The sequence below is a fragment of the Prionailurus viverrinus genome, chromosome B3 (assembly GCF_022837055.1).
Source record: "Prionailurus viverrinus isolate Anna chromosome B3, UM_Priviv_1.0, whole genome shotgun sequence".
NCBI classification, from domain to species: domain Eukaryota; kingdom Metazoa; phylum Chordata; class Mammalia; order Carnivora; family Felidae; genus Prionailurus; species Prionailurus viverrinus.
The window spans coordinates 73890121-73962209 of NC_062566.1; positions in this window are offsets into that span (position 1 = coordinate 73890121).

Here is a 72089-nt window from a genome sequence, read left to right on the forward strand (position 1 = left end):
TCACCGTTGTGATATTCCAGCCAAACAGTGTTACCTGGGTCTAGTCATGACAAAACAAACCAATTTGAGGAACATTTTACAAAACCACTGCTCTGCAATCTCCAGAAATATCAAAGCGATAAAAGTGAAGCAAAGTCTGAGAAACTGTTTCAGAATCAAAAGGCCCAGTGTTACCAGACAACTGTGTGTAACACAAGATCCTGGATCGGAACGTTTTGCTGCAAAGACTACGTGGGACAGTTGTTTAAACTTGAACGAGGTCTCCATGAAAAGAATATGTGGGAACGCTTTTTCTGAAATATTCTTTCAACTTTTTAAGTCCAAAATGTTTACAAATACAAAGTAAACTAAATAGGGGTGCCTGGGTGGCTCAGTCTGTTAACCATCTGACTTGATTTGGGCTCAGGTCATCTCACAGTGGTGGCACAGAGCCCCAGTTTGAGCTCTGCACTGACAGTGCGGGGCCTGCTGGACATTCTCTCTGTCTGCCTCTCTCCTGCTCGCTCACGCTCTGTCTCAAAATAAATCAGTAAACATTAAAAAAGAAAGAAAGAAAGAAAACCAAACAAAAGTAATGACCTTTTATCTTCCAGCATGTGCCTCTAGAACTGTAACAGTTGTTTTGGGGTTATTTGCTTGCTTATATTTATTTATTTTAATGTTTATTCATTTTTGAGAGAGAAAGAGTGTGAGCAGGGGAGGGGCAGAGAGAGAGAGACAGAGACAGAGAGAGGAAGACACAGAATCCAAACAGGCTCAGGTTCTGAGCTGTCAGCACAGAGCCCAACGCCGGGCTCAGACTCACAAACCATGAGATTATGACCTGAGCCAAAAGTGGACACTTATCCAACCAGCAGGCACCCATGTATTTACTTTTAAAAAGCTCCTCTTCTCAACAGTTTTCTCTTTCCTTTCTCTACCATCCAACTTCTTGGAAAGACAGAATCCAATTTTTTTCTTCCATCATATTTTCTTTTCTTTTTTTAAAAAATGTTTATTATTTGAGAAAGAGACAGAGAGCAGGCAGGGAACAGGCAGAGAGAGAGGGAGACACAGAATCGGAAGCAGGCTGCAGGCTCTGAGCTGCCAGCACAGAACCCAACGAGGGTCGCAAACCCACAGACCGTGAGATTGTGACCTGAGCCGAAGTCGGCCGCCTAACCGACTGAGCCACCCAAGCGCCCCTTTTTCTTCATCAAAACTATGTATTTGAATTGTTTCTAATATTCTACTGATACTGCCAGTGTAATCTGTGACTTCTACGAAATTCAACAAAAACGATTGCTTTTAAGAATCATGAGTGCTCCTTCTGAATGCTGTAATATATTTTCCTGATTTTCCCTCTACCTACCCCTTGTCCTTCTCACTATTTCATATATCTATTTATTCATCAAATATTTGATTCGTGAATTTTGTGCACCAGATATATTCTAGGGGCAGGAGATGCACTGGGGAACAAGAGAGAGCGGGTTCTTGTTCTCATGAAGGTGGCTTTCAACTGTGGGAAAACAGATGACAAAGAAGTAACAGATAAACAAGATAGTATCAGGAAGTGTCAAATGTTATGATAACGCAAGAGGGTAGTTTGACAGAGAATGACTGGGCAATGGGCACGTGAAGGAAGGATTCTTTTAGATAGGTAAGCCAGAGGAGGCCTCTCTGAGAATGTGCTATCTGAGGTGATAAATGTCAGAAAATGTAGCAGAACGTATTCCCGGCAAAAGGCGCAGCAAGTTCAAATGGCCTGAGCTTTGAACAAACTTGATGTGTTTGAAGAAGAGAACAAAGAAATGTGTGGCTGAAGCAGCGTGACCGAGGAGTAGCATCTTGGAAGCAGTGTCACCTAAGGACTTGGGATTTTATGCCAACTGTGATAGAAAGCCATCAGAACGTCCTGATCGAAGCCAGTGGGACTTTCCGAGTCACATGGTAAGATGAAGCTGGTGCTTCCCTTTCTTCCTGTCCTTTAAGAAGGTGTGTCTAACACTATGATTATTGTATTATTTACTTCCGCTTAATTGTTGACGCTTTCTAAGTAATCCATCATAGACTCTCCACTCTTCTTTCAGTACACACGCTCCTTTGACAATCTACCCCATGATTTTATCTAACACATGTTTACTGATGACTGTTGAGGATCCCTTCTGAGTTCCAAACCCATTGTCTAGCTGTGCATGTATATCTGCATAGGCTCAGTTCACTGTCATCTCTTTCAGACCAGCTTTCTCCTTCCTACATTCCCTGATTTCGTGAATGATACCACCATCTGGTCAGAAACACTGTAGGTAGCCTTGATTATACCATATAATCAATAACCATATCACATAAAATTTCCTCATTACAGTCTATTTTGTTTATCTCTTTCCTCTGCCTGCACTCTAATACTAATCACCTTCTATCTTTGTATCATCTCTCAACTGATAAACTTCAAACGCCTGGTTTCCTGTTTCTAGTTTCACCTCAGTCATGTACAATCTATTTTTGCTTACTGCTGCCAGATGAACTTTAAAAAAAACAGATTTGACCAAAAGGGACTCATGCTCAGACATATTTGATTCAGGGATTTCTTTCCAATGTGTCTTCATTTGTCTTTAGGATGATAATTTATTGAGTGACTGCTATAGGACAGGTCCTGATCTGAGAGTTCTGTATGTATTAAGCCATTTCTCACATTAACTGTAAGAGGCAGGTCCTATTATTACTTCTACTTAACAAATGAGATAACTGATGTACAAGAGGGCTTGAGTAACTTGACCAAAGTAGATAGCCAGTAAGCAGCAGCACTAGGATTTGAACTTAATCTGATTCCAGAGTCAGGGCTGACTAGGTTCAGATTTATTAGTACAACATACAAGTTTGTGTGTGGCTGCCCTCTGAATTCTGCCTTCATTTCTCAAGTGTTTCTCTTATATCATATTCTCAGGCTATATTAAACATATTGCAGGTCTCTTGCTGACATCATTTCTCATGTTCTATGACATTTTCATGAGGTCCCTCTGGCTGTGATGTCTCTCTTCCCCATTGTCACCCAGTTAAAATTTCTTTGTCCTTTAAGATGGCCAAAGTCTATTTTATCTACCTCCAGGAAATCTCCCAGTTGATACTGTTGTCTATTTTTTTTAACTTTTTTTTTTAATGTTTATTTATTTTTGAGAGAGACAGAGACAGAATGTGAGTGGGTTAGGGGCAGAGAGAGAGAGGGAGACAAAGAATCTGAAGCAGGCTCCAGGCTCTGAGCTGTCAGCACAGAGCCCAACGCGGTGCTCGAACTCATGAGCTGTGAGATCATGACCTGAGCCAAAGTCGGACGCTCAATTGACTGAGCCACCCAAGCGCCCCATAGATTGTTGTCTACTAATGTATTATTAATCTATGACTTCCTCTATATAGTAACTATATTATAGTAACTAATCTCCTCCATTTCATCACGTTTGCTTGCTTATATTCCACCTGACATTAAAAATTTCTCTAAGAGGAATAACTCTTTCATCTCTATATCCCAGCACCTTGTGTAATCATTAGTTCATAATACATCCTTTTTAAAAAATGAATTAATGAATAAATACCACCACCATCCTCTGCTATCTCATTACAATTGAATTTCATGGTTATCAAGTCAAGAAGGTGGTCCTTAAAACTTGGCACATAATAAAAAAAATTCTTCTTTCTTGCATGTTTTGAAAAACAAATAAGAACATCTCTACGCACAGGGAAGCTACCAGTTGTGGACACACTGGCAAGAACAATTAGTTATCTAGAGACTACCTCGGGGACACTGCACATTGGAGGAGGGGATAAAGGTTAGAATGCTAGGAAGAAGAAAAAGGATACACTACAAATTATATGCTAGACTCAACCAAGAACTTATTGCTGTTAAAATAATTACCACTTTTTCTAGGAAATGAAACCAGCTAGGCACAACCATCTCATCGCACTGAACTGTTTTCTTTGCTTCACCAGCCTCTAGATTTTCAGCTACAAATAGGAAAAAAAAACTGTCAATCATGTTGCCGAAATAGAATCTTGGAATTAAACTTATGATTTTTATGTTTAAATAAATTGACAAGGGAGATGGTTTTGTGGACAGAACTAGTGGGGCTTTTTTGGGGGGAAGGAAGTTTTTAAAGAAGAGTAGAGGTGCTGGAAAAGAGGGCTCAAGGGTTTGAAAATCCAGCCCAAACTTCAGGTTAAACACTTAAAGAATATTGGTACTTGGAAAGCTATTCAATAGTGCAGTGTTCCAGGCTGGAAAGGTGGAAAATAAAATGCTGTTTACAAGTTTTCTCTGGTTTGTTATATAAAATGTGTTGTGCATGTGATATCTAAATTTAAAGTAACGTGATTTAAACTGCTCTACGTGATGAAGAGTCCTCTGAGGTCACTAAAGCTTTGATTTTCCAGTTAGCTTATTTTATAGCTAGTGCTTTGGAAGCCATCAAGTCCATAACGAGATAGATCAATCAGATTGTTTTTATTGGTCTACTGCGTACCATACACTATACACAGCAGTATTCATTGAATCAGACTGCTTGGGAACAGCAGCTTTAACCTTGAGACTAGAGCAGAGAAAATAACAGCTTCAAAATTAAATCTCCATGAATTATATATATTCTTATATAAAATTGAATTTTTAAACAGTGTCAATTGAAATCCGTTGGTAATGAACCAAGTGCAGTTATTTCAAAGAGGAATCGTGGTCAAAACATCACATGTTCACTGATTTAAAATAGGTTTCTTAACTTGATATTCAAACAGCAGACTTTGCAGTGGTTCAAAGAAACCCATGTTTGTAAAATGGCGTCAATAATATACTATTTAAAGGTAAAGAAGAAAGAAACAGATGACCTTCAGAATTTGCATCAGATGCCTATGATTTTACGTTTGTTTATTTCCTTTCAAAAAAGAATCTAAGGTAAATTAAGAGAGATAAGGCAAGCCAATCATATGGTAAGTGGCACACTCATGGTATTCAATCTATGTTAATTATTCTCTCCAGATTTTTGAGAAAGGTCAAAAGTGAACATAAAAATTCACAAAATGTCTGACCTACTGGTTTCCTAAGTACAAATCTTTTTTTTTTCTTTTTTTTTTTTCAAAAAAAAATTTTTTTTAACGTTTATTTTTGAGACAGAGAGAGACAAAGCATGAATGAGGGAGGGTCAGAGAGAGGGAGACACAGAATCTGAAACAGGCTCCAGGCTCTGAGCTGTCAGCACAGAGCCCGACGCGGGGCTCGAACTCACGGACCGCGAGATCATGACCTGAGCCGAAGTCGGCTGCTTAACCGACTGAGCCACCCAGGTGCCCTGACAAATCTTTAGTTCCATCAGTGTTCTGATTTTTCCATAAAACCTCAGGTGGCAATCAAGGGGAAACTGGAGAAACTGGGAGAAGGATAACTAACCAGAAATAGTATAGGTATCCTCTCAAGACACAGTATCCACGTGGCAATATTCAAATACATATAGTATCTAAATTGGGGTAGAGTTCATATCCAAAGGATCTAATCTGTGGAATGTGGACAGGGAAAGGGACTCTGTGGAGCTGAGGCCTCACAGGTGGCTGACATCGCTTCAGTTGTAAGGAAGTCCTCCAAGTTGAAGCAAACACACACCCAAAATTGTCACCACTTAGGGGAACAAAAATTAAATCCTTTAAGTTAGCTGGTAAGGAACTGACCAGTGGCCATGTCTCAGAGATGTAGCTTGAGCTCATGGTATAGCTCCTACGTCAGTACGCAACTCAATACAAATCCCAAATTAGCAAACAAGTACTTGGCTCCAAGGAGTCTGCAAAGAATACTCCAATGTGGCTGAGAAACCAAATTCGCAAATACTTATGATGCATACAAGTATATAATTCCAAGTATAGTATGAATTTGGTTTACATTAACCCAGGCATGGGGTAGGCTGAAACTTCATGATGAACGTCTGTCGTACTTCATCAGCAAGCCTGGGCTGAACACAGGGCTATCACAGAGTTTCCCTGAGCACTAAACTGTCAGTATTCTGTCCCACCTGACGCCAGGACCAGAACTCACAGTTTCTTTAGATAATGTTCACACATTCGGGAAGCTTACCTCTCAACCTCTATCAGGAAGAATTTCACTAAGAAATACTCTCAATATTTCAAGGCCCCAAAATTAAAACATTACTTCTAAATTTTTGATGATTAGATTGCCAAGGGGTCAAAAATTATACTCAACTTGCAGATGAGGTAAAATTTTGCTGCTTCATCTTGCTTTTTTTTTTCTTCTCTGCCACCAGATTATAAATTCCACAAGTGCAGAGCCAAGTCTATTATATCCACCATTATACACCCATAACCTAGTAGGTGCTCATCTAATATTTATAGAATGGTAAATGCGTGAAGAGATGGAAAAATGCTGCTGAATTTTAAAAAATATATAAAGCTGCTCTTGAATTTTTGGCAACAACTGTTCATGACTCTCTTTTTCTATAACAATCTCTTTAAAATAGCCCTTTACAAATTGGCACAGATTGTTTTTTACTGTTATCTTTCGTAACACCTTTTTTATGCTTCTTGGCATTCACTGAAAATATTCAATAATTCTCTTACTGTAAATGCTTTTCTTACAAGAAAGCAAGCACTAAATACTTGCTGAGAAAATTCTGTGAATACTATTTATAATAGTTCTCAAGTCAACTTTGTCAGTCTCCCTGCTATCCTGTGATTTTTTTCGACCAGGAATAGGGTCTTAAATTAATCTCTGCCTTTCTCTGAGCCTAACTCAGTATCTTCTACATGGTGGGTGTTCAAAAAATATTGATGGACTGAAATACGAATAAAAAGCAATAATTTCAGTAGGTACTAGTGTAATATAACCACAATAATTAATAATTTGACTAAATATAAATCTATGGTTTTATTTAGTACAATAGAGCTATTGATTGTGAGCTACAGACACATAAGGATCTTAAAGAAGGTCCAACAGCAAGAGGCAAAACATATGGTCAAAGTCACAGAGTGATGGTGCCTAAGGACCACTGTCTAAGCAGAAGGCATCTCGTTGGCATTTTTCTTCAAAATTCTCTGAGCCTGTGGCAGTATGGCAAGGAGACTGTGCGACATATTAATATAGCTTGCAGCATATAAAGAAGTAAATGTGACAGCTGCAATTTAAACCTGCCTTGGGGCAAAACTTAGGGATAAAAGAGAGGCATGCTTCACAAAGCTTCATATTTAAGAAAAAGTCCCCAAAAGTGCACAAAATGCACAATTGGGTAAAACGAAGTTTTCTAATAGATACTTCCCACAGAAACTGATGGTTTATGATGGAAGAAAATGGTCGATATATTGGCTGGGACTCAGACATCATTCTCTCTGCCCTCTATACCCTCATACATGGGGTTATTTGGTGGCAGACAATGCAAATCAGAAAAAGACTGTTCATCAGAGCAAGACACGGTGTGATGGAGAGTGTACTCAGGTATATTCACAGTGTATGGAAAGGTGCTACCATGGAATGATTCCTTCAAGTGTTCTCTATGACTCCTGAGTTTAATCCAGGGCAAGAAATATTTATTGACCGTCTATCATGTAGCATACACTCAAGCAGCTTTGTGTAACAGCAACATGGGAACAAAAGTAGTTATACAGATGCAAACAAGCTTCGATCCATGCCTTAACATATTATCTGCATGAGTTCTGTTAATAGTAATTAATAATAATGAATGGTAACAGTAATATTTTTTGAAGGGTTACTAATCACCAGACACTGCGATAAGGGTTGTAGAATTTAAACTTTATAACTAATAAGACAGACACTGTGATTATGATTCCTCTTGTAGAAACGAGGAAATTGCAGCCTAAACAGGTGAACTAATTTTGCCAACGTGACAAAATACCTGCGATGTGAATCTATGCAACCTGACTCCATGCATGAGATCTCAATCACCACCTTATATTTATTCTGGTACTGTTTCCTCATCTGATAAAAAAAAATAAAAAGGTGATAGAAAAAAACTTCCCTGCTGCATTACCATGCAAAGTAAAAATACCGTAATTTTAATGACAGGAATAAGGTACAGAAAACATCTAACATAGCAGAGTCCATTATTATTCAGTATTATGCTGTTGATTAATTTTTCCTATCCTTGAAATTTCACATATTTCATGGTTTAAGCTATACAATTTAAAATTCACTTATATTTTTAAAAAGGTTTTTAGTATTGTTGAACCTCAATGTTATATTAGTTTCAGGTATACAATAAAGAGATTCAACTTCTCTATACATTATGCTAGCAGGTGTAGCTACCATCTATCACCATACAACACTATTATAATGCTATTGAGCATATTCCCTATGCTGTACCTTTTTTTCCTGTGACTTGTTCATTCCTTAATGGAAAGCCTGTATCTCCCCTCCCTTTCACCCATTTTGCCCATCCCCCACCCCTGTACCCTCTGGTAACCCTCAGTTTGTTCCCTGTATTTACAGGTTTGATTCTGATTATTTTGTTTCTTTTCTTGTTATTCATTTGCTTTGCTTTTTAGATTCTACATAAATTTACTCATATACTATTTTGTCTTAGTTGCTAATATTTTCCACACATTAAAGCCTTCTCTCCCTACATAGTTAATTGATACATTTATGGATGAAACCATAACTCATATAGCACAGGCCCCACTTAATTTAGCCACTCTCAAGAGAACATACCTTCAATTCACTTCTCTATTGCCTTCTGACTGAGGACATCTGGGTTCTTGGTTTGCTGAGTATTCATTTCTTCCAGTGTACGAATAAGCCAGCACACTCAACAATTCCATTTGGTCTAATTCCAAAGGTCTAAATTTGTGGGACAGAAAGGACTAGCAAATCCTTCTGATGACCATGATTCACAGTCTCAGGCATGCAGAGCTTTTGGACCGCGTTGCCCTGAACCAGGGCAAGGGGCCTCTGCCTTGTTAATCTGACGGGGGATTGGGTATAGAGTGGGATGCACAAAACATCCACGGATCATTGGGTTTGTAAGATATTTTGTATAAGCAGACTCCTTACGGACAAGTCTGCAACACTGTCCATCAGCACCCGGGGCATCCAAGTGTTTCTTATCCCAGGCCTTCCCGACCAGCCTTAAGTAGACTCCTGAGATCCTGCGAGATCAGGTGTCCATTGTGGAGGGAAGGTCTCAGCTGCAGCACCTCAGGCCTGATTCTACCATTCTCTGAGCACCTCTGACCCTCTGTACATCTCAGCTCATCCTCTCCCTGAACCTCCATCAGGACCTTCATTTCTCCTGCACACCTGAGTCCACATAGCACACCAGGGGGCTCCACCTGCGCCTTGGTTGCCTTCCTAGGAAACTCCAAGTTCCACTAGTCCTAACGCCCCAGCCTAGCCTGTGGGCATCCCCACGGTGGTCAAAAGAAAAAAGAAGTCATACCTGAATCGTGCTCACCAACAGAAGTTTCGGTAATAAAGATACATTTGATCTCTAGTTGCCTAATACCTCTTTCTATTAGGTTGATTCTAATCCCCAGATAGGTAAAAAGGGGGGTTAAGTAGTAAGTCTCTAAGTATCACCCCAGTCCACATCTAACTAGAATACTTTTTATCTCCACACCTGTGGCTTAAAAAAAGCACATTTTAAAAGCTTACATTACTACTCCAATTGTTAGCAAATAAATAAATGTAACTGGGTTTTTCTTTTGTTTACTTAAAAATCTGCCTGATTTCTCACAGTGCTAAGAAATAATTTAGGTAAGAGCACCTGCTACACAGTTCCTAATACATACCTAGTATTTAATCAATCTAATTCCTTTTTTTTCATTCTAGATATAAAACACATAGTTTTTAGCACAAAAAAGAGTTCTGTTTTAAAAAGCTCACCAAGTGTGCTTGAATATCACATCTTTGTTTTGTTCTCACAATGTTTTTCTCACACGGAAAGTTTTTAAATCTATTGGTATGCTTTACAACCAGGAGTTCTTTTGTATGAATCATGGTTAATTGCAGGGTGTGGTTGCCAACATTCTGCACCAATTAGCTCAACAGCAAGATCCTCTGAAAAGCTGCCATTTGCCTTCTCTGAGCCTCAGATATACATCTGGGTCCTTTTGCAAGTTCTCATCCCAGCTTTCTTCCAGTTCGAACTTCTGTATTTCCAACATTAAAAAGCTGAGGACTGTGCTTCTGAGATCCTCTTCAGATAGGTTTTGGGATCCTACTTCGTTCCCACCCATTAGCTAGCTGAACACAACACGTGGAAAGCTTGCTTCCTGCCACTTTGTTTATTGCTGCTACTAAAATAGCTCACGGACATGTTCGTTTTTGGTGCAGGGCTCCACTCCTAAGCCTCATGGGTAACAAAGACACCGACAGCCAGGGGAATGACAGGATTCAGCCTCCTAGTCATGGGAATCAAGAGGAAGCTCCAGCAGTGATGGTGTCAGTTTTCAATACCTGGGCCATAGCTGCAGCTCAGTCTTCTTAAACTGATCAGCTCCATGTTCCCCGCAGATTCCACTTTACTAGTTTCTGAGTGTTCTGGGAGGACCAACCCAGAGCCTCATTCCGCTCCTCCATTTAGTTTATAATTATTCAATTTTGAATATTAAATGATTTTCTGTTTAAAATTATCGCAGTGTTTTCTGAAATGATCCTTGACAGCTACAGAACTTCTCAAGTTTAAGTCCTGAGTCTGTGCTGATTTTGCAGAATTAAAGACTTATTTTCTAAAGTACTTTCACTTTTTTATACATCTTAGCACTACTCTGAAAAGCCTGAAAGGACTATTTTTCATTCAGTTCCTTAGATTTTTAAGTGAAATGTCACGGATGGGTCATTATAGCAAGAAATTACCTGAGAGTCTTCTATTTCTACTATCACAGGGGTCAGAACTTGAAGTCAGACATTATTGATGGGTATACTAGCTGTGAATAATTTAACAGACATTAAATATAAAATTAGCAGATATAGATGGATTTTATATAACCATATATAATGTTTTAAATGTTAATAACATTAAGTAAATGTTAATAAATGTATGTTCTATCAATTTTTTAAGGGGTACAGGAACCCAAAGACATTCAAATTTCATCAATAAAATAACTTTATTAAAAAGAGACTAGCGGAAAGGTTATTTAGCTATGGAAAGGATCAGAACCTAACCTTTACCAAAGAGAGAAAATGCTCCTATATATATTTTTTTTCTAGCTGCTACATTTTTTGGGTCATCTCTGGATGCTGACAGAATCAGATGTCAGCTGCTAGAAAAGCAAACCAAATGAATGGAATTTTTAAAAGTCAGAGCGAAAAGAAAAACAAAGCAATAGATAATGAAAAGCGTATGGGTGGGGAGGAAGAGGGAATAAGTTTAATCACAACATGAAATAAATATTTCTACTTAAGAAATGCAAGTAAAATTTTATAATTTCGATGAAATCTGAACTATAGCAAAGCAGTAGTATGAATGCAGAACAGGCTGAAATCTGTGGTGAGATTTTTATACGTAAAGAGTCCATCCAAAGGAAAAGGCAAGTACAATGTAAAACCTATTTGTGATTTGCAGCATTAAGGAGGTTTATTCATGAAGCTTTTTACGATTGTTACTGAGTTGGTTTTTTGTAGGTTGGCTAGAATGTGTTCAACTTGTTATATATTGATTGGTTACTTCTTATATTTCATGACAATAACATATTAGGAAATAGATTTCCAACATTTTATATTGCTGGGTAAATTGCAAGCTGCCAGAGACAGGAGGCCTTGTAATACAAATTTCAAGATTCTACAAATAGAGAGACTGTATTTAGGTTTATTTTAGAAACAAGATTGCAGGGTCTAGACAGGGTGAAATAGGGTTCTAATGGACAAAAATTTGGACCTGAGGTAGCCAATCACCTTGTCACTCTTGCAAGACATTGTTCCCACTTACTGGCTTTTAGTGCCCAAGATAGTATTTAGTTTTCAAGTATGGGCTTCAATAAAGAATTAGAGTTGATAGGGAGCCTTATGGGAGAAGAAAAAGACAAGATAATGGGTCATTTGTACTGCAGGCTTGCTGTACCATTGATTTGACCATGTTTTATTTAAAATATAGACTCCTTCAATTTCTGCATGGAATTTCAGCTCTATGTTATTTAGTTGCCTAAATATACTTAAAAGTTATTATATAACTCCAGGTGAACTTTACCACTTTGAAATACTGACATTAAAATAAAGGAAGAAGAGGAAAAAAAACAACTAAAGATACCCTGCTTTAAAACGGGATTGGCCTAGCTTGCCTGTTGGGGGGTATTGTAATTTGATCCTAGACGTCTCACGGGTGATTCCCATCAACTGGATAAATGGCATTGAATCACAGCTCATCATAAACATAGCTGCCACAGCATTCTTGTCAGAGTTTTCCATCCATTCCACCATAAAATGCCCTTCTACCTACTCTGCAAAGGACATGCTGCCTATATGTATTTCTATTTTCAATCAAATGCAAGGTGTTTCCTTTCATCAGGACTCCTGAAAACTATAAACGAACCAATCATGCATCATAAGTTTACCTTTCTCAACCACTGAAAGGAAAAAAGAATGTTGATTTATCCTGTCAACAAAATCACAGTAGGGATATCCTATTAAAGGATACAACTGTAATGAACAAACATGTTAGAGTACCTGAAAACAGTGGCGAAGGCCAATGCACACCACAAGCTATACAATTTGAGTGAGGTTTATAATTAGGCTTGAAGCCCAATTCGTATTCGTAGGGCTTGAAGCCCTATTTGCAAATGCGACTCAATACAAATTTTATTTTCAAATTACTAAATCAAATTTGCATATGTATCTTGACTAGTCAATGGAAAGAAAAAAGTAATAAGGTAACTTTTCTGGCTTTGATAGCAAACAAAATATTATGAAAACACTGTGATGACTATTTACTTGATGTTCTGCCTATTGATCTATGCAAAGATTCCTTTATTTCTGCAGAAAGTAGGACAAGAAATAAGTAGCCCTTATCTTTTATATAATTATCAGACTGTGTTAAAACATGACTGAATCCTTGAACCATCTTTACCCTGGACATGGTCAATGAGCACACAAGATCTTGATTAATTTTAACTCTGATTTGGAATATTCTTTTTCATCATACCATCTCTTATCTAGAGGTAACAAGACTACACTCAACATAATTTAGCTTTGTTTAGGTTATTATTGTTAATGGGTAGAGACAATCAATAGAATTCCTATGATGAAGGACATCTCTTTAACTGTAAATTGAACTTTGAAACATCTTTTTACATTTTGGTTTCCTGATTTAAACAGAACCTATATTCTCAAATGAAGGATGTGTTTTTTCTCATTTTCAAACTGCTTCCTCACTTTAACTTTCTAGTCACTTTTATTCATTTAATGCTCATTGAGTTCCTACTCAGAGCCTTACCCTGTATACTCTTCCATACCAAGCACCCCCAGAAGCCTTGATGTGCTCTGCGCTGATTACGGTGTACTTCCTCCCCAGAGGTAACCATCCTATCAAATTTTGTGGTAATCCATTTCTCAATCTTCCTTAGTTTTACAACCTACGTCTGTCTTGTTAATATAGTTCTAGTTTGATTTTATCACAAATTGAAAATGGAATCATAGTTTTTATTCTTTTGCTCAAAATTGTGTCTCAGAGATTTATCCATGTTGAATAGTATGCCTGTAATTTGTTCATCTTAATTGCTATTTATTACATGCTTAATATATCACAGTTTATTCTACTGTGGGTGAATTTCAGTTTCCCAACTTCTTTCCATGTAAAAATAGTAACAGACGGCATATATATGTATATATATACACACACACACACACACACACATACACACACACACACACATATATACATTCTCTGTCCACAAGATTAATATGACATACATATAAATGTTTCTATACATAATCTTTTTATGTATCTGTTTACATACACATAGAACTTTGCTAGAATGGAATTGGTGGGTCACAGGGTGTGTAAGCCTTCTATTTTTTCAGCAAAATTTTTAATGATGTGGTAAAATCAATAGTTTATATGGGTACCCAATGTTCTACAGTTTTGCTGACACTTGATTTTGTTAGATTTTTAATTTTTTGCCAATCTGGTAGGTATGTAATGCTATCTCATTATGATTTAATTTGCAGTCACCTGATTAGAAATGAGTTGAGCATCTTCTCATATGTTTATTCAACCATAATACGTTCTAAAAGCTTTCCTGTTTTTCTATTCACAATTAAGGTTTTTAATCTATTTGGAAATTGTTTTATTTAAAATATGTAGTTTGTGACAGATTTTTTTCTCTACACTTACCCTATTTATTGAAAATTTATTGAAAACTGTCCCGTCCATGTTGATCTGCACCATAATCTCTTTGAGATTTTAGGTATTCTTTTTTTCTAGGTCTCCTATTACTTCATTTGCTCAAATTTTTCTATCTTTGTGCTAACAGACTTACATACTACAACTCTATAGTTGGTGAGCATTTAGACTATACTGAAGACGCAGAATAGACCCACACCCTATAGTGCGTTTGCCTGTGATACTTATGATGCCACACACAGAGCAAGAGTGTATGAAAAGGTTTATTATGTATAAATGATACTTTCTGAGAGGATCAGAGCTCAAACAGGCTCATAATGACTTGAGAGAATGAGGAATTAAGACTTGGTTAGGACTTTCACTGAGTTGAGGGGAGGCCAGGGTAATTGTTCCCACACATGGGCAAGGGCTTACTTGGCTTGAATCTCCTGCAATGTCAAGAGTGAGTGCTTTCTTATTATCTTGCCTAGATGTGGGGCAGAATTGGAACAGGGAGGAGGGAAGTTCACCAGTTAAGCGTTAAATTATGGAAACAAATTCTTTAACTTAGTCCCAATATTTACTGATTACTAGATATGCCATGTTTCATTGAATTAAATTTGGTGTTCTATGAGGCCTGCAGCCTGAAGTCTGCAAGGTAGGCAAAAGTTCCATTCAATGCTTTGTTCAAGAGCTCAGTATCATGTATTTTACTGAGAAATGAACGCCTTGGTCATGGTCAGTAATGTCTGAAACTCCACAAGGGATAAGGAGTGTCTTTGTGAGGCCTTGTGTCATGGCTTTAGTATACGTAGACACATGGGTGACCTTGATTTATATTTGGAGTATCTGCAAGGCAAGAGAATACCAGAATCATTACCACAAAGGAGAAAACCTTAGACAAAGGTTTGTTTTGCAGCATTTGGCTGGACCCACACCAAACAATTAACATTGTCCCATATGCATAAAAATATGCATATGGGGCCTACTGTTGTCCAGGACATTCAGTGTTAAGATGACTGCCTGAAATGTGGCCATTTGTGCTAACCCTGAGTCCCATCCTTCATCAGGGACATACTAGGGATGAAAAGCAGCAATTCTCTCCTGAGCTCCATCACATGCAATGATGCTGTAACCAACCATAAATGCATGAACTCTCCTTGCTATTTACCTACTAAATTGCAGAGGCATTTATTTGGTTGACCAGGGAATCCTCCAGCACTATGGCATTTGGTAAAGGACTGAATACAGGGAAGCCCATCCCTTCCTGCAGGTGGGATATGGTGGAACACTCAGGTTTGGCCCCATCACATAGTGAGGAGGCCTTGGTAGCCATGGTGAACTTAGAGTGAGCTGCTCCCATGACCTCACGTGCCAGAGACAGCTAGGGATTGACAGTCACAAGCTTAGGGGCTCTGAGAGTTTCTATTTCCAGGAGAGCCCCCTATATGGACAACAACTGCCACCCTAATGGCATACAACATGAGACAGAGGTGGACAGTTTCTTGCCTCAGAAAACCACGGGCAACTTATGGCCATATTAGGAGACTACAGGTGGCATGAGAGGTTGTTGCTAAAGTCTCTAAAATGAAGGGTTAGGTAGGACTCTTTCAAACACTATCAGGAGTGCCTATTATATTTCAATTTGGACCGATTCTAAAGCATTTTGTTGGACAATTCCATTCAAGGTGGGTACATTTATAAAGAACAACATAGATGACCTAAGTAAAATATAACTGTGGAATATATTTCCTCCAGATCCCAGAAAGGCCTAAAAGATATTGCAGGTTTTGAGATGGTCAAGAGATGTTTCTTGATGGTGTCAAATATCAAGAAGCCCTCAGTTTACCAAATAATTTTCAGAAACTAATCAAGACAACAGGTACTTACACTATGTGTGAATCAATGGTTCATCCCCTTTTCTGTGAGCTCTTTAGTATATGCATGCTCTGAAGGAATGTGTGAAATCAAACTCTTCAGAAGAGGATCTTGTCAAGGTAGTGTCTTACTTGCACTCTTGGAGAAATTTGCATGCAATTAATATCTTTCCTTCAAAGGTGTATTTATGTCCCTACAGAAATTAAGCCATTTTGCAATAGATCCTTCTATTAAATCATCATATTGTACACCTTGTACTTCATAATATTGTATGTCAATTAAATCTCAATAAAGTTGGGAAGAAAAAGAAGCAAATTCTAGCTGAAAGCTCTTGAAACAGGTACTTAACAGAATATATTACCTACATCTATAATAGCAAAACGTTTACCACTTGCTCATTTAATGGAATTGGTAATTTCAAATTTCAAAAACATTGGTAAAGGAGCTTAATGGGCCCATGGTATCAAGGTTGTGGTAATCTATAATTAGATAGTATTTTTTCTTTTTCTTTTCTTTTTTTTTTTCTTTTTTGTAGATTTAAGAGCAGACCAAATTGGACTAAGGAATGGAAAAGCAGTGAGGATAATGTTTTCTCTAAAAGTTTTGTATAATGAGTTTCAATCCTTGAAGGCTTTCATTTAATTTACATTGGGTAATATTAGTTAATTTAACTAGGGAAGAGAAGACATATTTATGAGGTTCCATTTTGCAAAACCTAATTAAAAAATTTTTCATATTTATTTATTTTTGAGAGAGAAAGAGCATGAGTGGGGAAGGCTAGAAAGAAAGGGAGACACAGGATCTGAAGCAGGCTCCAGGCTCTGAGCTGTCAGCACAGAGCCTGACGCGGAACACTAACCCACTAACTGTGAGATCATGACCTGGGCCAAAGTCAGACGCTTAACCAGCTGAGCCACCCTGGCACCCCCAAAACCAACTTTTACGTGTCAAAGATTCTGTTTAATTTTACACTTTATTGGGTCAAAGTGTCCATTTTCATGATTGGGTTGCTATGACCATAGAAAATTTAGGCCAAGTGATAGTTCTGATAGTTAACATGAGGTGTACCTTTTTGTCCTCCATGTAATATCTTGTAATCTCCCTAAGAGTATGGGGGGGAGGCCCCTGGGTATAATTAATTTAACCCCACTTATAACTTAGGCCATGAGATTTTCCAATTGGTGCAATTAGTATAGTTCATAATCTATGTTATCATGTCATGGAGGTAGAAAAGTCAATCGACATCCTATCTTTTTGCAATATAAATTATTTTATTAAATTTTGGATTTTGATTGGGTCAAATTGTGGACTTCAGTTACAATTATTTGTTTCCTACCCCAGTGCCCAGGTTTATTTCTTTCTTTTTCTGTCCCACCACCCCAATTTTTTTTGTCATTACTATATCTATTTTGTGGTGGAGAAGGTGGTTTGTTGTCTGTTTATAAGTTATTTCTTCCAGAGAACCTCAAATCAGTATTGTCAGAGTAAGGACAGTCTCCCATGTCAGTGGTTTCTTCATAGGGTTTAAAGTCCCTGGGGAAAAATAAGGTTTGAATTAACCCCCTTTCCTATACCACAGGGATGTCACAGTTGCTTTTCCTGATAACCATGGGGATTAGGATATTATGTGGAGATAGAGGCATGGGTAGCAGCAGCGGTAGCAAAGGCAATCCATAGGGTTCTAATAAGCCATCTACCTTCAGCATTATGGATCTCAACAATTCAAACTTCAAATAGTAAACAATATACAAATAGTGTCTGTTTTTCTTCCACATGAGTAATTACCCAGTGAGCCTGCAATGGTTGAAACACATAAGCAATTGGTCATGGATTAAGAGTCTGTCCCTTGATCCTAATGTCAGCCACAGCTTACGATGGAATTGAGACACATGATATTAGTATGGTTAAATCTGTGACAGAGTGCCCTTGTCAGTTTGAGCAGCTATAGCAGAATATTATAAACTGGGTAGCTTAAAAAACAAACATTTCTCACAGTTTGGAATACTGAAGTCAGAATGCACTCTGAGATCGGAATGCCAGCATTGTTGGGTTCCTCATGAGAGACTTCTATCTGATTATGTTTTCACATGACCTTCCTTCATTCATGCATGTATAGCGAGATCTTCTGTCTCTTCCTCTTTCTATAAGGGTATTAATTTCATCATAAAGGCCCCAATACCATGACCTAAGTTAATCCTAATTTCCTGCCAAAGGTCATACATCCATATACCATTACACTGGAGAATAGAATTTCAACCTGTGAGTTTTGTGGGGACAGAAACTTGCAATCCACAGCATAGGGCCTTAAAAGAACTCAGCAAATGCAGCACAAAGCAGCATAGCTCAAAGTGCATGCTGACTAGGAGAGAGCAGATCAAAATGTATGCATACCGTCAGGCAGCAAAGCCAATAAGCAAATCAAAACAAAAGAACCTACTCCTGATGGTGGTAGACATTCTGCTCATAGTGCTAATGGTTGTGTCCACCCATAAGAAGCAGTATAGACCCCAACCCGGAATTTGGTTCTGATGTCAAGACTCATGATGTTATATTCACACAAAGATAATGTGAAAATATTTACTACTTACAAAATGAGGCTTTTTGGGGACAGCCAGTCTGACTTCCCAAGGAGATAAAAAATGGCTTCAAAAAGTGAGGAAAGAGTATTTGTTTGGGGTTGTTACTTTGGGGTGCGGCCAAGGGTTTCTGCACTTGGGCAGATACTTCAAAGGTTTGAATCTCCATCTAGCATTGAAAGAAGGAAACACAGGCTTTCTAATTAGTTTGATCATTTGTGTGGCTTCAGGGGAAGAGGGAAGGATGAAACTTAAAAGTGTTCAAAATCAAAAACAAAATATGGAATACTGTCTTAAGTAAGGTGCATCTTCCCACTTACATAATTATAATGTGTTTTGCTGTGCTTCCTCTGTGCTCATCCTTCTTGGAGTTTGCTGAGAGTCTTAGGTATATAGATTCATGTCTTTTATCACATGTGGGAAGGTTTTGGCTATCATTTGCTCAAATATTTTCCCCCTCTTGCCAGTCTCCTCCTCTCTGAGGCTCCAAATATTCCTATGTTGCTATATTTAACGGTATCCAAGTCTCTTAGACTCTGTTCATTTTTCTTCATTATCCTTTCTTCTCTTCAGAGAGGATCATTTAAGTGAATTTATAATCAAGCTTACTTATTTTTTTCTTCAGTTTACTAATACCTGCTATTGGAAAACCTGTCATGAATTTCTCCTGTTATTGTACTTTTTGGCTCCAGAATTTCTTTTTTTTTTTTTTTGTACAATTTCTCTCTCTTGGTTAATATTTTTTGAGATATAATTCTTCTGATTTCCTTTAGTTTTTTATCCACGATTTCCTTTAACTTTTACATCATATTTAAAATACTTGATGCGAAGTCTTTGTCTAGGAAACCCATCGTCTATGCTTCCTCAGGAACAGTTTTTGTTAGTGTCTTCTATAAATTGGCCATACTTTCTGGTTTCTTTGCATACTTCATAATTTTGTGTTGAAAACAGCATGTTGAAGATTACAGTATTCTAACTCTGTAAATCAGATTCTTCTCTCTCTTCAGGGTTTGTTTGTGTTGCTTGCTGTGACTGTAATAGTTTGTTTAGCAACATTTCTAAACTATTTTGTAAAGTCTGTATTCATTGTAATGTTCTGAAACTCTAGTCTCTGTTCCTTTAGGTTGCAGTCAGCTAGTGTTTTTATTTATTTTTTTTTAATTTTTTTTTCAACGTTTTTTATTTATTTTTGGGACAGAGAGAGACAGAGCATGAACGGGAGAGGGGCAGAGAGAGAGGGAGACACAGAATCGGAAACAGGCTCCAGGCTCTGAGCCATCAGCCCAGAGCCTGATGCGGGTCTCGAACTCACGGACCGCGAGATCGTGACCTGGCTGAAGTCGGACGCTTAACCGACTGCGCCACCCAGGCGCCCCGAGCTAGTGTTTTTAGAAAGATTTCCTTGAATGCTTGGAACCAAAAATTGGTTTAAAAAAATGTTCTCTAATCTTTGCAAATTGGTTCTTTGTTGGAGTATCTTTCAATGATTAGCCAGGCCATTTATAAGTCACCCTTAGCCTTCACTTCCTGCTTGTGCTGAACCAACAGATCTTCCAGAAGTAAGTCTTAAAAGAGTGTTATTTTTGTATGTTCAGAGTTGCTCTCTTGATTTTCTTCTGCACTTCTCCTGTTTCTCACCTCCTTGTCTAACTGGCCTGCATTATATTTCAACGCTTTGTGAAAAAAAAAATTGACTATCATATTTAAATTCACAAAAGATTGTTCTTGTTCTATTCATTATTTTTTCCTTTCTCATAATACTTTGCTATTCTTTATGATGATTTTATTTACTGTTTCTTTAAGGTGTCATTCTATTACTTATATTTCCTTTTTATTTTTTTACCTCTTGGCTTTAGGGCCTACTTTTATGTTGGAGGTTTCCCTCAAATATATGGTTATCCATGTTCCGAGGATTTTATATGGCCTTGAGGCTTATTTTGTATTTATAAAAGTCTATTAAGGACAAATATTTTATTTTTTAAGATTTAATATTTAATTTATTAATGCTATTATTTTAAGTTTGAAATACATTTTATAAATCAGCTATGAATTTAGAAGTCCTTGAACAACATATGTTCAATTTCAAAGGAACCTAACTGTAAACTTTAAATTGCATTTATACATGTCATATTTTTAATTTCCTTCTAAATTACCTCAGTTGTCTGATTAAAACAAAACCTTCCTGTGTATTTAAATGATTTACAAAACTAATAAAGTAAACTTATGAATATGATTAATCCAAGTTCTCTCAGAATTTAACACTGAGTATATGTCTAATAAGATTATATCTCTAAATCAAAAAACTAAATCAATTGTTTAATAGTAATTAGAAGGCCATATTCTCTTAAAGATTCTCGGTGCGTAAAATACAATAAATGTAGGTACAAATTCAAGTGGCCTAGGAGACTCCTTCCCTTTTTCTTTCTTGGACTTTGTTGAATATAAAACCCAGCATACTTAAAGTAGCACAGTATCTTCTCCCATTCTGTAGGCCGCCTTTTAGTCTTGCTGTTTCCTTTGCTGTGCAGGTTTTTGCCTTGACAAGGTCCCAATAGTTTGCGTTTGCTTTTGTTTCCCTTGCCTTCAGCAACATGTCTGGTGAAAAGTTGCTCCAGACAAGGTCAAAGAAGCAGTTTCCCATGTTCTCCTCAAGGATTTTGATGGTTTCCTGTCTCACCTTGAGGTCTTTCATCCATTTTGAATTTATTTTTGTGTATGGTGTAAGAAAGTGGGCCAGGTTCATTCTTCTGCATGTCACTATGCAGTCAATCTGGAGAACAGTATGGAGGTTCCTCAAGAAACTAAAAATAGAACTACCCTATGATCCAGCAATTGCATTATTAGGCATTTACCTAAAGGATACAAAATGCAGATTTGAAGGGGTACATGCACCCCAATGTTTATAACAGCATTATTAAAAATAGCCAAACTATGAAGTGAACCCAAATGTCCATCAACTGTTGAATGGATAAAAAATGTGTTTATATATACAATGAAATATTACTCAGCCATCAAAAGAATAATATATTGCCATTTACAACAATGTGGATGGAGCTAGAGTGTATTATGATAAGCAAAATAAGTCAATCAGAGAAGGAAAAGTACCATATGATTTCACTCATGTGGAATTTAAGAAACAAAACTGATGAACACATTGGGAAGGAAGGAAAAAGAATAGAGGGAAACAAACCACAAGAGACTCTTAAAGATAGAGAACAAACTTTATGGTGGGTGGGAGATGGGCTAGATGGGTGATGGCTATTAAGGAAGGCACTTACTGGGATGAGCACTGGGTATTGTAACTAAGTGAAGAGTCACTGAATTCTACTCCTGGAACCAATATTGCACTGTATGTTAACAAACTAAACTTTAAAAAATAATCAAAAATAATGTACCACAATAGAAAAACACAAGGTGCTCCAGATGCTCTACCTTCCCAACAAGGATATATCCCCCGCCAAGAAGATCCTATTGATATATAGTCAATGACACGATCCCTACCTTTTTCTAGCTTCTTCATGATTATGTATAGAAACATAAGAATGCATGCCCTCTACTGCCTTTCTTCCATACTGTCCTTCTCTGATGGACCTGTGCAAGCTTTTCTGTGGGATAATGAGAATTCAAAAAATCATATTCACAGTACTACAGAGTTCTGTGCCTGCAAGCTACTCCGATAAACCTTATTGGCTTTAATAATAATGTCAATACACAATTTCCCTACTAACAAAAACATATCTTTACCATGATTTTGTATATTAAGGGAGACAGTTCTTCTCAGTTTATTTAAATAACTTACTATTTTGTGGTTGCTTTGTTTTGAGCTTCAAAATTTCAACAGGAATTAGTCTTGGAATTTATAAAACAAGTGTCCCTGACATTGAATGTACTAGGAACCTTTACATTCACACACACCAAATTCTATGGTCGGGACCTAATAAACCTTTATAGAAATAATTAAAGCACATTCTTTGTCATAAAGAAAATTATAGTTAAGGTAGACTGTCAACACTAAGGAGGACAGGTCTTCTATGGAAGTGAACATAATTTGAAGAATTGTGATAATAATCGCAGATTAATCTATATTTCTAATAGTCTCAAAAGAGAGGCAGGTTAGAGGATGCTCAAAATGGTGGAAATATCAGAAGAAAAAATAAGTTGGTGGAAACATGTTTGTGAATGTTTTTAGATCTAACTCATTTACAAACATTGTGACTATAGCAATGTAGAGAGAAGTTTGTGAAATTCAAAATAATAGCTTTATTATAGCAAGTCCTTCTGTATTAATAGTAATTAACCATCTGCAGCTTTCATATCACAAGCAGAAACTCATGATAATTCCCTGTTCACTAAGGCATGAAAAAGCTATTATTTACTCATTAGCACATTAGTTTAGTATTGTTCCTTTAATTACTAAATTCTGAGATATAAAGTATTAAAAGTTTTCCTTCAATTTAACTTACAAAATATAGAATATGCATTTGTTCATATACTGCCAATGAATATATATACCCTAATTGATTATTTTTAAATTTTGTGCCTAGGGAAAATTAAATGTTTTGAGATTACTTGCTTGCTCAAGTTTTCCTGCTAGGAGAAAATAGATTTCCCGTCAATGCTTGGGTGACATCACACACTCCAGAATACACAATAAAAATACATTTATTTCATATCTGAGGTGTCTGGCACAGATATTTCTGAAAGGCAGAAGGCATGTAAAATGTAAAAACTCCTGGAAAAGTGCTAAACGCTATAATCCAACCTGTCATAACTGTATTGCTGTTTAAAGATATTGCCTGAAAAGAACATTTAGAAAACTCTTGGGCTGGTAAATCAAAATGCTTCACTTTTCTCAGTAGCCAGTCAAAGCAATATAACTTCACTCCTAAATATAGTGTTGTATGTATACAAGCGGGGGTGTGGGCACTGAATTTTTCTGATTTTTATTTATTTACTTCTTCTCTTAGGAAATTTAATTTTCTATTAGACAAAAAGAAAAGATATATTTAAGGATGTCACTCAGCTCATTTAATTGTATAATTCATAGCTAACTTCATGAAAAACTGACTACACAATTTGCAAGGCCCAGTACAATATAAAAATGTAGGATGCCTTGTTTAAAATTATTAAGAATTTCAAGATGGCATCAATCCAATAGCAGGGTCTTCCTAAGCTTGGAGACCATTGTGAATGCACAAGTCACATTCCCTGTTTGTATATAAACAGAAATGTATGGATTATGCTGTTTAATATTCTCAATTTACAAATGAGGAAGCATATATCCAGAGAGGTTAACGGCTAAGCCATGATCAGATACATACACCAAGATATGAAGTTTTGAAACAGGCTAGATTCTGGCCTGCAAAATAAATCTGGCATTGCTTAGAAAACATCCCATAAGCTAAATAAATTTTATCAAAGGCAACAAAATAAGAAACATAACCAAAGTGTTTTCAAAGATTGGTGATATCTAAAATGTATAAGAGTATTATTATTAACTATTCACCTAATGGATAGTGTGATAGTTGGACAACATCCAGAATGCACTTAATGCCACTGAAATGTATACTTAAAAATGGCCAACATGCTAAATTTTTATGTTCTGTAAATTTTGCCACAATTTTTTAAAAAGTCCGTGTGATGGTTAAATTTATGTTTCAACTTGACTAGGCTCAGGAGTGCTTGGATAACTGGTAAAACATCTTTCTGCATGTGTCTGTAAAGGTGATTTTGAAAGGAATTAGCATTTGAATTGGTAGACTGAGTGAAGAAGATTGCTCTCTCCACTGCAGGTGGGCATCAACCAATCCATTGGCCTGAATAGAACAAAAATGGTGGAGGAATGGCAAATTTGCTCTTCTTGAGCTGGGACACTGATTTTCTTCTGCCCTTAGGCATGGTACCCCTGGTTCTCAGGCCTTCGAACTCAAATTAGGACTTATACCATTCACTGCCCTAGTTCTCAGGCCTTTGAGTTTGGGCTAAACCTACACCACCAGTTTCCTGGGCCTCTAGTTTGAGGATGGCAGACTATGAAATCTCCATAATCATGTGAGCCAATCTCTTCTAAAAACTCTCTTTCTGTATCTCTCTATATATCATTTTGGTTCTGGTCTGTTTTTGTTTGTTCTTTGTTTTTTGGGTTTTTGTTTTGTTTTGTTTTGGAGAATCCTAATACTCTCTGAGATCTATTTATGATAATATAATAATGATGATGTCAACTTTCAAGACCATTTAATCCTAAATTTTAGCCTTAAAAGTTTCTCTATCATTTTCTCACCACTGTTTGGTAGTCATAACAACTACAGCATACTTCACTAAATTGTATCAGCTTTCCTAACTCCATGTCTTTGCTTGATCTGTTTTTCAGACCGAAACACTCTTCCTTTCCTACATATCTATCCCTGATTCAGGAAGCCAGCTTTTGAAACACACACACTTTCTTATTTTCAGCTTTTGAAATCCAGCTTATGCATCAAAAACCAAGTAAAAGGTAATTTCTAAGAAGTGTTCCTTATGTTCAACAGTAAACAAATATTCCATTTTTGTAGTCATAATTTCATTGTTTTTTTTCTCTTGGTCTGCAATGAATTACAATTAGTTATGTACATATCTGTCTCATTACCTCACATTGCCTTCAAGAAAACTCATCAAATATTTTATAATAATATTTGCCTTTGATTCATCATAATCAATGGTATTTTTTCACAAAAGCATTATAATCTTGCCTTACATTCTAAAACTTGAAATGGCAAACTGTACCTCTCATGAAATTATTAAAAATTGAAAACATTAAAATTTCACATTTACTTTTTAAAGTTACAGAATAAGAGAAAACCAAGTATCGAGTCTTATACTTTTGAGTATGCACTATGAATACCAGTTTCCTATGGGTGTTCGATTTCTCTCAGAATATTTGTTGTTTAAATGCTAGAGAGAGATTTAATTTTTCTTTAACCAACTTAATTAATTAGTACTTAGAATTAGTACTAATAACTTTTTTTTATGAACTTGGGTGCAAAATTCAGAGAGGGCTTGTTCCAATGCATCCTTTTGCAAACAGATGTTACTTTATGCTTATTATCCCACTACACAAGGGAGCATAGCATTATTATAACATGTCAGCCTGGTCTTTTCTCTTAATTCTTTTGGAAAATTGGCCATGTTCTACTGAATCTGAAGAAAAAACTGTATTCCTCTCTATAACTGATTCTTTAATAATAAATTGCCCACTTGATTACATTTGAGTTGAGATCTATTTCAGTAAGACCATCAATATTAAGCCTCAAAGACCAAGTTCAAGTAGTTATCTCATTAAACCAGATATAATATTTACTGATAAAAACAAGAAAACGACATCAGGGCTACTTAGTCTTACATTGATAAGTTTTTGAAGAAATATAGGCTCCCTGTTTTAAATGATTTACATTATTTCCTAATTTTAGCAACTGGTGACTAAGAATTAATTGACTTTTATAAAGTCCTTCAGGAGTATTAATTTAACCTAGTTCAATTCCAAGTTAATGAAGTATGAACAGTATGCATCTCGTTTCTAATTTATATTTAGTCCTTAAAACTAAAGTATTTTTAATTAACATTTTTTTGGAAATTAAATTTATTTGCTTTTGGATTACTAAAGTATGATGCAGATTCCAATCTAATATTAACATTAGTCATTCTCACATGGAAGAAATATTTTATAGATTTAATCTAGAAACTTAGACAATAAAATAATTCAGAATTAGAAACTCTTGATGTGTGTATATTTAAATAGCTTTCTTTTGTGCTTATTATACATATAAATGCATGCCTATTTCTGTAAGTATAAAATTATACCCAAAAGTATAAAGTGGAGGAAAAAATTAATCAGAAATATTCCACCTCTAGAAAATTTTTTTGTATTTATTTAAACATTATTATGTCCTTTAAAACTGTATGTACTGGAATTTCTAACGACTGAAAAAGTTCAAAAAGCTCCTATTATGGTTGAAAATCTGTCCATTTGCAGGTGTAATTGAGTTGAAATTTGAATTAAAAATGCTAATGGTTTATAATTTAAAGTATTAAAACCATGGCTAGCATATCTTTATTGTAACCAGTAGTATGGAGTACTGGTCAAGATCATAGTCAAAACATCTCAATCATTAGGTTAAAGAGGAACTTTTAACTTTTTTAAAGATTTATTTTCAAGTAATATCTATGCTCAACATAGGGCTCGAACTCATGACCTCAAGATCAAGAGTCTCATGCTATACCGACTAAGCTAGCCAGGTATCCCAGAATTTTTAATTTTTTAAATGCTTTTAATATTTTTTTTGTTGAAGTATAGTTGACAAAAGTATAAAGTATACACTAAAGTGTAAAGTATAGTTACATTATTTTCAGGTGTACAACATAGTTATTCTACAACTATGTACATTATACTATGGTCACAAGTGTAACTACCATCTGTTACCATGCAAGACAACTACAATACCATTGACTGTTCCCTATGCTGCATTTTTTATTCCCATGACTTATTCATTCCATAACCTACAGACTGTATCTCTTATTCCTCTTCCTATTTTGCCCATCCCCCACTTCCTCCCCTCTAGCAAACATCAGTTAGTTCTCTGTGTTTATGAATCTGTTTCTGCTCTTTCTTTGTTCATTTGTTTTATTTTCTTTTTTAGATTCCACATATAAGTGAAATCATATGATATTTGTCTTTCTCTATCTGACTTATTTCACTTAGCTTAATACTCCCTAGGTCCATGGTCCATCCATGTTGTCACAAATGGTAAGATCTCATTCTTTTTATGGATGAATAATATTCCAGTGTGTGTGTGTATCTTCTTTGTCCATTTATCTATCAATGGACACCGGAGGTTCTTCCATGTCTTGGCTCTTGTTAATAATGCTTTGATAAACATAGAAGTGAACATATCATTTTAAATTAGAGTTTTCATTGGGTAAATAGTATTACAATTATTGAATCATAATTTTAATTTTGTGAGGAAACTTTATACTGTTTTACATAGTGTCTACACTAATTTACATTCTCATCAACAGTGCACAAGGATTCCTTTTTCTCTATGTCCTCATCAACACTTGGTATTTCTTGTCTTTCTTATTCTAGCCATTCTGACTAGTTTAAGGTGAAATCTCATTGTGGTTTTGATATGCATTTCCCTGATGATGAGTGATACTGAGCATCTTTTCATGTGTCTGTTGACCATCTGTATGTCTTCTTTAGAGAAAGGTCTGTTCATGTCTTCTCCCTATTTTTAATTGGATTATTTGTTTCTTTTTGGTATTGACTTGTATAAACTCTTCACATATTGTTCATACTCACCCTTATTAGATAAGTTATTTGTATATATCTTCTCCCATTTAGTAGTTTGCCTCTTTGCTTTGTTGATGGTTTCCTTTGTTGTACAAAGGCTTTTTATTTTGGAGTAGTCCCAAAAAGTTTATTTTTGCTTTTGTCTCCCTTACTTGAGGAGATATATCCAGAAAAATGTTGCTAAGGCCAATGTCAAAGACATTACTGTCCACATTTTTTCCCTAGGGATTTTATAGTTGCAGTTCTCACATTTAGGTTTTTAATACATTCAGAGTTTACTTTTTATATATGGCATAAGAAAATGGCCTCGTTTCATTCTTTTGCATATAGCTGTCCAATGTTCCCAGCACCATTTATTGAAAAGACTATCTTTTCTCCATCGTAAACTCTTATCTCCTTTGTCATAGATTAATTGATCAAATAAGCTTGGGTTTAACTCTGGGCATGCTATTCTGAAAAGATTCCAAAAAGATCAACTTTTTAGTAAATAATTTGGTAACTACTGGATAACCATTTGGAAAAACATAAATTTTCAAACACGTATTGTATACCAAGATATACCACAGTGAGCCAAAAAAATGCAAAGTAAACAAATATATAAAATTATACAATTATTAAAGGAAAATACAGACAATTTCCTTTAAAACCTGGAAGTAGATATGGTCTTTCTAGACATCAAAGGCCAGAAGCCATTAAGAGAAAAATGAAATTAACTTGACTAGCTAAAATCAAATTTCCATATTGCCAAAAACATGAAATATTAACATATCAAAAGGTGTATGACTTACTTGGAAAGAATGTTTGCTAGTTATATAAACAAAAAGCTAGAAATTCAGAACACAGTAGCCCAATATAAAAATACAGAATTGACATTTACAGAAATTCTTTCAAAGAAATACAAATGATATTAAATATATGAAAAGTTGCTCAAAGTTAGTCATAATATGAGAAACACACATTAAAAGTACTAAGATAACATTTGTTAACTATTCAATTGAGAAAAATTCAAACATAAAAAAATCTCTTAAATGGAAAAGAATTCCCCAAATGGATAAAGCTAACTATGCATCAAATTAGAAACTAAATCAGAGAAAATATTCTTTGCAAATAAGGCAGTACTATAATTGTTTATATTTAGTAAGATATATTCTAAGGACAAAACGCTCTTCAAATTTTTTAATATGTTAATTTCTAGTTTAGTGGTATGAATTTTTAAATTTTTAGTTTATTGATATGCAGGAATTGATATATTTTGTATATTATAGGACAGAATAAAAAATACCATCAATATTTTCATTAGATAAACAATAAATTTAGAAAATGACAGTAGTTGTGATATGCTAAAATTGAACTATTATTATAAACTTATGATTTATATATTTTTCTTGCTCTGAACTTTGAAATGGCTTAGAAACCACATTACATTGCAATTAGTACCTCAAAAGTCACATTTTCGACTTCAAAACCAATTATAACTAAAAATAAGTAGGTTTTGGTAAGGAAAAGCACAAGAGACTGGGATATCTTATTGTGACAGAAAACAAGGAACCTTTTATTTATTTTTTTTTAATTTTTTTTTCTTTTCAACGTTTTTTATTTATTTTTGGGACAGAGAGAGACAGAGCATGAACGGGGGAGGGGAAGAGAGAGAGGGAGACACAGAATCAGAAACAGGCTCCAGGCTCTGAGCCATCAGCCCAGAGCCCGACGCGGGGCTCGAACTCACGGACCGCGAGATCGTGACCTGGCTGAAGTCGGACGCTTAACCGACTGCGCCACCCAGGCGCCCCAACAAGGAACCTTTTAAAGATTAGTGGGGCTACAACAAAAGGACCTGTGAGCCAAGTTCAAGGGACTCAGAGTGGAAACGTCTGTGACAATTTGTAAGTCAAAAGAACAAGAAGTGCAGTTGAAACATTTAAATCTATGAATATCCAGAAATTTTTTAAGATACTTCAAAAAGTAAAATCTGGAAAATACCTTTCTCACCATCCAAGATGGTTTATAACCAAAATTTTACCTTGAAAAATAAGAAAGGAGAAAAGAATTAACATAGTCTGCCTTGTAGTAGGAATTAGGCTTCATAGTTACCAAATATTCCAAGCTATTGAGGGAAAAAGAGACTTAGAAAAATAGCTAGCTAATAAATATGCAAGCAACAACAAAATTCGGATATTCTCAATATACCTCTCTAATAAAACAATTCATTCATGCAAGTTTTACTAACAGGAATTAAAACCATTAGAAGGGGACACCTGGCTGGCTCAGTTGGTTAAGTGTCAGGCTGTTAATTTCAGCTCAGGTCACGATCTCAAGGTTTGAGGGAAGGAGCTGCACGTTAGGCTATCTGCTGACAGCACAGAGACTGCTTAAGATTCTCTCTCTCACTCTCTCTATGCCCCTCCTCTGCTCTCTGTATCTCTCTCTCTCCCAAAATAAGTAAACTTAAAAATATCATCATTAGACAGGTTCATGTAGAACTGGGTGTTGATATGAAGAACCTAACAACAAAGGATTATGTTGACCCTACTTGGAATCCCTGGTTACTCCTTAGTATTACTGATGGTAAACCAATGAGATAGGATAAATATCTTCACGTATACTATACAATGTGAAATATGCCACATCATTAATTATTTAATGTTGCCAAAAGAAGTTTACTTGAACTTCACCAATTTTAGATATAATTTCCTGCTTCGAGAAATAGTAAGGATTTAAGGGAAAAGCTAAATGACCCCAAGAGGAAAGTATCACAGAAATAAAATCGAGACATTCCATAATGCTAGTCTCTATAGTAAATAGGGCCATTAATAAAGAACTTTCCTAAATTAAAAGACACCTAAAGGATATATCAACCAGGCAAAATGCATGCTGCTGGACTGGCCAAATGTACTATAAAGGGCATATTGGAGATAACTAGAAAAATGAACTAACATCTAGATGATATTAAGGAATTGTTAACTAGGTGTGATGATATAATTCTGTCTAAGAAGTAAATGGTTCTATGTTTTGGAAAATAAATACTAAAATATCTATTGATAAGATGTTATGATATTTGCAATCACTTTAAAGTACTTAAAGGAAAATAGCAATAATAAAGCTGCTGAAGCGATACTATTTTCAAATTGTGATCTTGTCACCTTGTACCTGTGTGGCTGTAAGGTACCTTTGTACATGTGTGGCTTTGAAAATCTCTGTTACTCTAATCCTCATCTTTGAAATGGTGATGGTAATAATACTCCCTATCTCAGACTTATTTTAGGGATTAACTTTATAAATGTCAAATACTGAAAAACAATAGGAAAGAATATATAACTATCACCTATTAGAGTATGTTATAGCACTCACCATTTTGAAGAAAGTGTTCTTGCCTCTAAGTTTGCCATATGCCCAACTACTGAAAACAGGATGAATAAATTCTTATTGACCTATTTCACGCATACCTAGGCAATACATGAGTTCCGTTTAGAACAAGTTACTGGGGACTTCACATTTTCTTGCCAGTTGTTGTCTGGTGGTATGGTTAGAAAGGAGACAATATATCTCTAAACAGGGATTTCCTGTCTACTCAATTTGTAAATTACTATGAACTTCTGCAATGGATTCAGCACTCGCATATAGAGGCCTATACTTTCTTTGTGGGGTTCAAAGATTGAGTTTTCTTTTTCTTTTTAGGGTAAACAAACCATCACTGCAGTGAGAAATCAGCTTAACGAATGGTCCTTTAAGCCATAAACTTTTGGGTTGCTGTACCAGTGTATAACTCCTTTACCGAATGGTCTATGCTACTGCTCGATTTTGCTTTATATCACCACATTGGTTTTCCATCTTTGCTACCAAAGGAAAGAAAATGTCGATGTGTGATTGTTCTTTAGATAACTGTTGCACATGTTGAAAGCAATTTATGGGATACATTCAATTCTTCCCTGTGATTTGCATAACCTGTAGTTCTCCTCTCTCCATGTCAGAGTAGAGGTGCTTTTCTTATTGTTTTTTATGGATTTCCCCCAATTTTCATGGCTTTATCCAGACGAAAATGTGTATTTTGCACTCCAAAGTTCTGTTAATTCATTTTATTTCAAATTATTTGATATGTGTATTATATTTCTCGATATTTGAAGCATAACGTTTGGCCTCTTTCCATTGGTCTAAGACATTTTCTTTATACTTTATTTATGTATTTATCTGTTGTTTATTTCAGACAGTTGATAATACAGTAGGTTTATTCTGATTTGTTTTTTAACCTTGTGCCACCTTATTTATTTATTTATTTATTTATTTATTTATTTAGTAGTGATCTAATCTAGTATACGTCTAGTATAGATTGATAATCTAAAATTTTGCCTTTATCACCTTTGGAATATCCAAAGCAAGAAAAGCTTTAAATAAATCAATAGTAGGACAATCTTGATTGTTCATCTTCCCTAAAGAGTATCTAAATGCAATAGTCATTACCAAGAGTGTCTAAATCTCAATGCCACAGTCATTACCAAGATGTAAGAGGAAACCAGGAGTGTTATCAGCAAGATAGCCAGAAAAGAAGTTCAGGTTCCTGTTTCCAGAAAGAAATACTAATTTGACAATGTACAGACCAAAATGCTTTTAAGAGAATTCCAGAATCCAGGTAAGAAGGTATAGTACTCCAGGCAAGCACAAGTCAAGAAATGCTACATTGAAACGTGTAAGATGAGCGATTTCATTTTACTGCCACCAGCCCCTCCCCCAAGTCAGCACGGTTCAGGGCCAAGAGAGAACACGCAGGTCTCCACTTCTCCTTGGGCAGGAAAGAAAAGAGTGTGCATCCAATGATGCACGGCCCCAAGAACTGAATTCTGTTTGACTCCACTCAGAGTGCTGATGGAACTGGCATATTTTGGATATCTGGGGACTGCTGACAAAAAAGGCTGGGGGTAGTTTGCTGTGGCCAGCAAGATAAGAACAACTTAAGGCTCCTCTCTTGGAGAGTCAGCAGGGCGGTGGGGGGGGGGGGGGGGGGTAGGGAGGTTGAACATGCATCCAGCTTCTGGCTTTTCAGACTGCTGCCAGAAGGAATGGTGTCTCCCTCACCTAACTCAAAGTGCTGGGGTGCCTGAGTGGCTCAGTCGGTTAAGCATCCAACTTCAACTCAGGTGACGATCTTGCTTGCAGTCTGTGAGTTGGATCCCCGTGTCGGGCTCTGGGCTGGTGGCTCAGAGCCTGGAGCCTGCTTCGGATTCTGTGTCTCCCTCTCTCTCTGACCCTCCCCTGTTCATGCTCTATCTCTCTCTGTCTCAAAAATAAGTAAATGTTAATAAAAAAAAAAGTTAAAAATAAAAAAAGTTAAATAAATAAAACATTAACGTTAAAAAATATGTGTGTGTGTATATATATATGTGTGTGTATATATATATGTGTGTGTATATATATACACACACACACATTGGATGCTTAATACTTCACCTTTATAGCTGCTGAAATAAATGACAGTGTCGAAGCTTGCTGCTGTAGAATGAGAGAACCTTCAGCAATGAACACAGACACCAGACAGAACAAGAGATTATAAACTCCTGGAAATAGAACCCACAAGCCTTTCTCATTGAGAAATAGCAAGCACAGGCCAAGAGAAATTGCACCCCCCTCCCCCCGCCCCACACACACACCACCAAGAAAGGATTTCAGAGGCCTCAAAAATCTCTAGGGAGGCTGAGTAGTAAGAGTCTTCCCCTGTACAAAGCCAATCCATAAATACTAGAAAAGTGGGTTTTTTTCTTGTTTTTTAATCAAATGAATGTAACCCAACATCAAATTATGAGATACATGAAGAAATAAGGAAACATGGTCCAAATTAAAGTAACAAGAACAACAAATCCAGAAATTGATCCTCAAGAAATGGAGGTATATGAGTGACCTGACAAAGAATTTAAATAATCATTAAAAAGCTATTCAACTAACTAAATAAAAGGATGCAGGAACAAAGTGAGAATATAAACAAAGAGACAGAAAAAAAAAACACCAAAATTTTGGAGCTAAAGAATATATTAACTAAAATAGAAATTCACTAAAGGAATTCAATAGCAGACTTGTTCCAGCAGAAGATAGAATCAACAAGTTCAAAGACAGGTTATTTTAAATTATCCAGTTCAAGTAACAAAAAGAAAGAATAGAAAAGAATGAAAAAGGCCTAAGGAAGTTATAAGAGACCATCAGTGGATCAATACTCACATTATGGGAGTTCTAGAAGGAGAAGAGAGAAAGGGCAGAATGCTTACTTAAAGAAATAATGGTCAAAGAGTTCCCAATTTGGAGAGGTAAATGGACATCTAGACACAAGAACAATGGAGTCCAACCAAGAAGATTACAAAGAGTTAAGAGTCAAAGAAGAGAATTTTGAAAGAAGCAAAAGAAAGGCACTTTTTCATATACAGTGGAAGCCTAAGAATATATGCATATTTCTCAGCAGCAGTCCGGTAGTCTAGAAGAGACAAAAGATGATACATTCAAAGTGCGGAAAGAAAAGTCTGCTAAGAGAACTATATTTGGGAAAACTACCTCTCTGAAAAGAAGGAGAAATAAAGACTTTTAGACAAAAGTTGAGGGAGTTCAAAATGTGACCTGGTTTACCAGAAATGCTAAAAGGAGTCCTCCAAACTGGGGCGGGGGGTGGGGGGAGTAAAAAAAAAAAAAGGATGCTCAACAGAAAAACAAAAACACAGAAACACATGAAAGTACAAACCTTGCTGGGAGAGTTAATAAATTGACAAATACAGATTACTGTAATATTGTAATTGTGGTGTGTAACACACTTATAAATTTGATTCAGTAGTTAAAAGGCAAAAGTAGGGACGCCTGGGTGGCTCAGTCAGTTAAGTGTCCGACTTCGGCTCAGGTCATGATCTCACGGCTCTTGAGTTCAAGCCCCACGTCGGGCTCTGGGCTGACAGCTCAGAGCCTGGAGCCTGTTTCAGATTCTGTGTCTCCCTCTCTCTGACCCTCCCCTGTCATGCTCTGTCTCTCTCTGTCTCAAAAATAAATAAACGTTTAAAAAAAAGGCAAAAGTATATATATATATATATATATATATATATATATATGTATAATGTGTGTATGTGTGTATATATATGTGTGTGCGTATAAAACCTTTAGCCATATGTTAATAGATACACAGTATATAAAGATGGAATTTTACACATCAATATAAAGTATGTTGGGAAGAATAAAAGTGTATATAGAAAATTCCTATTGAAGATACACAAAGGAAAAAAAAAGGAATTAAAGCCTGGCACTAAAAAGGAAAGAAAGAAAAAGAAAAACAAAGGAAAATAGGGACAAAAGAGCTATAGAAAAGATTTTTAAAAATTAGCGCAATGACAGTAGTTTTTATCTACCTATGTAAATGTATTAAATTTCCCCAATCAAAAGGTATAAAATGGCTAAATGTATTAAAAAAAATCTAAGATCCAATTATATCATATCTACAAAAGTCTCATCTGAGATTTAAGGACATATACAGGCTGAAAATGAAGGGATGGGAAAAGATATTCCATGCAAAAGGTAACCAAAATATTGTATGGGTAGCTATACTTATATCAGACAAAATAGATTTTGTCAAAAACTGCCAAAAAGACAAAGAACATCATTACATAACTATAAAAAGATCTATTTAACAGGAATATTTAACAATAAGAAATATATAAGCACCCAATACCACATAACTCAAGTATGAAGCAATCATTGACATAATTGGAGAGAAAGAGATTGTACTACAATATGGTATGGGATTTTAATACCTCCCTTTTAATAATTAATAGAACAGTCATATAGATAATCAATAAAGAAGCAGCAGATTTCAACAATACTGTAGACTAAATGGACCTAACAGACATACAGATTATTACACTGAAAGGCAACAAAATATCCATTTTTCTCAAGCACAGATGGAACATTCTCCAGTATAGTAACCACCTAAGTCACAAATCAACTCTTAAACCTTGTAAAGAATTCAAATTATATGAAGGTTTATTTTCCAAAACTGAATGAAAACACAAAATTATTGGCAGAAGGAAAACTAGAAATTAAACAAAATCCCCTTGAACAATCAGCAGAACCAAAAATAAATTCAAAGGGAAATTAGGAAATATGTTGAGATAAACAAAAACAATACCAACATATCAAAATTCATGGGATACCACAAAAGCATTACTAAGAGGGTGATTTACAGATAAGATCCTATGTTAAAAAAAAAATAAAAAGGAAGATCTCAAATAAAGAGCCTAATTTCTCATGCAAGCAGGAGAAAAAAAAAAACCCTAAGAAAAAATTAGCAGAATTTAGGAAGTAACAAAGATTAGAAAAGAAACAAGGAAAATAGAACAAAAGATAGAAAAACTTCAACAAGAACTGTAATTTTTAAAAAATCAACAAAGTTGAGAAAATGTTAGCTTAAGAAAAAAGATAATGGAAATAATTAAAATCCTAAATTAAAGAGGAGACATCACAAATGATGCCACAGAAATAAAAAGGATTATGAGACTACTGTTAACAATTACACACCAACAAAGGATAACCTGTAAAAAATGGATACATTCCTAGAAACATATAACTTACCAAGAATTAATCACAAAGAAATAGAAAATCTAAACAGACCAATAATGACCAATAATCTTTCTGGAAAGATTTTAGAAGGATTCATATTAATTCTTCTTTAAATGTTTGGTAGAATTCAGCTATGAAGCCCTCTGGTTCTGGGCTTTTCTTTGCTGAAAGACTTTTGATCTGAAAATTGAAGAGGAGGGAACACTTACAAACTCATTCTGTGAGGCGTATTACCATGATATCAAAGTCAGGAAAACTATAGGCCAATATCTCTGAGGAATATAGATACAAAAATCCTCAACAAAATACTAGCAAGCAAAATTTAACAGCATATTAAAGGATTATACACCATGATCAAGTGAGATGTATATGTGGCGCGCAAGGTATTTCAGTATATAAAAATAGATCATTGTGATAGACCAAATTAACAGAATGAAGGATAAAAGTTAAATGATACCATCAATAGATGCAGGAAGGAAAAATTTACAATATGTGGGCAAAAGATAGTTTCTTCAAATTGTAGTGTTGGAAACACTGGATATCCACTTGCAAAAGAATTGAGTTAGACCCCTGTCTTATACCACACACAAAACAATCAACTCAAAATATATTAAAAACTTAAATCTAAGACACCACATGTAAAATTCTCAGGCGAAACATAGGGGGAAGTCTGAAAAACCTTGGGGTTGATGATGATTTCTGGATACATCACTAAAAGCATAGGCAACAATGGAAAATAGAGATCAGTAGCACTACATCATACTGAATATTCTGCACAGCAAATGAGACAACAGGGTGTTAAAGGCAACCTATGGAATGTGAGAAAATATTTGCAAACCAATATTTGATAATGGGTTACTATCCAAAAAATATAAGGACCTCATATACTTCAGTAGCAAACCAAATCAAACAAAACCATAAAACAAAAATCCTAATTTAAAGATGGGCAAAGGTCTTCAATAGACATTTCTCCAAAAAAAGATATCTAAATGGCCAGTAGATACATGAAAAGGTAGTCAAAATCACCAATCATAAGTGAGATGCCAATTAAAACCACAATGAAGTGTGCCATCTCATGCTTAGGATGGGTATTATTTAAAAAAAAAAAAAAAGAAAAGAAATCTTAATGAGGATGTAGGATGTAGAGAAACTGTAATTCTTACACACTAACGGTATGAATGTAAAATCACACAGTCACTGTAAAGAACTGTATGGAACTAATAAAATTTTTGAAAATAGAACTACCATGTGATCCAACAATTTCACTTTTGTATATTTATCTGAAAGAACTGAAATCAGGCTCTCAAAAAGATACTGGCATTTCATGTTCATTGCAGTATTTTTCACATTAGCCAAGAGGTGGAAACAACTTAAATGTTCATCAGGGGATGAAGGGATAAAAACGTGGTACATACAAACAATAGAATATTATTCAGCCATAAAAAGGAAGGATAGTCTGTCATGTGCTAAAAAATGGATGGACCTTGAGGCCATTATGCTAAGCTAAACAAACCAGTCATTTTTGCAGAATTAACACTGCAAAATTTCCCTTGTTAGGCGTATAAATTATTTAAATTCTTAAAAATAGGAAGTAGAATATTTGCAAAGCACTGGGTTAGGGAAGGGGAAGTGGAATGTTACTCTTTGATAGGTGGAGAGTTTTTTAGTCATGCAAGTTGAGGAAGTTATAGAGACATGCTGTGCAACATCGTGTTTATAGTTAACTGTACTGTACTACACACTTACAAGTTTGTTAACAGGGTAGGTCTCCTATTATACATTTTTTTTTACCGCAGTAAATAAAAGAGCTAAACAGAAAAATTTTGGTCGTAATATTTTTTTCAGTTTCCTTCTATTCACTTGCAATACAGAACTATAGGCCTACTGCCTTTGTAAATTTATAATTTGCTAAATTATTCAAATGAGGAAGTGCTGGTACTAAAAAAGAGCTAGGTTCCAAGGAACAACAACAACAAAAAAGTCAATCCGCACTATTAAATTTTTTAAAAATGGACTCCTTCAAAAAAAAAAAAAATGGACTCCTTCAACACATACCTGCCTATTTCCATGCAAATACTGGTATTATTTTTTTAATGTTTATTTATTTTTGAGAGAGAGAGAGCATGTGGCAGAGAGAGAGGGGACAGAAGATCTGAAGCCAGGCTCTATGCTGACCAGCCGAGAGGCCTATATGGGGCTTGAACTCACGAAGTGAACCGTAAGATCGTGACCTGAATCGAAGTTGGATGCTTAACCAACTGAGCCACCCAGACATGCCCTGATAATATTAGTTTACCTAACCAAATGACAGAAGGCCTCCTCACAAGCTAAGCATATTTTTTCTAATGCCTTAACAAAATATCCAGGAAAGGAAAATGAAAAATGAAATTAATATTTTCAAATACTTGGGTAGATTTGGGGCACTGTGGTTTAATCTCTCTGCATATCATTCTTTTTAATTCTCAAGTGCCTTATTCTTTTGGGTGCTTATCACAGAAACCACAAGTCTCTTCTTCAGGTTTTATATGGGTTTTAAATAAAGGACTAATGAGAAGGCCTGCCCATCTTCTACTGAAAATCATCATGTTCAGTATCAAGTTGCCCAAGGAAACAAAGCTGGTATGCCTTTTACATTTTTCAGCATCTAACAATGTACCTGGCAAAGAACAGTCAACAGACTTGCAAAATTAAATATTAAGTGGGGCACTAAAATGAGATAGAGGAGGGGTGGAGGGGGAAGGGAGGTGGGAGGAAGAATCTAAAAAGAATACGAAATATAAAGAAACATTTGGTAAATTCTGATCAACATGTGAATCCCATGTGTGCCCTAAAACTTAGGCAGGGTCTCTTTTTACCATGGTTGATCCAGAATTCATTGAAGAATTTGATATGAGATGTTCACCTCCTAAAAATTCTTAGGTAAACATAGATTTGCTTTATTTAGAAAACTTCAACAGAATAATTCTAGAATAACTATAGACCCAAACATATGCTATGATAAACCTTATCATTAACCTTGTATTAAAGGGATCAACATTTTTTTAATGTTTATTTATTTTTGACAGAGATAGACAGAGTGTGAGCAGGGGAGGGGCAAGAGAGAGGGAGACACAGAACTTGAAGGGGGCTCCAGGCTCTGAGCTGTCAACACAGAGACCTATTTAGGGCTCAAACCCATGAACGGTGAGATCATGACCTGAACTGAAGCCGGACGCTTCACCAACTGAGCCACCAAGGCACCCCTACAAATAATTTTTTGTAGTTTATTTATTTTGAGAGAGAAAGAGAAAGAGAGCATGTGCATGTGCGGGCAGGAGAGAGAGGGAAAGAGAATCTCAAGCAGAGAAAGAGAATCTCCCTAAACAGAGCTCCATCCCGTGAACTGAACCATAAGATAATGATCTGAGCTGAAGTCAGACACTTAACGGACTGAGCCACCCAGGTAACCCAGGAATCATCATTTTAACAGTCCATTCCTAAATGTCTCAAAAATAAAATGCTTCCTCAATTTAAATGCCACGCACAACAAATAACTTAATACTCAAGTCAACAATAGTGAAATGGTAAATATACATGAGTGTTTATACACACAAATGTGATTGTAAACATATTTTCATGAACGTATTAGTAATAATGCAGCTTCAAGGTTATATTTCAGTCAATAATAATAGATAAGAGGTAGTGATTTCATTTCAAATAATGTATCTCTTTTCCACTTACTTTTCCCAAATTCATTATGCAGCGTATGATGTTAATCCATATTGAAAATGTATAATTCCTAACTTGCTAATAATCCAGTAATAACATTATCTGGATGGGAATGTGATCCTTAATTTATCACTATCATAGACAAATTAGGGTGGTTATATGACTTATGCTGACATCTGCCAGTAGGAATTATGGTTAAGATCAGGAATGTCCTGCTGTGTTGTCATACATATGCTACGTGAGTGAGCATACGAAATCATATTTCGCATCTGTGTTATAGCAAAAGCATCTGAAACTCTTTCATCAAATACATTTCTTTTTTAAATTTTTTTATTTAATTTTTTTTTTTGAGAGAGAGAGCACAAGCAGGGGAGAGGGGCGGAGGGAGAGAGAGAGAGAGAAAGAATTTTTTAAAAGTTTATGTATTTTGAGAGAGAGAGAGACAGAGTGAGTGAGCATGTGTGTGCATGCACGTGCACAGTGAGGAGGGGCAGAGAGAGAGAAGGAGAGAATTCCAAGCAGGCTCCACACTGTCCATATGAGCTGGATGCAGGGCATGATCTCATAATCCATGAGATCATGACCTGAACTGAAATCAAGAGTCAGAAGCTTGACTGAGCCACCCAGAAGAGGGGGGGAAGAGGAGGTGGAGAGGGAGAATCTTAAACAGACTCCAAGTTCAGTGCAAAGCCCAATGCAGGGCTCAATCCCTCGACCCTGAGATCATTACCTGACGGAAATCAAGAGTCAGATTCTCAACCAAATGAGCCACTCAGTCATCAAGCATATCCTTCATCAAATACATTTCTAATTATTCCTTAAGAATTGACTCAAATAGCTCCCCTATGTGATGCTTTATCTGACTTCCTTTGCTCGGTTTTGCCATTGTACTTCCCTCATACTTTTTGTATTTTTCTTTCTCTCTCTTTGTATCTCCCTCTCATTAGATAGAACCCTCTATAGTCATCACTGTATAATATCCTTCTTTGAATTTTAGCACAGTATTTGGCACATGGTTATTTGTTAATCATTCTTTTTGAGTAAATTTAGTAGACATACCTTAGTATTATAATATTGAAATATTTTACATGAATTCAGCAAAAGATGGAGAATCAACCTCACAGTTAAGTTTCTAGTTCACTCCCATTTGGGGAGGAAGACTGTGTAAAGACACTGTGCTGTGTGTACAGAAAAGCAGTTGAAGTATAAGTCTATCGTAATTCAAGAGATTTTAGGCAATAACAGAAAAGGGCAGGAATTTACACTTAATTATCAGATAACCACAGGGTGACAAGGAATAAATTCTACTTTTTTGGTCCTGAACTAGATATCTAGTCGCCCTTAGCTCTTTGGGATAATGGAACTCAGATCAGTAGCCTTATAAAAACTCTATTCACCTCGCGAAATGACTAGATGAAATTATGTAGGTGTTGCATTCATCCTTTAAATATCTCCCTGAAAAATGTCAAAGGTGTACTCCTACCCTCGCCAATAGAAACAATTATCAGGAGCCCAGCTAAGCTGCTCGCTCAGTTTCTAGGGCAGCACTTGTGTCAGCTGCTCCAAAGAAAATCATGGCATTTATTTGTTAGAGTTACCCAAAATCTCTACAATAGCAGTAAGAGCCAAGAAATAGTTAATACGTACATTACTCCTCCCCTAGCAGTGCAAGATTTTTATTTCCCTCACAACACTTCAATCATTTCACTGTGTCATCGTCAACCACTAGAAGTTCATGAAAATGCAAAGGCTTAAATCATTTGGCTCTAAATCATAATGTGATATGGCCTTGTCAATCTTTTCAAAGAAATTTATATTCTTTGGGATTTTTCAGCAGATTCCGCAGAGTCTCCAAAAGGATTAATGGTGACTTGTACTGCACAAGCTTTGCAAGAAGGCAGGAGATACAGAACGAGGCTGCTAATTGAGCTTAATATCAGAGTGCTCTACTCCAGGCAGTAAACACCTTACCTCAGCCTTTAAGGCTTTCTCCAGTACTTGATTGAGCCACAGGGAACAGCATATCATGTACTCATTGCTGAACTGCTGTTCTCAATGTCTCTTTCACTTTCAAATACCTTTGAAGTCCTACAGCACTCCCTGTTTTGCAAAGGAGTGCTGTATTCACTTTCAAAAATGATTTGGTGCGGATGAAGACTAAATATTTAGTGCAACTCAAGTCTGATTTCTTGATGATAAACATAACTCTCTATTAAAGATTTAAGAGTATACAGACTCAGTGTGCACTATGGCTTACTAGCTAGTGATTTTGTGATTTTTTTTTATGCTTTGAGTGTAGAATTTTTAAAGAATTTTTTAAAACAAGTATATCCTATTCATCAGGTGCATTTCAGACTGCACTTCACCTCAATTAAGATATTTGTGTTAAATTGTTGAGACTTTTCCACCTTCAGAAGAGCAGAATCTTCCATGTTTCTATTCTACTTGGAAAGCTTGTATATACATGGTAGAAACTGCACAACTGTTCAAAAGTCTGGAAATTTTATGCTATAAATAGACTTAGGAAGAATTTATATTTCAATTCATTTTGTATGTTAGTTTTGGAAAATGTATCCTTTATCTGCTCTCAAAGCTTATGATATTCTTACATTTCTATTAAACCCCTGAGTTTCTTTTACACACTATGTGCTGAAAAAAATGCTTGCTATATTGTAGCACAGACAATGATTCTTCAAGGAAAAGAATTTCCAATGCAGATCATGAACAGGATTGTTAAAAAAATATTATCAATAGTGTATAAAAATAAACAGGGAATCCTTATCCATACCTAAGAGGTATAAGTTATTAAAATTGTTATACTATAATTAATAATGATATAAATAATGTAAAATTTTCTGAGTTAATATAAATACTTTCTGAGAAGTATTTCTCAGAAAGATCCATGAGTGATTATGGTGTTATAAGTGATATATAACCGTGGAATAAATCCCCATACAATTTTGATTTAGTAAGGAAATAAGTATAAAGATATTCACTTTTATATTTAAAAATATACTTACTAATCCTTTGCAAATATTCCAAACATGGTATGTCACTGTATCAGTTCTGTGTGTGGAAACTTGGTTTGATATGTGTGTGTGTATGTTTGTATTTACCTCTATATGTAAATGTATATACATGTGAAATCCATATTTTAAATTTGCATTTATATTTATTTTCCTATGTCAAGATTTTATTATTAAATCATCTTCCAGTTCAATCACCAGTAGCTCAACTGGCTCACAAACTTTTAATATCGGAAGTTGACAGGTTCATTAGTCATGTTGCTGGATTAACACAAACTACAATCCTAAACCTGTCATATCATCATATATATAGTAGTCATTTGTTCACTTCTAAGGGAGTAAAACTGAGATTTGCTATCATTCTTCAAAGTAAAACTGAAGGAATTAAATAATATAATTTTAAAATAGTTCTGCCTGTTTTTTGGAAAATAAATACAGATCACTATTACTATCAATAAAGAAAACTGAAGTATAAATTGACATGAAAATAATTAATACATATTTAATAAGTACCAACATTTTTAAATGCTCTGTGGATAACTCTTAAAATTTACAATCTGGTTGAGTCACCAAGTATTTAATGTAAAATTATTAGGGGATTATTGTTTGGCCATAATTTTCCACTATAAAAATGGGAGTTTGAAATACGAGTTGATGAATATGGACTGGAATTTTCAAAGCAGTATTCAGTAACCATGTGGAATCTAATGCTTTCAACCTCAAAGAATAAAAGATCTCTGGATTCACTGAGCAACTATGACGATGAGGGAAACAGCCTGAACAAAAACAGAAAGACAATAAGAAAAATGGTGTATATAAGGATCAATGAAAAGACTGATAAATTAGTAAATAAATATAAAAATTTATGAGTAATCCATGGACTCAATGAGGTTCTGAAACCATACAAGATGGTGTTTGAAAAATCTCAAATATAATCTTATAAAATATTTTCCTTTTTATTATAAATCAGACCAATGGGAAATGAACGTTTCTTAACAATGAAGACAATTTAAAAATACCAAAAATATGAAACAGGACCTGTGAATATCTTCCACTTTATAATTCAGTACAATACACACATACACAACTGTATAGCATACTGTACGTTTAAAGTAAGAAGTAAAATAGCAAACAAACATTGTTTTTAACAGCTAAACCTTAATTAAAGAACAACCCAAGTTGGCTTTATCTTCTAACTTTACTTTTCAGGATAAGAGTTATACTTTGAGGGCAACATATTTATCATTTCTCCTTTGGTGAATCACTTCATTTATTTAGTGAATCACTGAACATAGTACATCCTCATTTCTTTCTACTGAGGCAACCCACACTAAGTATCTCAGTCTATTTTATCTCTGTCCTTCTACCCATATTAAAAGCTTACTTGCATTATAAGAACTTACAAAACTCAACACCAAAAAAATAAATAATCCAATTAAAAATGGGAGGAAGACATGAATAAACAATTTTCCAAAGAAGACATACATATGGCCAACAGACACATAAAAAGATGCTCAATCTAACTCATAATCAGGGAAATACAATCAAAACCAACATGAGATGTCATCTCATACCTGTCAGAATTGCTAAAATCAACAACACAAGAAATGAGAGGAATTAGTGAGGATGAAAAGAGAGAGGAACCTTCTTACACTATTGGTGAGAATGAAGACTGGTGTGGCCACTCTAGAAAATAGTATGGAGGTTCCTAACAAAAGTTAAACATAGAGCAACCCTAGGACTCAGCAGTTGCACTACTAGGTATTTACCCAAAGAATACAAAACATACTAATCCAAAGGGATACATGCACCCCAATGTTTATAGCAGCATTATCAACAATAGTCAAATTACAGAAATAGCCCAAATGTTCATTGACTGATATGAATGGATAAGGAAGATGTGGAATGTAAACACGATGGAATATTACTCAGCCATAACAAAGAATGAAATCTTGCCATTTGTAAGGACATGGGTGGAACTAGAGAATAGTATGCTGAGTGAAATAGGTCAGGCAGAGAAAAACAAATACCCTATAATTTCACTAAGATATGGAATTTAAGAAACAAAACAGATGAATATAGGGAAAGGGGAAAAAAACAGAGGGAAGCAAACCATAAAGCAGATTTTTAACTATAAAGAACAAACTCGGGGCACTTGGGAGCCTCAGTCAGTTAAGCAACTGACTACTGATCTTGGCTCAAGCCAGAAACTCATGATTTGTGAGTTTGAACCCCACATGATTAGCACAAAGCCTGTTTAGGATTCTGTCTCTCCCTCTCCCTGCCCCTCCCCTGCTCACTCACTGTCTCTCTCTCAAAAATTAATAAACTTAAAAAAAAAGAAACTTATATAGAGAAAAAACTGCAGATTGATGGGGGAAAAAGTGGGTGAGGGTTAGGATAGAGGGGTGATGGGTATGAAGAAGGGCACTTGTGATGAACACTAGGTTTTGTATGTAAGTGATGAATCACCAAATTCTATGTCTGAAACTAATATTAAACTGTATATTAACTGGAATTTAAATCAAAACTTGAAAAAATATATAAAGACACTACGTGACTGTCCCATTCTTTTCAATAAAATATCTGCTAACAGGGCTACATTTGTTCCTTTGCATGTAATATCCTTTGTTTTATCTCTGTCTCTTGATTAGAATTTTTCATTATTACTCATCATGAGTAGATTGGCTACGAGGTGACAATCTAGTTTGCCTCATTTTTCTTGTGATAGGGGTTTATTAGTCTTCTTAGAAAGAGGGTGTAATTTTAATCAAGTTGTAAAACTTTCAGACATTATTTTTTTCTTTTTTTTAATATGAAATTTATTGTCAAATTGGTTTCCATACAACATGCAGTGCTCATCCCAACAGGTGCCCTCCTCAATGCCCATCACCCACTTTCCCCTCCCTCCCACCCCCCATCAACCCTCAGATTATCCTTAGTTTTTAAGAGTCTCTTATGCTTTGGCTCCCTCCCTCTCTAACCTTTTTTTTTTCCTTCCCCTCCCCTATGGTCTTCTGTTAAGTTTCTCAGGATCCACATAAGAGTGAAAACATATGGTATCTGTCTTTCTCCGTATGAATTATTTCACTTAGCATAACACTCTCCAGTTCCATCCACTTTGCTACAAAGGACCATATTTCATTCTTTCTCATTGCCATGTAGTACTCCATTGTGTATATAAACCACATTTCTTTATCGATTAATCCGTTGATGGACATTTCGGCTCTTTCCATAATTTGGCTATTGTTGAGAGTGCTGCTATAAACATTGGGGTACAAGTGCCCCTATGCATCAACACTCCTGTATCCCTTGGGTAAATTCCTAGCAGTGCTACTGCTGGGTCATAGGGTAGATCTATTTTTCAATGTTTTGAGGAACCTCCACACTGTTTTCCAGAGCAGCTGCACCAGTTTGCCTTCCCACCAACAGTGCAAGAAGGTTCCCATTTCTCCACATCCTCTCCAGCATCTATAGTCTCCTGATTTGTTCATTTTAGCCACTCTGACCGGCATGAGGTAATATCTCATTTTGGTTTCGATTTGTATTTCCCTGATGAGGAATGATGTTGAGTATCTTTTCATGTGCCTGTTGACCATCTGGATGTCTTCTTTAGAGAAGAGTCTATTCATGTCTTCTGCCCATTTCTTCACTGGATTATTTGTTTTTTGGGTGTGGAGTTTGGTGAGTTCTTTATAGATTTTGGATACTAGCCCTTTGTCCGATATGTCATTTGCAAATATCTTTTCCCATTCCGTCAGCTGCTTTTTAGTTTTGGTGATTGTTTCCTTTGCAGTGCAGAAGCTTTTTATCTTCATGAGATCCCAATAGTTCATTTTTGCTTCTAATTCCCTTGCCTTTGAGGATGTGTCAAGTAAGAAATTGCTGTGGCTGAGGTCAGAGAGTTTTTTTTCCTGCTTTCTCCTTTAGGGTTTTGATGGTTTCCTGTCTCACATTCAGGTCCTTCATCCATTTTGAGTTTATCTTTGTGAATGGTATAAGAAAGTGGTCTAGTTTCATTCTTCTACATGTTGCTATCCAGTTCTCCCAGCACCATTTTTTAAAGAGATTGTCTTTTTTCCATCGGATATTCTTTCCTGCTTTGTCAAAGATTAGTTGTCCATACATTTGTGGGTCCAATTCTGGGGTCTCTATTCTATTCCATTGGTCTATGCGTCTGTTTTTGTGCCAATACCACACTATCTTGATGAGTACAGCTTTGTAATAGAGGCTAAGGTCTGAGATTGTGATGCCTCTCGCTTTGGTCGTCTTCTTCAATATTACTCTGGCTTTTCAGGGTCTTTTGTGGTTCCATACAAATTTTAGGATTGCTTGTTCCAGCTTCAAGAAGAATGCTGGTGGAATTTTGATTGGGATTGCATTGAATGTGTGGATTGCTTTGGGTAGTATTGACATTTTAACAGTATTTATTCTTCCAATCCATGAGCACGGAATGTTTTTCCATTTCTTTGTATCTTCTTCAATCTCCACCAAAAGTCTGCTAGAAGTGATACATGAATTCAGCTAAGTCACAGGATACAAAATTAATGTACAGAAATCAGTTGCATTCTTATACACTAATAATGAAGCAACAGAAAGACAAGAAAGAAACTGATCTCATTCAAATTGCACCAAGAATCATAAAATACCTAGGAATAAACCTAACCAAAGATGTAAAAGATCTGTATGCTGAAAACTATAGAAAGCTTATGAAGAAAATCAGACATTATTTTTTAAACTATTTTTCTCTTTCCGCTTCTCTTTGCTTTGGGATTCCAATTGCATGTGTCTTAGGTTGCTTAGAGTTGTCCTTCAGCTCATTCATCTTCATTTCTTTTTCAATCTTCTTTAGATGTTTCATTTTGGGTAGTGTCTATTAGCATGTCTTCAAATTCACTAATAATTTCTTCTTCCCTCTCTAATCTGCTGTTATTCATTCACTATATTTTTCATCTCAGCTTCTGAGATTTTCATCCTTAGAAGTTCATCTAGTTTTATGGTGTGTGTGTGTATGTGTGTTTAAACACCATACAACACTGTAAAAGACTACACAAAAAATATATATGTAGCCATATATATTACACTACTTCATAACTTTACTTTCTATTTTATCATTCATCTTACAGAATATAGGGAATACAAGTCATAGTAAGTGCGTTAATACCCTTGTTTGCTAATTCTAACATTTGTTTCACTGGGTACATTTTTGATTGATTGATTTTTCTCCTCCCATCCTTTTGGGGGTTTCTTTTTCCCCAAGCTGAGTAGTTCCTCACACATAAACTTATTAGTACTGGTTAATTATTTGATGAAGACACTTGGCAGCTGTCTGCACTCTGCAGTTTTCTTTCTCTGCACCTCTCTCCTATCTGGTACTTCTTCCCTGAGAACTCTGGCTACCTTTGGTCTCCCCGTCTCCATGGTCCACCTCCTTGCCTCAGGGAGTCAGGCAGCTCCTGTTTGTATCTTCCTCCCTGTGCCACAACCTGGAAATTTTCTCAAAGCAATAAAGAGGTTTTTAGAGATTATGTCATTTGTTTCTAGTGTCTCAGAAATAATTGTCGGGGCGCCTGGGTGGCTCGGTCGGTTAAGCATCCGACTTCAGCTCAGGTCATGATCTCACGGTCCGTGAGTTCGAGCCCCGCGTCGGGCTCTGTGCTGACAGCTCAGAGCTCAGAGCCTGGAGCCCATTTCAGATTCTGTGTCTCCCTCTCTCTCTGACCCTCCCCTATTCATGCTCTGTCTCTCTCTGTCTCAAAAATAAATAAACATTAAAAACATTTTAAAAAAAAAGAAATAATTGTCATTCACTGTTAATGTTCAGTGTCTTGGAAATCATTCTTTCATGTATTTTGCCTTTTTTTTTTATTGTAATGGTGTATCTAGTGCCTGGTACTCCATCTTGGCCAGAAGCAGAGTCACTGTTAGGCTACTCTTTAATTAATAGATTATATACAAGCAGGAAAATTATTTTACGGTACTACAAAGTAGAAAAATCAAAACATACGATTACATATGGATAGAAGAAGATATGGATAAGAAAGGAAATATACCACAGTACAGTAATAGTATTTAAATAACATGTTTATATTAATGTTTTTCATCCCCCCCGCACTTTCTAAATTGTCTCTGAGCATCATGGATGACTACTTCTTTAAGTATACGGTGAGATTCTTTTGAGTGAAGTAATTGGATTTGCCTAACAGAATGCTTTAAGATTCCAGCTTCTATAAAGAGCAGTTTGTATGGAAAATATGGTGCTAATGTAACTGCTGTAACAGTTCTCATAGTGACCCAGGAATACATCATTCCTCCAGTAATCGAGGATCTTCAGCCTTGCCATTTTGACTTCTATAAGCCTGTAAACATCTCTAAATATGCCTTTTGCTATTCGTTTTATTGTACATATTGGGGGACATTTTTAATGGCTAATTCTTTAAGACACTTATTAAGAAAAAAGAAAATAATTGCTCATGGAAATAAATTAAATAGACGTTAGATGTCCAATTAACCTTGCAAATTCATATCTCTTCTCAATTGTATACTTATCCCTCATAGGTCTAAAGGAATGAAAATATTTATCTTTGAACAATATGTTTTGGGTTCTCAATATCATCAGTGATAAAAAGAACTAGGGTAAAAACAAAGTGTAACTTTATTTTGTAAGTAATTCCTTTATTTATTCACTCGACAGATATTTATTGAGCACCTACCATGTGCAAGGTCCTGTGTTTGGCATTATGTATATATTGTACTAAACAAACCATACATAAATCCTGTCCCCAAAGTGCTTGTGATCCAGTTGGAGAACACAAAAATGCCTGTTTCAAGTTGTTTATTTAATTATTCATAAAGATCCTTCTCTCACCTTGCTTTCACAGGGCTTAGTACCATAGCCCTATTGATGGAGACATCTGCATTTACTTGTTTTTGTTTCCTGGCAAATCATGGCCAGAGTGCACATTTTTCCATATTAAGCCTTATTAGCTCATGTGGTGGTTAAAACCAGTTCTGAGCTGAAAACTTTCACAAATCTGCTTTCATTCTGCTTCCTGGATTCATTAAAAGTTGAGAGTTTCTTTGACTTCCTAAATCCAATAACTGTATAGACGCATCTGTGCTTTGGGACATTCCAGCAATATCTGGTTAGTCATATCTGCAACTCCCGGTTTGTATTTTCCCAGCATCTCTGGCATTGTAGAACAATGAGATATTTCACGTGAACTGTCTAGAAAAGCATCTAAAGCTTAAAATTTAGGCAGACAGGCTTTGTTTACTTTATCCATTATTATGATACATTTTTATAATTTATTTATAGAGTTTTATGATGTATTTTTTCCTTCCTCCTTAAGTGGAGAATATATGCCAGATTTTTCTTGATGACTCAGACCATTCATTGTGAACTTTAATTACAGTTTTATTTTTTAATTACCACTTTAAAATATAAAATAAAGCATACTTGGGGTTAATATTCTCCCCTGTCATTTTTTTAATCCTTCTCTGTTTGTCCCATCTCTGTCTTTCCAGGTTGCTGGTTTATATTACTTTGGACTATGAAAACTATATACATATTTTTGATATTGTGTATATTAAATAAAAGGAAATTTAACTCTGAACTTAAAATCTAAAGGTTTCTTTTAAGTCCTAAAAGAAAATCCTAGTGCAAAAGCAAGTTCATAATGTTAGATGTTCCGGGGGAATTATTAAAAATCTAACCTCTGAGTAAATCAGAAGTTTGGAAAAGGCTTAGTATTTGACAAACTATACTCTTTAGTATGTTATAAACTGTATTCTTAAAATGAAATGTGGACACCTGTCTAGGATAGATACCATTTATTCATCCATTTATTCTTTCTTTAGGCAGTCATATACTGAAATTCTATTATGTGACTAAATCTTTGGAGAACAATGATAGATGGATTTAAAGATATAGTAATTACTCTTGATTGTACAACTCATAGCTAAGGAGGTGACTAAGAGATACCTGTCAATAAGTGTTTTCTTTTTTAACCAGGCTTTAATTTTGAGACTGAGATTAAGGAAAGAAAAGAAACCACAATGAAAATGGTTTCCTTGGGGATGAGATAATAATTTGTTATATAAGGTTCATGATAAAGAAAAGGCCAAAATACAGAAAACAAACCTCACAAAAATAGTTTAGGGCCAGGATGTTAAGAACTGGATGCCAAGACAAAGAAATTAGATTTTTTTTTCCTGTATGAATTGGGTTTTAATCAGGGATATTATAAGATCATATTTGTGTCCAGAAATACAACTCTGAAGATAGTACAATCAATTAAGTATTATCTCAACGGATTTATCTAACATTTTTTTCTTAACTTAATAAAATAAATAACCAAACCCATCCTTATATACTCCTTCTTTAGGAAATATATATTGCTTATGTTCCGTAAGGTTCTTGTTTGCCAGGCACCAATATGAGAATTCTTAAATAGCTCCTGGCAGAGTTTCCCAAAGTCGCTAACACAAACCAGAGATCCATAAAATGCATGTCTTTTTTGATTTTGCTAAGTCTCAGGTAGGTGGTAGTCTCATATTATTTCACAGGAAAAAAAAAAGCCTGCTCAGAGTGTTTATGAATTCGCCATATGGTATTTAAAACCTCAAGTCAAAGTAGTGTTAGAAATTGTATAGACAGAATCAGAGCATGCTGGTTAATGTTGTTCTCCATTCGGGGACCATGGAGATTACTGTGTGTGCCAAAAACTGAAGCCAAAGCATCTTAATATTTGACTTTTACTCTATTTTTTTAATCGACTGCACAAACCAAGAATTACATTAAGAGCCTGGAGGGTTTTTTTATTCACATAAAAGTTGCACATAGAAACATAATTTTTCCAAATCTACCTCATACAAGAATGCTTCCAACTAATTTATGTAGCCCTATGTCTGATCATGTGCCTAATTATCTTCACTGATTATTTGCAGGTGTCAATGAATGAGAAGCCAGGGAATGGGTCCATTGGTTTATAATAAATATTGAAATGACTTGTAAAATAATATATTGTGAATGTTCAGTGTGGTGAAAAAGGGAAAATATAAATATTTGTGTAATTCTCATCAAAATGCTTTTATATAACAGAGATTATAAATGTGAGAACAACAGAACCTGTTCTGATTATTGGATAAAAGAAATCTGTGATGGAAGATGGTCTGAGATTATGGGGACTCACTTTCTTCCCTCATGAATAGAAAATACATTTACATTATGTCATGTGAAATTATTGAACAGCTGCTTGGAAAGAGAGAAAACAAGAACAACAGCCTGCCAAGGGGATGCAGTGCCGACATGAGATCAGATGCATAGAGTAAATAGAAATGGCATTCAGGAAAGGTGATAAGCAATCAAGTAAAGACCAAAGTGAGATGCTTCTGACCTTATATTTAGCATCCGTGCCAAATTAGCATAGCTGTGCAGTGTACTAGAAAATTAAGTGGAAAAAAAGGACAAAGTAAGTGTAAAATCAAAGCAGAAGTTGCACATGTTTGGAATATCTGAAATAATTATGCTCTATTTCATATCCAGAGGGCTGCACTGTGGTCAGCTTATCTTTTCATGAGGAACCTCAGGTTCAAAAGAAAATACTATGAGCTTGACCTATACTAATTAAACAGAAGCAGTGTGCTCTCTCTGGGTCTTGGCCTAGATGAGTCTGAGTGGGCTCAGGGTAAAGAGGTGACTTAAATAGAGGAAAAGAGATCCTTAGCTTCATTCATTATGCTACCCTCATTTTCTCTGCTGCTTAGCCACAGTTCATTAACTCAGCAAGTTTTCTTTCCAGAGACAGTACAATGCCGTGTACCCAGTTCCACATATATAGGCTCACGATTGGTCACATAGCCGCAAGGAAAGAACAGTGAGGTACATCAGTCCTCTGTGCTCTATTCCTCCACCAGGTTGCTAATCATTTCTTGACTACACAAATGAATGTACTAGATGCCCTAAAGCTTCCTGAAGCAAGTTATTTGAGCAGAGGTCATTGATTCCAAGAGAGAGAAAGACCAAGAGTCATTCAATTTGTATTTTATTCTTAACATTAAATCAAAGCTATTCAGATAGATGAAAGAAAATCAAAACCCTGTTCTATTCAAGTAGCGGCCACCAAGTTCAAATCTGATCGCAGGCTCTCCAAAGAGCACGGGGTATGCAATGTTTTAAAGAACCAATGCCTATCTTTCTAAAAAACACAGAGATCCCTCAGCAGACTTCCACCTGTCATTTTGCAGCTGGCTCCTACGAAAAAAAAATCCATAATGAGTATCATCAGTCCTATTTTCCAGCATCCTAACATACAATAGAATCTGCAATAGGCCACCTACCAGGACAGCATAAACTTATTTCTGTGCCTAATTTTTTTTTCTTTTAAGAAAGAGATCAACTAATCACAGTCCACTTTTCTCAGCAGGAATCGTAGGAATGATTTACACTTGGAAAGACAAAGAGACTAACATTCTACAGCCAGATTTAGTAGGGGTCCACATTCTGGGGTCCCACTGGGCAAATACATCCTCCAACAGCATCTGGCTCCACATAAGTTTCTTTTTTCTTCACATTACTAGTGCTTCCTCACGTGACTTTCAAGTAAGTTCAAAAGTAGAAAAGAAATAAAGGCAGATCCACATGGTATCTCTCTGCTCCAAAATCATTTATGTTGTAAATAGAGTTAGAGAGATTTGTGCTTGTCAAGACTATAAAATACTGTAAAATGGAATACTTTTTTTCTTATTCCTTTTTGCAAGAACTCTGACACCTCTTTTCTGATTCACATCTCTTATTAATTAGACAAGAAGCATCCCCCTTCCTTTTCTTTCTCCCTAAATTTTTAGGGAGACAGGCTGGACATGTCTGTCACAGGGTAAAATGCCAACATTCTCTTCTACAAGGTATGACCCTGCCTGTGAACTTCCGCTCAGAAACAGTGCCAGGTTGACCTTTATGCACGGGTAACCACTGAATGGATCACCAGGGCTCCACTTGCCCATTATGATGTTGCCAATGGAAAGGTTCTCTTCAGTCAACTGGTGACAATGAGTTGAGCTAATTAGATAGTATGTCTCTTGGATTTTGACTGGAGAATACAAAGATAAGTAGATGATTGGTAGAGGAAGAATAAAGGAAAAGACAGGGTGATTTCTGAAAAGGCAACCAAAAGGATGAGAGAACAAGAGAGAGAAGGAAAGAGCATTTTCTGGAGATGCCCTCCAACTCTTTCCTGTTCTATTCTACACAAGTAATAACTGTTACAATAAATTTCCTTTTTTCACAAAATAATTTTTGTAATTCTCTATTCTTTCATGATCAAAACCATTTAACAGAAAGCCTAGTAGTCGTGTCTATAAATCAGGACATTGAAAATAATGATTCTTTTTTGGCATAGTTCTGATCACATAGTTCTGATTCTATTTCCACCAGCAGTCCTTTGGAAGCCTGTGAAGGCAGTGGACCTCCAAGTATGGCTTCTCAGTCATGTCAGCATTACTTGGAAATGTATTAAAAGTGAAAATTCTTGGGGCACCTGTTGGTTCAGTAGGTTGTGTCCAACTTCGGCTCAGGTCATGATCTGACAATTTGTGAGTTTGAGCCCCACATACAGCTCTGTACTGACAGCTTGGAGCCTGGAGCCTGCTTCAGATTCTGTCTTCTTCTCTCTCTGCCCCTACCCCATTCATGTTCTGTCTCTCTCTCAAAAATAAACAAACATTAAAAAAAAGTGAAAATTCTTAAGATAAATTCTATGCCCATTCAATCAACTGAATCATAAATTCTGTAGGTGGGGTCCAAAAATCTGTTTCTAGCAAACCCTCCAAAGGTGCAAACTAAAATTTAACAGCAACAGCACTAGGACATTGACAATGATCAGAATGGATTTTCTCTAAGTTCTATTCTAGGTTTTAAAATACTGTATGGACTGAATTATATAATGTCCAATGTATGAAGAAATGGTTCAGTCAGTTGAAAATTTACTGAACAAGACCCAGTCCAAGGCCGTGGGTTAGAGTCAAGAAATCATGGAAACAAATGAGATAATATTCACTCATGGAGAAATACGTTCAAGAAATAGCTACAATACGATAACTGAAAATAGAGGTATGTGCAAAGTTTTAGTACACACAGAAGAAGTCATTATAGATGTCAAGGAGATGGAATCTGAGCAGGGAAAAAGCAATTTCTACAGAGGAAATTTTTATACAATACATCACTTGGCAGCTAATAATATTTTTCCAGTAAATGATGGGATAATCTAGAGAGCAATTTCTCTTTATCATGACACATGATTGCAGAACTAATGTGGTATGTCCTTCCATTTCGAGCCAACCACTTTGTGCTTCAAATCAGAAGGGTTTAAAATGATGTTGAGATCTAAAAGGAGATAATATCAATAGCTTTCTTATAGAATCAGTATGCATTTAGAGTCCCCAACCTTTCTTGCAAGACATTCTGTAGGTACCACCTTCAAAATCTATCCAAGAATCTGGCCACGTCTTACCATTTCAATTGCTACCACCCTGATTCTGGTCACCATTATCTCTTACCCAAAATTTATCTCCCTGCTTCCATACTTCCCCTTCTTTAGTCTATTCTCAACACAACAGCAAATGTGCTATTGTTGGAATATAAGTCAGATTGTGCTACTGCTCTCTCAAAACCCAACAATGGCTCTCTACTTCAGAGTCAACGCTAGCTAGCATCTTTACATTGGCCCACATGCCAATGTTTCCTATTGACATCTTCTGATAATTTTTCCTTTGCTCACTCTGTTCATACTGGACCCCTTATGTTCTAAAATGTCAGTTATTCTCTCATCTCAGGGAGAGTCCTGTTCCCCTTGCCTGGAAAGTTCTCCATGGGTATCCATACAGCTCACTTTCTTACCACCTTTAGAAGTTGACTCTAATGAGACTTGCTCAGTTAGCAACTCTTAGGCAATCTAAAATCTCATCTCTCCCCAACATTTATGGTCTCCCTTCTCTATTTTCCTTCTTACAACTTACCAACATCTGATATAATACATGTGTTGCTTATTTATTTTGAGTATCTCTGGGTTCCAACATGAGAATGTAAACTCAATGAAAGCAAGAATATTTGACTCTTCCTTCACTGTTGTATCTTAGAAGAATGCCTAGCTATTGAAGATAAAAATATTTGCTCATCAATCATTGGTATTAAAAGACTTGTCCGTGCCTTTGTCTCCCAAGATATATTCCTTGATATATTTTCCCATATACCCTTACCCCAGCCTTACACAAAAAAATAGTTTTAGAAATGTATACTTTACTTTTTCTTACAGATTCATAATGCACACTAATGAATTAATAAAATCTGCTTTTCTTTTATCAACCCATTTTTCCAAAATTTATTTGATTATGAACCATTTCTTGTTTATTTTATAGCTCAGTGGTTTTAATGAATTTCCCAAGTCATGCAATTATCACAAGTCAATTTTAGAACATTTTCATCACCCTCAGTAAGATCCTTCCTGTTCATTTGCTGGTCCTTATTATGCTCTCTCCATCACCACCACAAAGAAAACATTCATCAACCTCCTGTCTCCATGGATTGGCCTTTTCTAAACATGTTTTTCATCTTCTAACACCAAGATTGCACCCTTGGAATATCTACTCAATTTCCTCACCACCCCCTACCCCCCATCCCTGAGAATCACCATTCTATATTTTGCTTCTACAAGTTTGGCTTTTATAGGTTCTACATATAAAATGCTATCATACAGTGTTTGTCTTTCTCTGACTTATCTCACTTGGTATAATGTCCTCAAGGTCTACCTATGCTGTAGCAAATGGCACAGTATCCTTCTTTCTCATGGCTGAATAATATTCCATTGTGTATGTATGTATGCATGCATGTGTGTGTGTGTGTGTGTGTGTGTGTGTGTGTGTGTGTGTGTATCACATCATGTTTATTCATTTATTCACTGATGGACAAGTTTACATACCTTGTTTCCATACCTTCATGTTGTGAATCATGCTGCAATATACAAGGGAGTGAAAACATATTTTCAATGTCTTGTTTTCATTTTCTTTGGTTTTATATCCAGAAGTAGGATAGCAGGAACATATGCTAGTTCAATTTTTAATTTTTTGAGGAAGCCTCAAACTGTTTTCAGTACTGGCTGAAGCAGCAGAGCACAAGGATTCACTTTTCTCCGCATCCTTGCCAACCCTTATCTCTAATCTTCTTGATAATAGCCATTCTAACAGGTGTGAGGCGAAATCTCATTGTGCTTTTGATTTGCATTTCTTTGATAGTGATATTGAGCATCTTTTCATGGTAGTCTCTTATAATCCTAAGCATTTGCATAGTATCAGTTGAAATGTTTTCTTTTTCATTTATAACTTTTAGTCTTTAAGTCTAGCTACAGATTTGTTAAATTTTATTTACCTTTTAAAAAAAACAGCACTTAACTTCATTGATATTTTCCACTGTTTTTCTGATCTCGATTTCATTTATTTCTACTCTGATCATTGCTACTTCCTTTCTTCTTCTACCTTTAGAATTAGTTTGTTCTTTTTCTCATTCCTTGCAGTGTAAATTTAGGATATTTGTTTCAAGTATTTACTTTTCTTAATATATACATTTATTGGCATAAACTTCATTCTAAGGATTTTGTAGCATACCAGAGGTTTTGTTGTGTTGTTTCCATTAAGGGAATACTATTTGGTGCTGTCTTTGCCACATGTAGCCCTTTTAGTAGCCAAGGAATCAAAATAGAAACACTTGAGCCATGTTAGTCAAAGACTTTCACTGGTTTGGCTTAGTATTAAATCAAAAAGATATCTGGGGGAGGGGGAACATTGTCCTGTATGTTTAAAAATAAATCGTGTTTTCTTTTTGTTGACTTTTCCTCATGTTGCCACACTGTCTCCATTATTGAGAGTGGTGCTTCTATTTATCCAGTATTATCTGCTGAGGAGCCTTATATCACAGTTTCTTTGGCTTTCTCTTTTTTCTGGGTAGCTCTGATTTTAGAGACCTAGCTTTCTGTGATCCTCTGACCCTCAGCTGAGAAGAACAACACATGTAATTATTCTTTTTATTAAATACTCATCTCAATAACTGTCCAACAAAAAAAGATGACTTTTAAAATGTCTGCCAGATTCCACCCTCTTGCTCTCTCTCTCTTTTAGAGAGAGAGAGTGAGTGGGAGTTGGGGAGAGAGAAAGAATAATAAGCAGGCTCCACACTCAGTGTGGAGACCAACAGGGGGCTCAATCTCACAACCCTAAGATTACCACCTGAGCCGAAATCAAGAGTTGGTGTCTCAACCGAGCCACCCAGGCGCCCTAGTTTCCACTCTCTTATAGTCTTACAATTTCTTCTACAACTTTCACATGAACAAAGTAACAATAGATTAAAGGCACGAGCTTTAGTGTCAAACCACCTAGGTTTGAAATCTGGATTTGACACTTACCTAATATAACCTTGGGCAAATTCATTAATTCCCTGTGCCTTAGTTGCCTTATCTATCAAATTGGGGGTTAATAATATCTACCTCTTAAAGCTGTTGTAGAGATCAAATGATTACATCAATGAAACATCATTATAACGATGCCTGCATTTGAGAGAAATATGTCAAAATTGGCTATTATCATGATCTCTTGGGCAGGCAGGAAGAGCTACAACAATCAAAATCTGATAATCAATTCTAAAATACAAAAGCCTACCCCAAAGAAGCAAGATGCTATGCTGATTAAAAACTTGGCCCCTGAAATCTAACAGAACTAAATTAGCAATTGGATTTTACCACTTCCCCTATTTGCGATCTTGGCAAATTTCACTTTTCTTCGTCTGCTAATTAAGGCCAGTAAATGTAAGTATGATAATTCCTATTTTATAATAATTGGATGCACATAGTAAAAGCAAATATGGCAACTATTATCAACGGTATCATCCATTCTGTAAGACCTATTTTATAAGGTTATTTTGGAGATTAAATGAGCTAGAGTATGTGAAATAATTTTGCAAACTCAAAAATGCCATATTAACTCTAAGAAAGCATGTTACTAGATAAAATTATACAGAACACATCACATGGAAGAGAGGTTTGCTTTATTTTATGAATCTATGATGTCATGAAACATGAGACTACCATTTACCATACATTTATTAATATACTTCATATACCACAAGCTAAGAAAAATGTGACCATTAAATTATGACACATTACTTCTCTTAAGATTTTTTGTATCTTAAGATATGTTTTGGGGGTATTATTTATACGTAGATATGTATATTACTCTTGCTGTCATGACCTTCAGCAATATTCAATAACTGTGTGGACAGCTAGCTTATCTTTCTGATCTCAGGGAGAATATTTTCATTACTTCACTCCTGATTGTAAGTTTACTATAGAATTTTTATAAAAAGGCTTTTCATATTACGTTCTCTTTCATTCCTGTTATGCAGGTTTCTTGTTGTTGTTGTTGTTATGTACTGCTAATGAATAATATATCAAATACTTGTCCGGGATCCAGGGAAATGATGATATAGTTTCTCTTTCTTTGTTAATGTGATAAATTACATTGATCAATCTGGAAAAGTTCCATCAACTTTAACTACTTAACATTTTTATTTCAAAAATCAGATTTTATGTTACTCTTTTAAAATTTTTTTTAACATTTATTTATTATTGAGAGACAGAGACAGAGCATGAGCATGGGAGGGGCAGAGAGAGGAGGAGACACAGAATCTGAAGGAGGCTTCAGTCTCTGAGCTGTCAGCACAGAGACCGACAAGGGGCTCGAACTCACAAACCCAGCGAGATCATGAGCTGAGCCGAAGTCAGAGACTGAACCGACTGACCCACCCAGGTGCCCCTATGTTACTCTTTTTAATGCTGACATTGGTTTTTATGCCTTTAATCAACTGTTTTATTGATCAGGTCTTTCAGGAATGTAGCAGTTTTATAAACATATTTTATCTTTATTTTCATTCTTTTGGATGTGATTGGGTTTTAATTTGCTGTACTTTTTCTAACTTCTAGAAATTGACAGATAACTGATTTCAGGCCATCTACTTTCCTAATATATTAATCTAAAGTTATGATTTTTTTATCTAAGAATTTTTACCTACATGCACATGTTTTAAGTTTTTATTTAAATTCCAGTTAATTAACATATAGTATAATCTTAGTTTCAGGTATACAATACAGTAATTCAATGCTTCCATTCAACACCTGCTGCCCATCATAACAAGTGCCCTCCTTAGTCTCCAGTCCCCACTTAACCTATCTCTCCACCTATCTCTCCTCTGGTAACCACCAGTTTGTTCTCTATAGTTAAGAGTCTGTTTCTTCGTTCACCTCCTCTCTCTCTTTCCTATGTTATGTGTTTTGTTTCTTAAATATCACATGAGTGAAATCATACAGTATTTGTCTTTCTCTGACTATCTTATTTCACTTAGCATAATACTCTCTAGCTGTATCCACATCGTTGCAAATGGCAAGGTTTTGTTCTTTTTAATGACTGAATAATATTCTATTGTTGGGAATGCAAACTGGTGCAGCCACTCTGGAAAACCTTGGAGATTCCTCAAAAATCAAAAATGTATCTACCCTACAATCCAGCAATTGCACTGCTGAATATTTAACCAAAGAATACAAAAATGCTAGTTCAAAGGGACACATGCATCCCAGTGTTTATAGCAGTATTATATACAATGAGCAAACTGTGGAAACAGCCCAAGTGTCCATTCACTGATGAATGGATAAAGAAGATGTGGTATGTATATGTATATATACATATACACACCATAAACATACACACACACACACACACACACACACACACACACACAGGAATATTATTTAGCCTACATACAAATTTTACATGTAATATTTTAACAATAATTTTCCTCAAAATATTTGCTGCTTTTTTTAAAATTTATTATTTGCAACACTAGTTGCCTAAGGTGGAAGCATGTGAAATAAATTACCAAGCATGTAAGGATAGTCTCATTAAAATGTAGTTACTGATTTCTAATTCCATCACAATGAGAATAGTTGCTCTCAAATTTCAATTCTTTAAAATGTTGAGACTTGTGTTTTTAAACTGTTCCTGTAAATGTTCAAAGTATACTTGGAAAAATATATGTTTTTTAAATTTGAAATTTTGGGACTTACCTCATGACACAAGCTATGGTCCCTTGTATGAATGTTTCAGTATATTTGAAAATACTATGTAATCTGTATACAGAAATCTATATACACATAGAAATATATATATATGTATATATATATACATATGTATATATATATGTGTATATATATATGTGTGTATATATATGTATATATATATAAATATATATATGTATATATATGTACATATATATGTATATATATGTACATATATATGTATATATGTATAATTTTGCTATTTAGTTCAAGCATTTTTATTGTTACTGATTTTTGTGTTACTTGTTTCTGAAAGCAAGTCTCGGATTTCTTTATAGTTGGCATATTTCTCCTTACATATATCCACACAAATTTAAATGTGTGACATATTCCTACTGAAATGATCCTTTTACCTTCAAGAAATTTCTTCTTTTCTGGTAATGTATTTTTGCCTCAGTATATACTTTGTTATTATTATAACTGTTTCAGTTTTCTTTACATTAGTATTTACATAATGTTTTTTCATTACTTTTACTTTCAACTTCTTCTGTATCTTTATGTTTTAAATGTCTCTTTGGTAAACAGCATGCAGGTTTTTTTTTTTTAATTGTTTGGTGAGCATCATCTTTTACTTAAAGCGTTTAGTCAACTTACCATTAAGCCATTATGCATCCTAGTCTTTACTTTCTATTTATCCTAATTGATGTTTCAGTATAAAAACTCAATAACACTTTAATTCACTTATCCCTCTCAACTTGTATATTGTTACATTATATTTTAATTTCCTCTATATTTTATGCAGCACTGAACAATATGGTCTTAATACAGTAGATATGCCTTTTGATTTTAGAACACAGTTACCCTTTTCCATTAAAAGTCATTGTTTTCTGTATCTGTCAATGTCTCTTCATATGAAATCATTTTCTTTCTCCATGAAGGTAGTATCTCTTAACATTTCTATTAATGTAAGTTAACTGTTATTAAATGTCTCCAATTTTAATATCTTAAAATATATTTATTTTGGATTTTTTTTCTTGGATACAAATTTTAGATTTCTACTCGTTTCCATTCTGGACTTGAGAATACCTTAACATCATCTTTTAGGTCCCATTGTTTCAGATGCAAAATCAGCTAATACATTGTTTGCTCCTTTGAAAATAATTTTTCTTTCTTTCTCTCTAATTGCTTTAAATATATGTCTTTATCTTGGGCAGTTTTCCATGGTTTGGGTTAGGATGGTTTTTTTAAGGTTATTAGGGGTCTTCAATTTTTCTCACCAGTTTTGAAAGATTTCCAACTGCTATCTTGCTTCTGCTTTATTTTCTCTTTGCTTTTCTTCTGGGACACCAATTACATGTATGTTAGATCTTCTCACAAGATCCTTTGCATCTTTTAATATGTCCTCTCTATTTCATATCCTTTATTCTTCCCATGCTTTATCTGGAAAATTTCTTCAAATCTACATTTAAGTTTATTATTTTTCCCTTTAGTGATTTACAATTAAATGCAGTCACTGAATACTGTATTGCAGTAATAGTATTTTTCAGTTCTAATATTTCCATTTTATACTTTTTTACATTTTCTAATTCTCTGACAATATTCTCAATCTTATCTTTTTTTTTTTTTTTAATTTTTTTTTTCAACGTTTATTTATTTTTGGGACAGAGAGAGACAGAGCATGAACGGGGGAGGGGCAGAGAGAGAGGGAGACACAGAATCGGAAACAGGCTCCAGGCTCCGAGCCATCAGCCCAGAGCCTGATGCGGGGCTCGAACTCACGGACTGCGAGATCGTGACCTGGCTGAATTCGGACACTTAACCGACTGCGCCACCCAGGCGCCCCAATCTTATCTTTTTTTAAAAAAAAGTAATCTTTATTTATTTTTGAGAGAGAGACAGCATGCAAGCAGGGGTGGGGCAGAGAGAGAGGACGACACAGAATCCGAAACAGACTCCAGGTTCCGAACTGCTAGCACAGAGCCTGACATGGGGCTGGAACTCATGAACTATGAAATCATGACCTGGTGACCTCAGACGAAGTCAGATGCTCAACCAACGAGTCACCCAGGCACCCCATCTTATCTTTTATTTAAATGAACATGAATTTAAATGAAATTTCATTTGTCTTTCACAGGCAACCTAACAAAAGCAATGGAGGATACTTTCATCCAAATTATACATATTAAAATGTTCTGAAATAGGGTGTCCCTTTTTGTGAGAGCATGTGATTGCTGATTTGCCTTCACTGCTAGGATTTTACTTTTTAGAATCCTCACCGAAAGCATTTTAGTGTAACTGAAGTATCCTTTCTTGGTGTAACTGGGACTCCATTTTTTTTCTTCATATCTCATAGAGCCATTGAAGTTCAGGGTATCTCCACTCCCCTTTCCAGTCTCTTAATCACATACTTAGGAATCTGGCAAATCCTTCCAAGGGAGAAGCTACCCTAAAAGGCAGATTGATGGCTATGAATTTGCTTTTTCTTTTGGAATTTGTTGGCTTGTAAGCACCCAAATGCCATCTAGTTTTAGCCAATGTTTAGTTATCATTATCAAGAGGATTGGATCACATTTCCTAATAATTCATTGATGCAAATGTAAATAATTATCTTTAAATCCAAATAAATTGATGCTGTGTTATCCACAAAAAATTGCTTTACTTTTAGAGTTTTTGTTCTTGTGGTAGGAAGAGCATTGATGATACAGTATTTCTTCTTAAGACTATTCCGCTCTTACTTTTGCACTTTTTCTTTCAACATGCTGACACTCATCCTTTAAGTGTTAATATGGCACTTTCTCATTTTAATAACACGTGAGATTTTTTTTTCCTGTTGAAATATAAGTCTCTGGAGGGTAAACAGCTTCCATTCGAAATTTGCGCAAAGTTTTATAAAGTGATGTGTGACATATTAATGACTGACTGATATCATGCATGAATTAGACACCAACATGTAGTGGCTCTGAAATTTCTTTTATTTACTCAATAGGATTGGGAATATCACCTACCTTCAATTCATACAACATATGTAATTGTACCAATTCAGTTAAAGTGATAAGCAAATAAATAGCTCTAGCCAAATTTGCAAAGGGACAAAGGAAGTGGTATCATGACTGCTGTCGTCACAAAAGTGATTAAAAAGAACTCTGATGCTAGATTAAATTGTGAAAGACTCTGAAATGCAGTATTTTTCATGGTATAGTCTGTGGAAATCAGCCTATCATCCACTTAATCATTTAATTATTAATCACATTTTGATAGAATGCCTGTTCTTGGCTAGGGAGAAACATAGCCAATGGGGACATAGGAAATAGCAAGTCTATCTAAGCACAGTTTTTGAATATTGGTTCATTTAAAAAGTACTATACTGGGGCGCCTGGGTGGCGCAGTCGGTTAAGCGTCTGACTTCAGCCAGGTCACGATCTCACGGTCTGTGAGTTCGAGCCCCGCGTCAGGCTCTGGGCTGATGGCTCAGAGCCTGGAGCCTGTTTCCGATTCTGTGTCTCCCTCTCTCTCTGCCCCTCCCCCGTTCATGCTCTGTCTCTCTCCCAAAAATAAATAACCTTGAAAAAAAAATTAAAAAAAAAAAAGTACTATACTGACATCACTGTTGTTAGGGTTACCAGGCACAATTCTGTTCAACACTTTACTAGAATACTCACCGTGTCAAGAAATGTTTAGATAAAACATTTAGAAAAAAAGTGTTAATAGAAAATAGTCAGCTTTCAATTAAGCTGGCAGTTATGTTTTACAGTGATTTGAGTTTTAGGAAATCATATTAAACAAGAGTGAGGAAGAGTAAGTTGGAAACTTGTTATGCTGTTAATCTCAAAAAGAGGTGACACTTTGGCCTAATTTTGGTTTCATCTGCATGGCTGTAACATAACAAAGCTGGAAGGACTGTCCCTGTTTCTGTACTACTCTGGCTAATCCTCTTATGTTACCCTTTGGGCACTGAATAAATTACAGCTAATCTACAAACAACAGGAGGATTTATGCAATTTCAGCTTTTAAAAGCAAAGAGAGAAACATTTTCTAGGGGTATGACAAGTAAGAAATAATGAACACCATTCTACAATGGCTGTGTTTTTAAATAAAGGTGAAACTGTATGCTCAATCTTTAGCAAATATGTTGAGGGGGGGACCCGCAGAGGTATACAGTTTACTTTAGTCACTGCTAAGTATATTATATTCTGTTATTTCAAATGTTGAGGGAAGAAAATCCATTGCAGGGAACTGGCTTAATTGGACAGATACAGATACCACGGGTGGAGGTAGGTATGAGAAATCTTCCTGAGATGTGGCAAAGATATATCCACATCAAAAAGGAAGACTAGTCACATTAAATTGACAAGTTGCATAAAAGGGTTTCCAAATCAAAGAAGAAACCAAGTGTCCACGCCTGTTGAAATTGTCTAGGACCCTGAATGCCTCCCCCATCCACCCAGCTTTGGCTCAAAGATTACACTACCTGCTATTAGAATTCAGTCATAAGATCTAAGATAAATACTCTCCTAGAATTCTAAGATATAAGGATTGTCAATATTTTGGAAAATGTTCTTTTCACATTTGTTAGTCATCTCTATTTCTCTTTTATCTTCTTTAAATTGCCTGTATCTATTCTTTACCTCCTTTCTAATGAGAGTTTTAGCTTTTAATTGCTGTTGATGCATTAGATCACTTTATATTCTGAAGATGTTAAATAGATGTCTGACATGTAGTTGCATATAATTTCCTTTTAGCCTTTTGATGATGCTTATTATGTTTTTGCTCATATACGTTTTATGAATTTCCATTTTTTACATATCTACAACTATTAATAACTTTCTCCATAATTCCCGCCTTTGGTGTCTTACAGAAATGTTTCTTAGCACTGAGTTCATATAAATATTCATCCATTTTTTCTAGAGAGATAAATATTAATCTCATTTTTTTCAAAATGTTTTCTCAACATCATTATTTATATTTAACCTTTGATTCTACTTGAAATTGCTTTTGAATAAAATGAGATAAGCTTCCAATTTATCTTACATGGGTAGATAATTATTAATCAGAGAATTCTTTCATCTATGATTTATAATGTAACCATTACAATATGGGAAATTTTGATTTTGTATCAATATTCTCTTTTGTTTTACAGGCTCATGCAAGTTTTAGAAAAGAGTTTTAATATTTGACAATATTAGACTTACCTGTTGTTTTTTTAACTGCTGCATTAAGGTATAATGATATATATTAAATTGCACATATTTAAAGTGTACAATTTGGTAAGTTTGAAATCTATAATATTCATAAAATCATTCCTTCCTATGACAATAATTCGCAAATCCCACATCCCCCTCAAATTCCCTCATGCCTCTTTGTAATCCTTTGTCTTTCCAGCCCACCCAGTTTCCATACCAACTTTAGGCAACCATTGATCTACGTTCTCGTCTGACACTACAGATAGCTTTGAATTTTCTAGAATTTATATAAAAGCAATCATTCAAATTGTAATATTGGGAGGAGGTGTCTGGCTCTTTTTATAATTATTTTCAGATTCAAATATATTGTTGCATGTAGCAATAGTTTTAAAAAGTTTTGGCTACATAGTATTTTGTTGTATTTTTATACTAAAATGTGTCTATGCATTCGCCTACTGATGGATGTTTTCATTGTTTCCTGTTTTGGACTACTGGAAATAAAACTGCTTAGATATCTGTGTACAAGTATTTGTATGGAAATATGCTTTAATTTTCTTGGTGGGGGTGAGGGGACGCCTGGGTGGTTCAGTGATTTAAGCCTCTGACTCTTGGTTTGGGCTCAGGTCATGATCTCACAGTTTTTCAGGTTCAAGCCCAACATCAGGCTCTGTGCTGACAGCATGGACACTGCTTAGGATTCTGTCTCCCCCTCTGCCTGCTCCTCCCCACTCATACTCTCTCTCTCTCAAAAACAAAACAAAACAAAACAAAACAAAAAACAAAAACAAAACCGACAACCACAACAAAAACAAAAAAATTTAAATGCATATAATATTCTATTTTATCAACTTAAAATTTTCTCAGCAAAGGTCACAGGAAATTATCAAATATCTTGTTAAGAATACTATACCATCATCATTAAAATGACTAATAATGTTGCCTTAAAATAAAAATCTATAAGAAGTTTTTTCTTACAATTCTAATGGAAAAGTTTTCCTTAACACTTCAAACTCAATTATGACAATATTAAAATTGGCTTTTTTTTTTTTTACTAGAATGAATCTCATACAGCCCTCCATAGCCTATACCTTTGACAATTTTCTACTTGGGGCATTAACACTATTGCAAATCATTCAAGCAAAGTGAAATTATTCTGGTATTTTAAAAATCTTTTTACAAGTTAAAAGTTATTTTTCTACTTAAATTTAAGAATTTCAAAAAAATTTTTTTTAAAAATTCAGTGAAACTTCAGTCAATAAGAATGCAGCTAAATAGAACATCAAATCATGTTTACAAAATTTTCAAAGGAAGAGGAAGATTGGTATAGAATACATTTAAAATGTAGCAATAGAGTTTAGGAAGATGGTGGCGTAGGACAACGCTGGGCTCACCTCGCATCCTGCTGATCACTTAGATTCCACCTACACCTGCCTAAATAACCCAGAAAACCGCCAGAGGATTAGCAGAACAGAGTCACCGGAGCCAAGCGCAGACGAGAGGCCCACGGAAGAGGGTAGGAAGGGCAGAGAGGCGGTGCGTGCTGCAGGGACTGGCGGGAGGGGGCCGGGGCAGAGGGGCAGCCTGCCGGCCAAGCAGAGCCCTGAGTCTGGCTTGCAAAAGCAGAGGGGCCGGGCGGACTGTGTTCCGACAGCAAGCGCGACTTAGCGTCTGGGAGGTCATAAGTTAACAGCTCTGCTCAGAAAGCAGGAAGGCTGGAGGACAAAGGGAGGGAGAGCTGCTGAGCCCCTGGACGACAGAGCTCAGTTTGGTGGGGAACAAAGGCGCTCGCCAGTGCCATCTCCCCCGCCCATCCCCCAGCCAAAATCCCAAAGGGAACCAGTTCCTGCCAGGGAACTTGCTCGCTCCCCACAAACACTAAATGCTGTGCTTCTGTGGAGCCAACCCTCCTGCAGCAGGTCTGACTCCCTCCCGCTGCCACAGGGCCCCTCCTGAAGGAGAAGCGAGCTAAGCCTGCCCCTCCTGCCTCCATGCACCTTGCCTACCCACCCCAGCTAATAGGCCAGATTCCCAGCACCACAAGCCTGGCAGGGTGCAAGTAGCCCAGACGGGCCACACCACCCCACAGTGAATCCTGCCCCTAGGAGAGGGGAAGAGAAGGCACACACCAGTCTGACTGTGGCCCGAGTGGTGGGCTGGGGTCAGACATCAGGTCTGACTGCAGCCCTGCCCACCAACTCTAGTTATCCACCACAGTACAGGGGAAGTGCCCTGCAGGTCCACACCACTCCAGGGACTATCCAAAATGACCAAACAGAAGAATTCCCCTCAGAAGAATCTCCAGGAAATAACAACAGCTAATGAGCTGATCAAAAAGGATTTAAATCATATAACAGAAAGTGAATTTAGAATAATAGTCATAAAATTAATCGCTGGGCTTAAAAACAGTATACAGGACAGCAGAGAATCTCTTGCTACAGAGATCAAGGGACTCAGGGACAGCCAGGAGGAGCTGAAAAACGCTTTAAACGAAATGCAAAATAAAATCGAAACGACGACAGCTCAGATTGAAGAAGCAGAGGAGAGAATACATGAACTAGAAGATAAAGTTATGGAAAAAGAGGAAGCTGAGAAAAAGAGAGATAAAAAAAATCCAGGAGTATGAGGGGAAAATTAGAGAACTAAGTGATACACTAAAAAGAAATAATATACGCATAATTGGTATCCCAGAGGAGGAAGAGAGAGGGAAAGGTGCTGAAGGGGTACTTGAAGAAATCATAGCTGAGAACTTCCCTGAACTGGGGAAGGAAAAAGGCATTGAAATCCAAGAGGCACAGAGAACTCCCTTCAGACGTAACTTTAGTCGATCTTCTGCACGACATATTGGCAAAATACAAGGATAAAGAGAAAATTCTGAAAGCAGCAAGGGGTAAACGTGCCCTCACATATAAAGGGAGACCTATAAGACTCGTGACTGATCTCTCTTTTGAAACTTGGCAGGCCAGAAAGAATTGGCACGAGATTTTCAGGGTGCTAGATAGAAAAAATATGCAGCCAAGAATCCTTTATCCAGCAAGTCTGTCATTTAGAATAGAAGGAGAGATAAAGGTCTTCCCAAACAAACAAAAACTGAAGGAATTTGTCACCACTAAACCAGCCCTACAAGAGATCCTAAGGGGGACCCTGTGAGACAAAGTCCCAGAGACATCACTACAAGCATAAAACATACAGACATCACAATGACTCTAAACCCGTATCTTTCTATAATAACACTGAATGTAAATGGATTAAATGCGCCAACCAAAAGACATAGGGTATCATTTTGGATAAAAAAACAAGACCCATCTATTTGCTGTCTACAAGAGACTCATTTTAGACCTGAGGACACCTTTAGATTGAGAGTGAGGGGATGGAAAACTATTTATCATGCTACTGGAAGCCAAAAGAAAGCGGGAGTAGCCATACTTATATCAGACAAACTAGACTTTAAATTAAAGGCTGTAACAAGAGATGAAGAAGGGCATTATATAATAATTACAGGGTCTATCCATCAGGGAAGAGCTAACAATTATAAATGTCTATGCGCCGAATACCAGAGCCCCTAAATATATAAAACAATTACTCATAAACATAAGCAACCTTATTGATAAGAATGTGGTAATTGCAGGGGACTTTAACATTCCACTTACAGAAATGGACAGATCATCTAGACACATGGTCAATAAAGAAACAAGGGCCCTGAATGACACATTGGTTCAGATGGACTTGACAGATATATTTAGAACTCTGCATCCCAAAGCAACCGAATATACTTTCTTCTCGAGTGCACATGGAATATTCTCCAACATAGATCATATACTGGGTCACAAAACAGCCCTTCATAAGTATACAAGAATTGAAATTATACCATGCATACTTTCAGACCACAATGCTATGAAGCTTGAAATCAACCACAGGAAAAAGTCTGGAAAACCTCCAAAAGCATGGAAGTTAAAGAACACCCTACTAAAGAATGAGTGGGTCAACCACGCAATTAGAGAAGAAATTTAAAAATATATGGAAACAAACGAAAATGAAAATACAACAATCCAAACGCTTTGGGACGCAGCAAAGGCAGTCCTGAGAAGAAAATACATTGCAATCCAGGCCTATCTCAAGAAACAAGAAAAATCCCAAATACAAAATCTAACAGCACACCTAAAGGAACTAGAAGCAGAACAGCAAAGGCAGCCTAAACCCAGCAGAAGAAGAGAACTAATAAAGATCAGAGCAGAAATAAACAATATAGAATCTAAAAAAACTGTAGAGCAGATCAACGAAACCAAGAGTTGGTTTTTTGAAAAAATAAACAAAATCGACAAACCTCTAGCCAGGCTTCTCAAAAAGAAAAGGGAGATGACCCAAATAGATAAAATCATGAATGAAAATGGAATTATTACAACCAATCCCTCAGAGATACAAACAATTATCAGAGAATACTATGAAAAATTATATGCCAACAAATTGGACAACCTGGAAGAAATGGACAAATTCCTAAACACCCACACTCCTCCAAAACTCAATCAGGAAGAAATAGAAAGCTTGAACAGACCCATAACCAGCGAAGAAATTGAATCGGTTATCAAAAATCTCCCAACAAATAAGAGTCCAGGACCAGATGGCTTCCCAGGGGAGTTCTACCAGATGTTTAAAGCAGAGATAATACCTATCCTTCTCAAGCTATTCCAAGAAATAGAAAGGGAAGGAAAACTTTCAGACTCATTCTATGAAGCCAGTATTACTTTGATTCCTAAACCAGACAGAGACCCAGTCAAAAAAGAGAACTACAGGCCAATATCCCTGATGAATATGGATGCAAAAATTCTCAATAAGATATTAGCAAATCGAATTCAACGGCATATAAAAAGAATTATTCACCTTGATCAAGTGGGATTCATTCCTGGGATCCAGGGCTGGTTCATATTCGCAAATCAATCAATGTGATACATCACATTAACAAAAAAAAAAAGAGAAGAACCATATGATCCTGTCAATCGATGCAGAAAAGGCCTTTGACAAAATTCAGCAACGTTTCTTAATAAAAACCTTTGAGAAAGTCGGGATAGAAGGAACATACTTAAAGATCATAAAAGCCATTTGAGAAAAGCCCACAGCTAACATCATCCTCAACGGGGAAAAACTGAGAGCTTTTTCCCTGAGATCAGGAACACGACAGGGATGTCCACTGTCACCGCTGTTGTTTAACATAGTGCTGGAAGATCTAGCATCAGCAATCAGACAACAAAAGGAAATCAAAGGCATCAAAATTGGCAAAGATGAAGTCAAGCTTTCGCTTTTTGCAGATGACATGATATTATACATGGAAAATCCGATAGACTCCACCAAAAGTCTGCTAGAACTGATACAGGAATTCAGCAAAGTTGCAGGATACAA